The sequence below is a fragment of the Diceros bicornis genome, chromosome 9 (genome assembly GCF_020826845.1).
Source record: "Diceros bicornis minor isolate mBicDic1 chromosome 9, mDicBic1.mat.cur, whole genome shotgun sequence".
NCBI lineage: Eukaryota > Metazoa > Chordata > Mammalia > Perissodactyla > Rhinocerotidae > Diceros > Diceros bicornis.
Genome location: NC_080748.1, coordinates 32,433,464 through 32,505,552, shown reverse-complemented (window position 1 = coordinate 32,505,552; position 72,089 = coordinate 32,433,464). Strand labels below are relative to the sequence as shown.

The 72,089-nt window shown below is 42.3% G+C and overlaps 2 protein-coding genes across 2 annotated transcripts; both read right to left on the bottom strand.

Moving 5' to 3' along the window:
- Nucleotides 1–34,931: 34,931 nt before the first annotated feature.
- LOC131410223 (ribosome biogenesis protein NSA2 homolog) lies at nt 34,932–35,751 on the bottom strand. The gene is given in 1 exon segment (XM_058548218.1): nt 34,932–35,751. A coding segment is annotated over 1 exon segment (783 nt). The 3' UTR covers nt 34,932–34,968.
- Nucleotides 35,752–68,539: 32,788 nt separating this feature from the next.
- On the bottom strand, nt 68,540–69,118 carry SMIM2 (small integral membrane protein 2). The gene is made up of 2 exons (XM_058547725.1): nt 69,104–69,118; nt 68,540–68,827 (listed from the first exon to the last, which is right to left on the bottom strand). Exons 1-2 carry the CDS (start codon nt 69,116–69,118, stop codon nt 68,540–68,542), a joined length of 303 nt encoding a protein of 100 aa, XP_058403708.1.
- Nucleotides 69,119–72,089: the final 2,971 nt, after the last annotated feature.

The following is a 72,089-nucleotide window of genomic DNA, read 5'->3' as shown; positions in this document are numbered from 1 at the left end:
CACTCTTTACATCTGCCAATTTCACCATGTTGGCAGAGAGCTATTGTTTTGGCATTATTTATCCCTTTGAAAATATGCCATTTAAACTTGTAAGTTTGTTCTCATAGTACCAACTAACCAAAGGGCAGACATGGAAAAGAAGAGGACACAAAACAAGACCCCTGATGTCCTTGTGCCTGCTGACTGTTGGCACCTGTAGACACAGCCATCCCCAGCGCACAAACATTTTGAAGAGAGACAAGTCATAAGCTGGAAATGTAGAATGGGGACTCGTGATTTAGACAGAAAGGAATTGCTTCCATTTGTAACGTTGGGGGTTAGCATAGTTTTGCTTCTACAGTATGTTAACTGGGCTCGACTTAGATTATTCCAGATTGTGGAGAAGCAGGGAGTCCTTACCTCCAAGAGTTGTCTGCAAAGCAGAGAATCCTCTGAGAAACATGATTTTTTAAAAAGCTTTCTAGAAGGAGAAGATCTCTTTGGTGACATCAAAAGGGCTTTCTCACTCTAATCCATAAAGTTGAATTGAATAGGTGTTTCTCCACTGTCTGAAATTATACCAAGACTTTTTTCTTCTCAATTATGTAGAAAGCAAAAAAGTGATGATGTGGATTCTTTAATTCTTTAAGCATGAAAGTGCTAACTAAATTCAATGTTTCCTGACCCCTGCCTTCGGATGGGTGTGATGTAGAGACGGCACTGGTGAGAATGAGGTTTATGGGTTACTGTCTGTGTCCAGGAAATTCTCACTTCTGATAAAGCTGAATTTGATCATTCAATTAATAACAAGTAACAGAGCCTGGAATATATCTTCTACTGTCCTATATTGGTAAAAATTGTTCATCTGTGCTCTCTTGCTCCCTGTGAAAGTGACAGTGAAAAATAGCTGTCCATTAACACGAAAGCAAAACGTAATGCAGTAATGATGCTTGAAGCTTCCTGCAGTGCCGGAATTTCTAGAAATCCTTAATAAAAAATTACCAGCAATGCCAGAGCAGCTGATGGCTCTTCTCTTTGGTGGGTAAAACTCTCCATGATAAATTGTCATATGTCATATGTCACAGCTTTCGGCAATTTTCTTAAAGTTATTTTACTTTAACATTGTGTCACCAACATGGAATTCATTTCACAGATGGGAAAACTGAGGCTATTCTACCAAATGACTGATCAGAGTGAAGCAGAGTATTGCAATTGAGATGAGCAATTTAGCTCCAGATTTAAATTAAGGCCACTGGCATATTTGTTAATGTGACAGGCACAAGTAGAAATCATTGGTTAATGAGTTGGGGTTGGAGTAGTGATGAGTGTCCATTAATCACAAACTCTAGGTCATTTGTTTCATCTATCAAGTTCAAGAACAAGCAACAACATAACAAATTATTAAAGGCTAGACTTGTCCCATTTTTCTCAATATATGGTTGGGGGCCACATGGGGAGTAAGCAAGTGTTCTCTTAGGGGAATGGAAACAAACAAAAAACCTGCAAAAACATGAAAGCAAAACACTAAGTCGAAGACCCTTGTTTATCAGCTCAAGAGCTCCATACTCAATTATCAGTGTGTAGGAGGGGTCCAAGGCAAGAGCAAGTTCGGACATGCTCTGAGTCACTTCCCTCCTATTTCCCTCAATTCCACTCAGGTTCCAAGAACTTGATGGCTTCCTCCTAATTACAGAGTCTGCAGGAATCCAAAATGGAAATAAAAATGACTTAAGCACATCCAAAGCTCAGAACTCATGGAATGAGACTTCATATACGATAGTTCTTCCCAGTGCTATCGTTGAGACTTTCTCTTTATAATATGCCAATCAGTCTGGTAGAATAAAGACTGGCTCAAGCTCTTGTCTCTTTTCTCTGAGGACAATTCAGAAGAAGATGAATTCTGAAATATAAATCGTGTGACTTTTACCAGGACATTTCCTCTCTGGGGCTTTGCTTCCTTATGGGTAATGGGAGGTGAGGAGGATTAAAAACAGGATCCCAAATCACAGGCCCTCCAGAGAGCCCTGGACTACTTGATGGCTTAAGTGCCTCCCTGCTTCAAAATTCTACAGAGCTTTTGTGTTGAGCAGCCTTGGTATTAAGCAATGTCGTGGCTCTTTAACCCAGTTCCAGGATACATGTATATAGCCTTTTATTGTATAAATTCCTGAAATGATGATCCTCAAACAAATCACCAATACAAAAAAATCACATAAAATAACAAATTCCTGAACATCTATCACCTTTCCTTCTTTGACAATTGAATTATGGTCCATAGTTTGTGAAATAGCTGTAAATCATCTTTCTCCTATCCTTCTTGTACAAAACTCAAGATTCCATTTCGAGTAAGGAAGCGGATCTTGCCTCCAGTTCACCAGTTGTGGAAACTGCAGGCAGACTCAATAGTAACAATTTGGAGCAAAAATCTTAAAATTTAAGTTTTTTAAAAGAAGAACACATAATTTAAACCTCCTATAATCTACAAACCTCATTTCAATCAGATACCATAACCAAATTTCTTATCAGATATTAATATGTAGAAATTTTTTCTTGTAAGTTAAACCTGAAAAGAATTAAAGGACGTATGGGGGGCAGAAGGAGGAAAAAATGTGTTGAGAAAAAGGACCTGATACATCCTCATAAAGTTACTGGTCAAAGCCAAAATAAATGGGGAAATAGCCATGAATATGTTTCCTTTTTTTTTGGGTGTGAGTTGACTTTGCACAGGCTGTCATCTTCACTGTGTTCTTTCTCATGGAAAGGATTTCAAAACAATTTGCCAACAGGATCTCAACTACCATGGAGCAAGGGAAATGGCATCTCCCATCCTGGAGCTCTTACAGGAAATTGCTTTGGAAGAGTTGATTGGCCTCTCCTTTACATGACGCCTGATTCATATCCTTCACAGATTTAATTTTCAATGAAGGGAGAGCTCATTAGCATTTCTCTGAAATGGCCCTGTGTATTGAGAGCCAATTCTCCTAAACTTGGCTTGCTTATCCTTGTGCAGCGTCTTCCAGAAAAGCGGTCCTGCCGTGTTTGATGGCCTCTGACAACCAGAGCCAGGAAAGTTCCCTGACACATTTGGACTCTAACTGGGGTCAGTGTCCAACATTCTGCCAGCACTCCTGGAGATCACAACAAATTTTCCATCTTCTCTCTTGTTTGCATTACTCCCTGGGAAAGTTCAAATTAGGCAAGTGTCAATATTTTGATGCAGTGACATGATAAATATCCAGAGTCAGGGCTTGCAATTGCATTTTTGAAATGGTAGACTGGAGGGGGTAAGACAAGCAAATAAAATAAACCAAACCACAAAGAAAAATCAATTAAGAGCCTTGAGAAGACACTCTATACAATAATCTCTAACAGAAAAAACCTCAATCTCAACACGTTCAAAACTGAATTTATGATCTTCCCTCCAAGACCTGACCCTCTTCCTGTATTTCTTATCTCAGAGAATGGAATCACTCTCAGACCCATTTGCACAAACAAAAACCTGAAAAGGCATCCTTGATGCCTCCCTTGCCCTCAGTCACCAGGTAGAATCCTTCACCAAGTCCTATTGATCTTACCTCTTCAATGCCTCTTGAATCTGACTCCTCTCCATCTCCACTGCCTCCACCATCATCCCTCATCTGGAAAAAATTACTGAGTTGGTTAGCCTCCTCTGTTGACTCTGACCTTCTAAAATCTGTTCTCACGTCACAGCTAGAATAATCTTTTCCAAACATAAGTCCAAAAGTAATATAAACCTGCTTTAACGCTCTCAATTGCCTTCCCCTTGCTCTCTGGATAAGGTCAAAGATCTGTAACACGGCCTACAAAGTTTTCAATGGTCTAGCTTTGCCCCCCTCTCCAGCTTGATTTCGAGCTACTTTCCTTCACGCCCTATGCTTCAGTCACTCAAGCCTCCTTCCAGTTCCTCAAACTCATGTGCTCCTTCTTACCACAGGATCTTTGCAGATGCCATGATGCCCGATGTCTAAAGCTCTTTGCTTCACCTTCCACTTCCACTCTCCTAATTAACTGCTATTATTCTTTCAGATCTGAGATCAAGTGTCACTTTCGCAGAAAAGTCTTTCTTGATTTTCTCAGCCCATGTCATGTTCATTGTCATAACACTGTCTTCCTTCCCTTCAGAGCACTCAGCTAACTTGCAATTTTACATTCACTCAAGTGCAATTTTACGTTACTATCTGTCTCCCTTATCCCAGTGCAAGTTCAATACAGGCAGGGACCGTGTCTGATTTTTCTCACTATTGTATTTCTTTGTTCTATAAGTTTCAGTGAGAAATATGTTTAACAGCTTCCATTGTGGGGCTAGCCTGGTGGCGTAGTGGTTAAGTTCACCCACTCCACTTTGGTGGCCCAGGGTTTGCAGGTTTGGATCCCAGGAGCAGGCCTATGCACCATTCATCAAGCCATGCTGTGGTGATGTCCCACATACAGAACAGAGGAAGATAGGCACAGATGTTAGCCCAGGGATGATCTTCCTCAGCAAAAAGAAGAAGATTGGCAACAGATATTAGCTCAGGGACAATCTTCCTCATCAAAAAAAAAAAAAAAAAAAGCTTCCACTGTGATTGTTGATTTGCCTATTTCTCCTTAATTCTAACATTTTTCTTTATATGTTCTGAAGCTACATTATTAAACACTGCAGATTAAGACTATTTTATCTCCTAGTGAATTCACCCTTTTATCATTTTTAAAAGGTTCCTTTTTGCCTTCCATTTACTTTGTTTGATATGAGTATAACTATGCCAGTTTCTTTTGGTTAGGGCTTATATAGTATACCTTTCTCCCTTCTTTTACATTTATTCTTCCTGTGTCCTTGTATTTAAGATGCTTCTCTTATAAGCATTATACTATCAGGTCTTGTTATTTTTTAATACAGTCTGACAATATAAATTTAAAAAATAGTTTACATTTAATATAATTGCTGAAATACTTGGGTTTAAATTTACCATCTTACTATTTTTTTTCAAATTTATCCCATTCATTCTATGTCCTTTTTTTTTCTTACCTTCTTTTGGATTTAATCAAGTATGTTTTACATGTTTTTTCTGTTTATTCCATAAAAACGAAATACCTCAGTTTTTTCACACGTTGGCAGTTATATAATCTTTTGGCATTCTTTCAGAGGTTACTTTAGCAAGTCAACATGAATCCTGGGTTTATTAAATTATAATATAAATTAGTACTTTTTAATCAATTCCTGTGCAATGAAAGGACCTTTGAACACTTTGACTTTATCTTCTTTCTGACTTTTATGCTATCATTGTCACATATTTTAATCTACATATATTTAAAACTCCATAGGTCCTTATTAGTATTATTTTATAGAGTCAATATTTATTTAGATTTACTTACATACATATCTTTTTCTTATTATTTATTCTTTCCTATAATTTTTTGCTGTCTCTTAGCATCACTTTTGTTCTGCTGGGTGACCTCCCTTGTGTATTTCCTATAGTGCAGGTACTGATGACCAATTCTTCCAGAAAGTATAATATTTAAGGCTCTGGGTCCAGCTAAAAATTTTCAAGAAACATAGACAAGAGAGGGACTTGTTGAACTGTACCATGTTTATGAGAATAACAAAATCCAGACTTCGGGAAATTCTACAGGTCAAACAGCCCAGGATCTTCAACAGATAAAGTCTATGGAGAAGAAATAATGGAGGGGCTCCAGTAGATTAAAAGAGACTTATATGCCATATCAAACATTTTTTATTGGGCAAGACTAGACCACAGTGTCTAGGGATGCATATTTGGATAATAAAACTATAAACACAAGAAACAGATTACAATAAAGGTATGAGAAAAGGGTAAGAGTTGTTCTTAGGGAAGGCAGTGCATTATGATCAGGAGAGCACACAAGGAGAGGTTTCTGAGTGGCTAGAAAATTCTGTTTCTTTACAGTGGTTACAATTTTAACATTTTTATCTTTGTCTTCGATTTTCAACAGTTTTATGATGGTGTGCCTTGCTATAGTTTACTTGTATTTGTCTATCATGGGATTCATAGGGTTTCTTGTGTCTGTGGCTTGATGCCTTTCATCAGTTTTGGAAAAATCTCTTCAAATATTGCCACTGCCCATTCTCTTTCTCCTCTTTCTGGCACAACAATTATATATTTGTATATAATAATTTACAATGTCTCATACATCTTTTACCTTCTTTTTCTCTATTTTGCATCCCTTTATCTCTTTGTGGTTCAGTCTGGATATTTTCTACTGACCTACATTCTGATTCATTATTTCTCCCTTCTTCTATGTCCAATGTGCTCCTAATTTATTTGTTGAATTTTAAATTTCATTTATTGTATTTTTCAGTTCTAGAATTTCCTTCTTATTCTCTTTTATAGATTCTGGTTATCTATTGAAATTCTCCATCTTGTCATCAATTATCTTTAATATATTTAACGCAGTGTTTAAAGTGTGTGCCTGATAACCCCAGTATCTATGTAATATCCGTATCTTCTTTGGACTTGTTTATATTGTCTTCAAGTGGTTTTTGATCATTTTCTTATCTCCTGGTATGCTAGAACTTTTAAATTGAATACTGAACATTATTCTATGAAAAATTACAGAGATTATTTGAGGCTCTGGGTGCCATTATCTTTCTCCATAGGGGATAACTTCCAGGCAGGTAAGCTAGGCAAATCACCTTAATCTAGCCTGGGTTGAAGCTGCTTTTAGTTTTTGTGAGAGCTGGTCTGTACCTAGTTTGCCTTTACTCTTAGTGTTGCCCTTTAGAGCTCCCAACTGAAAGCTGAGAGTGTTTCTCAGTGCCCCTGCTCCTTAGCAGGCCATGAACTCCAATTTTGTCCCACAAGTTTGCTGAAAACGATCTTCATCCACTAAGGATCTTGCAAATGCTTCCAGGAGAAAGTAGAATTGCATTTTGATCTTACCTCTTTGTATTCACCTTCTCTTGGGAATCTTGTCTAGGAATGCCCTTGCTGTCTCGGTAGCTCTCATATTCCTTCAAACAGATTTCTTTTTTAAATATTTTATCCAGTTTGTCCCAATGATACTTTGTGGAAGTGTTTGTCTGATAGAAACTAATCTGTCATAGTTTCAAAGAAATGTTCGTCTTTAAATAACTACTATTTATTGATCACTTACTCAGAGACCCTGTTATTTTCTCACAGCACTCTGAGTTTTTCCTTTATAGAACTCTCCATAATTTGTAATTAATTATTTTTATGTTTCTTTGTTTACATCTGTCTTTCCTTCTAGATTGTAAACTTGATGAGCCAGGAGGAATCACATCCGTTCACCACTGAATCCTTGGCGTCTAGCTCATATTAGGCACTGGCTAACTATTTTTAATGAATGAATGCAGGCTTTTGGGCTAAGAATTTTATATACATTATGTTATTAATCCTCACCATAACTATACGAGGCAGGTATTGTTATCCCCATTTTAGAGAAGAAATAACGAAAAATTAGAGAAGTGAAGGATTTCCCAAGGTCACCATATATTAAATGTTCTGGAAGTCTCCTCTTCTTATACACTTAATCATTATGCTTTTGCAACCTGTACAGCCAGCTTTTTATTTTTCAATATGCAGACTATTAAAGCATCCTTAATTCCTTCTTTTCATTTTCCTCTTCCTTTTTCATATTCCATGTCTTGCTTTTTGAGGCCTTCAATGCTCATAAGCATTTCATTAGCGAGTGAAATGGAGAAATAAAAGACGATGAAACTCACAATAACTGAGCAAGGTGTCTATGCTCCAGCATACCCAAAGGAGGCCACATGCTCCCCTCCCCTCATGCCACAGTGGACAACTTTGGGACCTGGGCTCATTCATTAAAAAAAAATTTTTTTGAAGTTATTTTATTTTTTTTAAATAGATTTTATTTTTTAGAGTAGTTTTAGGTTTACAGCAAAATTGAGCAGAATATACGGAGTTCCCACAAACCCCCCTCCACATGCAGACACACACACACACACACACACACTCGCACAGAGTGATCCATTTGTTATCATCAATGAACGCACATTGGCTCATTCATTTTTATCCTGCTGTATGAAATCATCTGGGATTGCGTGTTTGCCTGATTTCAGCCATTTTGTGTTGGGTCCTCTTTTGACCTGCAGTTAAAATTTAAAAATCTCTGCTTCTTTGTCAGCATTTATTCTATTGTTAACATGCTGTAGTGAAGTTCACTTACCCCTGAACTTTGGCTCTTCTAGCACATTTCAGTGTTTGCATGTTCAATACCAGGCAATTAACTTTAAATTGCATTCTTAAAGGAAATCAGGTATAATCTCTAAAAGCCGTAAATGATCACATTGTCACGCTGAGTCTGAAATCTTCGTGATGCTGCTCACACTCACAGTGCTCTCTCCTCCTGCCCACAGACCAAGGTCTGGCTTGGATCCCGCTGTATCTGTGAAGCCTAACCTAACAAGCTCCACCCCACAACAATTTTTTTTTACTCTTTGGCACCATATCTGGCATCAAACTGTCCTTGAGAAAGTCATTAACCCTCTCTGAGCTTTAGTTCCCTCATTTGAAAGTATGGATCAAAATACTTCCAGACAAGTCTGTAGGTAAATTTAAATTTGTCCAGATATGTTCATGACCGACACATAGAGGCTACGCAGTAAACAGAACTCCCTCTTTCCTTACCTGCTCAGGTGTGTCTGGAGGATAGGTGAACAGTGCGAGAGACAAAACTATAAAACTATATAAAATTGTGTGTGGACATATTTTATAGCAGAGAACAATACGTCAGTGATATCTAGTCCTTGATAGGTTTGTAAAGAAAGGGGACTATGAAGTAGCTGGAGCAGAGAAGCTGGAGGGTAGCAGAGCTGTCAGGGAAAAGGAAAAGGAAAAGTGGGGGCAAGAGGCACCATTTTGTCCAGGGATGTCATATTAATCTCCATCCATATGTGGGCAAAGGGAAATAGAGCCCAAAACGATTGCTCACCAAAATAGAGAGCCACATGCATATCTAAGTGTGACTCTGCTTCTAACTCAGTGGTCAGAGGACATGGGTAGGATTTGGACACACATCAAGGAGGAGAAGGATTTCTGGGAGGAGGATGTAGAGGGATCCATAACCCTAGGCACAAGGAGAAGTTATTCCAGGGCTACCATAGGATGATGAGTAGACCCATTTGACAGCAGGGGAGTCCCGGAAAGTCAGGAGGAGCCTGATGGTAAAGCGCGTGAATTTCTGGTTGAGGAGGATGGAATTTATCTTGCAATCACTGAGGAGCTATAAGGAAACTTTGAGTTTGCATGTAACATGGTGACTGAGACACTTGGGCAACACAGACTGCAGGGGAAAGAGGCTGAAGGCTGGGGAACAAGCACGGAGTCCTTACAGCAGTCCTGGTGCGAGCTGATACAGGCCCACCACAAGTGGCAACAGTGAAAATGGAAAGGAAGGGATTTGTGTTCAAGTACTGTCTTCTAAAGTATTTCTGTGGCCTCCACTTCTTTTGGATTTTTTCCCCTCATCATTATGTGACAGGCTACAGTGTTTAAATATGCTTTTTAACTTGATGAGCATTAAGAAGTTTATTTAAAAATAGAAGAAGGTAATAAAATGGACTTAATGCTGAGGGCTTATTTAAAAAATCTTAAGGGACTGAATTGGCAAACCCTCCCCTTCCACCTACCATCAGAGAGAGATCCAGAATATAATATAATTAATCATAAATAATATAATATAATATCAAAACTGGTGCTATTCTACTCAGGAAGCAAAGAGCATAACCATGATAACCATTGTGATTTCTCTTATAAAGTAGACAGGCTCATCACAGGCAGAAAGAAACTCAATTAACATTAGTGAGTGTATGGCTCCAAAATGGGCAAAGTGAAAGTCACGGTAATAGAGAAATAAAATGACCTGGTAAGAGAATTGGCCATGGCTCTCTCAGGTGAGGAGGAGACAGAAATGGAACCAGGAGAACTACACCCTTCGCCCTTGCTCAGGAAACTATAGCCCAACCTTCCCTCCCCTGCCCTCAGGATAAATTGAATGAACAGAGGCATGTCCATGAGCATCCAACTGAAGAGCTTGAGGAGGAATATGTTGAGGTGTTTCAAGAGGCAGTAAAGGATCAAAAAGTGAATCATCCACTTTGGGGGAAAGGTAGAAATTTCTGAGGGCAAGGCTTGGGTTACTGAACTTTGAGACTTGGAAGGGGGCTCTATGGTGAGGGGATTAGAAACAAGAGGGTCACATCAGAAGTGCAGGAAGTTTCCATGAGGGATCCTTTCCTGAAAAGTCTATTTCTAGAAAGTTCCTTTCCTTGTGCTTTCACAGTAACAGCTCAAATAGCTAGCCTTTCCCTTTATCTACCGGAGATGATCAAGAGGGTCATGGAAAATTGGATCTCATTCTCTCCAACCATGTCTTTAAGTCTAGAAGCAGAGCATTGGAGAAAAGTCATCAGGAGGAAATGTTAGGGGTTCCCCAACAGTTGAATTGGGGGTTGAATTGTGTTCCCCAAAAAGATATGCTTAAGTCCTAATCCCAGGTGTGTGTAAATGGACCTAATTTGGAAATAGGGTCTTTACAGATGTAATCTCATTAAGATGAGGTCTTAACGAATTAGAGTGGGCCCTAATACAATCACTGGTGTCCTTATAAGAAGAGGGAAATTCAGACAGACAGACAGACACACAAGGGAGAAGGCCATGTGAAGACGGAAGCAGAGATAAGAATGACACATCTACAAGCCAAGGAACACCAAGGATTGCTGGCAACCACCAGAAGCTAGAAAGAAGCAAAGAAAGATCCTTCCTTAGAGCCTTCAGAGAAAGCATGGTACTGATTGGTTTTGGACCTCCAGCCTCCAGAACTGTGAAATAATACATTTCTGTTGTTTTAAGCCACCCAGTTTGTGGTTACAGCAGACATAGGAAACTAATATACTGACACTTAACCTCCATTCTACAGTGAGGGGGGCATGAAGTCAAGGAGGCCCCCGGGAAGACCCTGAGCCAGATTATGATTCATACTTTTCAACCCAATGAGACTCTAAAGAAGCAATTGAAGTATCTTCTGTATCCTAGGTGGCAATGGTTTCCCTTTGAGTTCTCAATGAACATTTAATGCATCAATTTACTATCCCAGGAAATCAGCATTTTTTACTGATAGGAAGATAGTGATCCTTGAACCCCTGTCTCCAGGACTGTTTCAAAAGCTCCTCAAAAATTTGGCCCCAGATGGTAATGGAATTGAAGGGAAGGAGTAGAAAAACTGCTAAGCATTAGGTGACTAGAAACTGGGCTTTTGCAGTTCCAGACACGCATTTAAAGATGATGGAAGTCCCGAAGGTCAAGAAAATCTCAGAAAAAGTAGGGAAGCTGCAGAGTGGCCTAGGTTGATATATATCTGAGGTTTCCCTTATTCTTGAGGTTCCTGTACTTCACAGAAATAGCCAGAAACAGAAAAAGGAAGAGACGACGCAACTCCAATCCCAAACTGATGTCACGTTCTGGAACTAATTAGTTGCCAAGCAGCTTTCAGTACAGTGTGAGATTGGGCTCCATTTTGAGTAGCGCCAATGGCTTCTCATTGACTCAACCACTATCTCTTAACAACATTGAGGCTATCACAGACATTTCTGAAAAGGGTAAGGGAGGTATCACTAATAAACTGGTCCACTTGGGGACTCAGCCCCTGACTTTACTCTCTCTAGGCCCAGATACCAGTTCTCAAGAGAACCACAAATCACAGCTACCATTTGCTGAGACCCTTTCTATTCCAAGCTCAACGGCTCTTCCACTGTCATCTTGCCTAATTCTCACCACCTGAGTGGATTTGGAGACACCTTCAGCCCTATTTTATATATAGGAACCATGAAGCTCAGAGACCTGCAGTACGTCATCCAAGATCCTAGTGGTTGAGCCAGGACTGAAATCCAAGAAGCCTCCTTCCAAGCATCTCTTTGTCTACCCTGTTATGACATTTAATATTATGAAACATAATACTTACCAAGGGGAAAAATGACTCCTTTATGCAGTGCCTGTGCTTTGTGCCTTGTTGGCCTTTCTTGAGTCGTGTTTTTTGGTCCAAAACATAACACTCCTCCCCCTGCACAGCTGCCTCTACCTGGCCCATGCCTTCTTGGGAAAAGCTCTTTGGTGTGGCTGGCAGGCCTTCGGAACTGCGTGTTTCTGTTGAAAAAAAATCTGAGTGAGAAATTCATTCGCACTTGGACTCAACCATTTGGCCTGAACATAGAGAAGGAAGTCCAAGTCTGAAACCTAGAGAGGGAAGAGTTTCTGCAGCTAAGCCAATGTGACTTTCAACAAGGAATGTCTTTTATTGAGGCAAGGGATGGAATCTCTGCTCCTCTGCTGAAGTGCCTACTTCACTTGGAAAACTATTTCCCCACTCTCCACCTGGCTAACTCCTGCTAGGCATTCAGTAAATCTCAAGCAAGACATTGTCCCTCCAGGGCAACCTCTGCTCCCCTCCTTCTGACTGGGCCCAGGGCCTCTCCCTGTGTCCCCACCACACCAGTGCTTTCCCCTGCCATTATACATGCTCTTCATGTGACTTCTCCCCTGCTAACTGTGATCTACTAAGTTCAGGGTTGGGTCTTATTCCTCTAAGAATCTCCAGGGCCATAAACCCTTAATAACTGTTGAGTAAATAAATGAATGAGGATGGCTAGTCCAAGCCTTCATGGTGAGTATAAGAGTAGGGTTCAGATCTGAAGTACAGAGAGGGTCAGACATCTCCCACCTCAGATTCCAGAAACTTCTCCCCTCCTTCCTTCATAACCCTCAGAGTTTGATCCTTTCTCAGCCACTCCCAGTGATGATATTAGAAATACCTTGGGAGATTCACCTTCATCTGTGTAGTGAGAGGCTTCCAAGGAGCTTGGCTCCTTGCTGTGTGTCCATGCTTCATTTTAGGAGGTGCAGAGCTGAGGGCCCGGTCCTGGGGTCTTCCCAGCGTGGAGGAAGAAAATTGCAGCTTCAGAATCCTACTTAATTATATTTTTTTCAGGCAGCTATGGCTAAGGGTGCTCGTGGTTGGGGAAACAAGAATCAGAGGATGTTTCCTTTCCATTCAGTAGTGTATCATCAGTGTGACCTCCTTGAGTTAATTCCAGTGTTTCAGAAGTACAGGTTAGAGGTAGCCTGGGAGCCTGGCGCCAGCCCTGGGCTGACACAGCTCAGGGTGAGAGGGCAGAAGCTGGGGAAGGAAGTTCGTCTCCCTGAAGCAATATGACAAGGCAAAGTGTAAATGAGAGTGCATGGGGGTGCCTGTCCCAGCCAGCCAAGACCTGTTCAACTTTCTGCTAAGTGTCTCTTCTGGGCCACCCCCTGGGGCTTGGACAGAGGCCAGGAGCTGCTGCAACCACGAAGGCGGGTTATTTGCCCACTTGGCTCCTCTCTTTTATGAATCCTCACCCCCAGGGCTGCACAGCTGGCTCAGGATGGGGTGGAGCCCCCTGCTCACCAATTCCCAGGTAGCCATGGGGTGCTGCTGCCCTGGGCTCCCTTTTCTTCCTCTGTGTGCTCTTCCTGCTTACTCTTTACCGAAGGATTCACTAAACAGGATGTGAAGCAATTGGGAGGGAGGTTGGTGGCCAGACAGACTTAAGGTTGCAGTCCCTGATCCTGCAGTTTCTGCAAGTTCCTCATTCTCTCTGGGCTCTATTTTCCTCATCCATAAAATGAAGCTAAAAATCCCTAGGTTGCGAGTTGTCATGATGATTAAAGTTGTAGTTCTCAACTCCTTAGAATTCCCTGGGAAGCCTTAAAATGCTAATGCCTGGGCTCCACCCAGATCAATTAAATCAGAGTTTTTGGAGGGTGGACCCAGGCATGGGTATTTAAAAGCTCCTCAGGTGATTCACATGTGCCCCCCTGGTGGGATCACTGGATTAGAGGTAATGTACATAACCAGAATGACATAGTGCCTTCAGAATACAATATGCCATTATTAAATGATACCAATATTACTATTATTACTCTTCTATTGTCGCTGCCCTTAACCTTACTCTTGCCAAGAAAGGAATCCTGGTTATGGGAAAGTCTGGTTATATTCAGATTGTAACTAACAGAGCACATGCAAGTGATGATCACTAGCCTCTAAGCTGCTCAGTGAGACAATAAGAGGTACTTGAAACAGCCAGCCAGCTGTGAAGACTTCTTAAAATATGTGCACGCACTCACTCATGTCTCCACGGTGTGACCTTTCACCAGGCACGCTTCATCCAGCCTGGGTCCGTGCCAATGGAAACATTTCCCGGTTGAAGTCCAGTGCCTTCATTTCCAGGTACTGATAGTCTCCTGGGAGGCAGCTGTCAACTCTTTCATCCCAAGTTACCTTTGCTCTACAGTAAACTGATGAGTCATGGTTGGTCCCAGCAGGTCAACTGACAAGCAGCCCTGGCCCATCCTGTCTGATAATTTAGGCTGTTGAGACAATACCCTTGGTGCCTATGAGGGAGTCATAAAGTTGGGCTTGAACTCTTTAAGGTTATCTTTATTTGCTGATTGTTTGGCTAGAGGGCCTGGTGCTGAGTTATTCCTGGCTTCTTTGGGGCCCTGCAATGGGAAGCATAATTGGGGTGAAAGGAGGACAAGCCCTTCAGTAGCTGAAGCAATGGCTCAAGTAGATTAGTATAGATACCTGACATGGGTACCCAACCCCCAAGCTCCACTTTAGATGTCAGTTCCCTTCTTTTTCCAAACGAAATATCTTCTGGGTGTTGTAAGCAGAAGAGCAGGGTAGAGGTTAATGTCCTTTATTACCTTTAATACCTGTCCCATCCCTATCTGGGGTTGGGGGAAGCTAGCTTTTGTCTTAAGCCAAATATTTAAATTTTTCTCAAATCTATCCACTTCTCTGTCACCAAACCACCCAAGTCCAGGCCAGAGTCATCAAGAGATGATGTATTAATGCCCCCTGCCAAGATCTCCACATTCCCTCTTGCCTCACAGAACGGGCAGAATGATACTTCCTTATCTCAGATGGGATCATTTCACTCTCCTACTTCAAACCCTTCAGTGATTTCCCCATCATTGTCAGGATCAAGCCTCACCCTTTGACACCGCCTCCAAGCCTACATGAGACTCTGGTCATCATCCACCTTTCCACCTCATCTTGCTATAGAAAGGTGGAGATGCCTCAGCTCCTCTCAGCTGCAGGCTTCTTTTTCTCCCAGGTCTTGGAACCACATTCTTCCACCCACCTGGAACACTTTCTCAAGGGTAGCTATTGCCTAGAATCCTTCAGTTTTCAGCTCAAACTTCAGTTCCTTAGGGAAGCCTTTCCTACCTCCTCCTGCAAGTTCCTGAACACATGGCTCCCTCATACTCTGAGTTTCTGATCCTAACACTTCTCAGACTTTGTTGTTACCACTGTCTAACCAAAATTTAAGTTCCATGGAGGAGAAACCCCATCTACACTCCTCTGTGCCCGCCCCCCTCTATTCTTAGCACCTGGCAGGTGAATGCATTTCAAATGAACCCTGTATGTACTTGCCAACGGCAGATATCTATGATCTCTTCAACAGGGAAAGGTCAAAGCAGTGGAGTTACCAAAGGAGGAGAATATTGTTCAGAGAAGAAACAGGACATGTTACCTCTTCACATAGCAATCAAAGAGCCAATAGCTGTATTGTGTAAGGTTCCTATAATGTGTAAGGTACAATTTTAGATATTTTTTAACAACTTTATTGAGATATAATTGATATATTAAAAAAAAACCCAAAGACACAATGATATATATCATTTTATACCAGTTAGGATAGCTATTATCAAAAAAAAAACAAAAGACAAGTGTTGGCAAGGATGTGGGATGTGGAGAAATTGGGACCCTTGTTCACTGTTGGTGGGAATGTAAAATGGTGCAGTCACTATGGAAAACAGTATGGAGGTTCCTCAAAAAATTAAATGTACAACTACCGTATAATCCAGCAATCCCACTTCTGGGTATATATGCAAAAGAATGTTAGACATTTTATCCATATGAAATATGTATTTTATTGGTAACTGTAATTTTTTTCAAAGAATTCTTTGCTAGAATATCCAAGAGGTGAGGCTATTGTTAACAGTTCAGGAAACAGGGCCTAATAGCTGACAATTATTTAGTACCTCAGTGTACCAGGCACAACAACACTATGAGATAGGCATTATTATTACTCCCACCTTGTGAATGAAGAAACTGAGAGGCACAAGGAATGAAATAATCTGCTCAGTGCTATAGGGCTGGTACGTTGAGACCATATTTGAAACCAGACACTGCTATTCCAGGGCAGGCACCCATTATTCTGTCTCCCTGTGGAACTGTCTACCGCCTTCCAAAATTTAGGGTCTCCCACATTTGCAAGAAAATGTCAGGGGCTGAGGACATGCAACAGGTTTTATCTCCCCCTTTCAAGCGGTGGAGCTGTTGCTAACATCTAGGATCATAAAAGGGTGGGGCTTGATTTCTCACCTCCGTGAATTATTTCTGAAGAATTCATTGTACTATCAGTGACTAAGCAATTGTCGCCATGAGGCGATATAAAGGTGTTTTATTACAGTGTAATCTTTAACTTCATTGAAACGACCTGGCGCTCTGTGGCTTCCCACCCATTTCGTGACCCAGAATTGTGCTGACTGGAAAGAGTTCTGTGAATTTGGGGAGGTTATTATCGACTGACGAGGCCGCAAGTCCTCTCGGCAAATGGATCAAGGAGGCCCACAGTGTCTGGCTGTTTCCACGCTGGCATCCTGGTCTGGAGAATTCACACGATGCTCTGCCTCTCCAATTTAAGTAAAGAGCACAATGGGAAAGTGATTACAGACCTTTCCACTTTAATTAAATTTCCTACCAGGGGAATCTGCTGGGGTTTTTTCCAGTTTTACTGGTGCCTCCTGTATGGTTAGTAAGGATCCATTGTCACTGAACAGGGTTATTCGCCTACTAATTGTTAAAGGCATGTAGATGCTCCAAGGGTTCAGCTGCCAACAATATTGCAATTATTACTATTCATTGGTTAGATGTCCTCTTCCTCGTGCTTTGTATGCTTTGTGCTCCTGAGTTATTGGGGTCATATTGATTTCCACTAATAAAATCACTTGTTCTATCTCTATGCCTGGTGACAATTCCTGTCATGATTAACTCTTTCCCAATTTCTTGAACCTGAGAAATAGATTATTCTACTACAAGGAGCTCAAAAATGCTACAGATATATCTGCCTTTTGGTAACAGCACGTTTTTATGAAGTGTCAGATACTTTATATGCACTTTCTCATTTAATCTTTATAACATCCTTACGCGTACTTACTGTTATTGTGTCCATGGTATAGATGGGAATATTGAATATTTGCTTATTTGTTTTTAAGTGACCTATCAAATGTCACACAATGAGGAAGTAGCAGAACTGGGATATAAACTCATGGGACTGACTTTAAGAGCCCACACGCCTAACCACTGTGCTGTGCAATCCTGTCTTACTTCCCTGTACTGTTTTTAGTGAGTTGTTTTACCCATTATAGTTGTAGCCGTGAATAATTGATTGCTTGTTTATCAAAAATATGGACATGAATGATTAGGATGCATTTTTCAGCATCATTCAATTTCCGTTACACACATTCTACCCCCACCCCTAGCACACACACAACTATGCCCACGTATATCCCCAAAATTCAGGCATATAAACTTTGATTCATTTTCCTTTTTCATAGGATCAAATTGTTCTCTTTCTCATAATCACCTTACCAATTCTTCCAATGTGATCTAGAACCTATTACTTGTAAGCCTCTTTGGAAGTTAGGGTGACCTTTTTGAAAAGAGAGAAATCTCTCCCATAAAATATGGGATTCCAGGGAAAGTATGTACGAGGTCTAGAGAGCTGGACAGATGGTGCTTGACTCTCCAAATAGGTTGAAATAATGTCTGAAACCTCTTAGGATTGATTTCATTTTACCTTGGAAACTAGCCACATGACAAATTGGGTTGGATAAACATTCTCTGCATCTCTTGGAGCAGAAGGAGTGCAGAATTTCTCTTCTGTGACAATAATCAGGCAGTTGTATGCAGTATGACAAACAAGAGACCTGGGCCAAGCCTCAGCCTCGCCCCATACTAGTTCTTGTGACCCTGGGCACATTATGACCTCTTGCAGTCTTGGTTTCTATTTCTTCAACATGATCCTGACCATACCTGTTCTCCCCCTAGACTCTTCAAAGGGTTAAGTGAAATAACGTGGGAAAGCTGCCTGGCATGGTGGCTAGTAACAGCAGGCCCTCACCAAATCTGGGATCTAAACCTAACATGTCAGTGAGGTTCACTTAATACTCCAGGAAGTGTCTAAACGTTTTTTCTATAAGATAATGTGTTAAAATGAGCACATTGCTGGGTCTCAGATTCCCAAGTTTCCAGAGATATAGTGGAACTGATATTTCAGTCACTTTACAACGAAACAGCACAGAAACAAAATGGAAAAATAAGTGATTTGAAGACTGGTAGAGAAACAAAGAGGTAGTCTCTAAGAATCATTTTCTTTCTTCTGGATCCTGGATTTGGGGGATAGATTATTCTTTTTTTTTTTTTTAAGTTAATTTAGTTAACTTTTTTGCAGTTGGACTTCTTCAGTTCAGAGGGAGTGAGGATAGATAAAGGCTAATCATTCGATGACAGGACAAAAAGTGCAAATCCTAGTAACTATTACAGAATAAAATCCATTGTTCTGCCACAGGAACAGTGACTATTATGTGGACAGAACCCAGAGAAAACACTTTTACCACATCGTTCGCTGAATAGAATTCCTATACCTAAATCAAAAACATTATTTTAATGGGCCATCTACCAGGGCATAGAAATAATTTTGTTATTATAGGCTCAACTTTCTAGAGATGATTTTGTGAACAGTCATTTTTGTCTTTTAAATATAAAAGTTGATGAATACACTGAGGAATCAGCTGTAATCTTCAGGGCATGTGTGAGACTCAGACTCAACGCCTACGTGATCTGTGTCTTTTTCCCCTGAGAAATGGGAACCTCTATTATGTGTCTGTGCTATTGCAATGGAACAAAATTTGACTTTCTGTCAAGCTGGGTGGTATAGCTGGAGGGGCAGACCCCATCACGTTTGGTCTTCCAGCCCTTCACACTAAGGAAAACGCTGAGGCTCCCTACAGAAACCCATCCACGGAATCCCTGCTCCCAGTATTCTGGACTTCCAAAGAAGCTATTTTTGTTGTTAGTGGCTTAAAATCCACTAGAAGGAGGTGAAAGATGATTCTGTGCTTCATTGGCTATTTAGCTTCTTGAGCATTGTTTATGAAATAAGGCAAGACTGGAGGAGGTGCCCTGTGATAGGGAAAGAGGCCCAGGATCAATTATTTTAATTGGCAGGAGCAATGCTGACTGGTACTATAGGTGGCCACATGACAGCCTCGTACTATAGGCTACAACTTCCCTGTGTTGCCTGTCTAAAGGTCATCATAGATGATGGATTGTGGCTTAGGCGTCATTTTTGCCTTTAGAAAAAAAGAAAAGAAAAAAAGCACCTAAAATAACTCTGCTGGAACTCATTCATGAAATATTAATTGAGTGCATGTCAATGGGCAAAGGCCTTTGCTAGTTTCTATGGCGATCAGAGCCAGGACCAGGGTGAGGCAAGTGAGAGGCACTGGCCTCAAGCACAACATTTATGGGGACACCAGAAAACTCAGGAATCAAGATAAATAAAACATTAATACAATATTTTTTTAAAGTCAAAATTAATGTAAAAAGCTATGATGAACAAAATATCAAAATTTCCAATAAAGACAAAATCAGTAACTGTGCTGGGCCATATTACAGCCTGAGGCAAAAGGAAAAATCTGAAAGGAAAAGGGAAAATAAAAGGAAAATGTTGATCCTTTCTTCATTGGAAATTTTGATATTTTGTTCATCGTGGATTTTTGCACTCATTTTTATTTTTTAAAATGTCACATTACAATGCTATTTATTTTCACTGGGTTTTTGGTGCCCCCTTAAATTTTACATCTGAGGAAAGTGCCTCAATCATCTCACATAGTCCCAGCCCTACTGGGGATATGAAGATCCTTTATCACTTTAAAAAGTGATAAACACAAGGAGAAAGTTTATGGGGAAATGTCACAGGAGCAAAGAGGAAGGTGAGCTTATTTCTGAAGTGGAGATCAGAGAACAAGGTTGTGTTTAAACAGGACCTTAACACGCTCCAGCATGGGAGAGCATTAACAGAGGGAAGATCCCAGAAACCCAATTATGCTTTTAAGTGAAGAAAGAAGCATTACTAGGTCAGAGTAAGGGAAAGGAATTCACAGGCTACAAATGGAGGAGGTGTGCCAGGTGCTGATCAAATTGTGTGTTTATACAGAGCAGAGCATGTCTGGAAGTCCTTCCGGCAGCAAAGGAGGAGGCCCTGCAGGGACGGATTCATTTTACAACATCTTTATATAAACAAGACGCTTTTTTCCAGTTCTGTGGAGGAAGACAGAAGCCAGTTTGTGGAAACGAGTGAATAAATCATGCCTGTGAGTGGTGAAGGAGACACCTTATACCTAAAAGTATCTTCATTCACCAAGCGAATTCTCACCTCAAGGACTGGTTTTTGACTCAGCAAGCAGGATTCTGTTGTGGTCAAGATCCAGGTGAATGGCTATGCTAACAGCACAAATCCTGATGCAGAAAACCAAACTGTTGTAAACCACAATTACACAAACACAGAGGAGAAAGCATGAATTCAAGATCGCCTAAAAATTAACATCTGGGGTGGAATCAGGGCTTAGCTAGAGAGTTTGATTCTGAATCCTATATTTCATTCAGGGTCCACCATCTTTTATTTACTACTAACTGCCTTCAATTGATTGGGTTCAGAAACAGAGATTTCAGGAAGTTGTTGTGACCCAGTTCTCTGTTGTGAATGAGCTGTCATATGTGGATCCATACCACTCCAGCCCAGAGGGGCAGATTGCTGGCAGAGAGAAGGCACTCCACATGCGGAGTGAAAGGGAGTGTTAAAAATAATTATTTGAGATCATCTAATGCACAGAAAGTCTAACCTGGACTGTTTTGGGGCAAACAGTGGTATAGTTACTATAAGCAATTGTTTGTCCAATTAACAAATGAATAGCACAAAACCTACAAATTGTATTTTTCTAACATTAGCTCGCAGTCATAAACATTTAATTGGGAGAGGGAGAATTAAACCACCTGAAGACAAAATCTCTGGCATTTGATGCCCCCAAAGACGTTCACTTCCTCTTCTAGGAGGAGCCATAGTTTTGCCTTCAACTAGATGGATTTAACACCCACATCATTAAAGCTTTCACTCGCCCAGAGGCTCTACTTTCTCAGAAAACCAAATGATCAAGTGACCAGACCAGAAAAACAAGCTATTTTAAGAATGAAAATGTTGTGGCCTAAAGTGTGTTAGTTTACTTACTTTCAACGGAGTGATAGGAAACGGGTTTTCACAGATGCAGAGGATGTGAGCATTGAAAGGGAATATGGACATCGCGCAGTCCAGTGGCTTCGGGATGCTTTACAGCGGTGGAATTCTTTATCTGGCGGGGGGTGGGTGGGGTGGGGTGGGGAGGGACTGCTATCTGTTCCTCCAGTTTATAAACCAGACCAAAGGGAGCTCTCTGACCAAAGTAGGAGAAGTGGCTGGAAGCCTCAAATCATGGCTTTCCCCTACCCTGAAAGGAAGCCAGCTTAAAAAAAAAATTGATGAAGAAAAAAATCCTTGAGGAAACAGAAGTCCAGAAAGTTTAAATGATTTGCCCGAAGTCACTCAGACATAAAGGATGGGTTTGGGATAGAGCTTCTAACTATGGGTTCCCAGCTGTTCCAGCTATGCCCACAGATATGAGGCCAAACCTAAAGGGAGTCATTTCCCATTAGATTGTGTGTGTGACCACATGTTCATGGTTTTGCCCTAATTTGACAAAGGTCAGAGCTCCCCAATCTCTGGATGGTTTCCGGTAGTTCTGAGCCTGGCCCAGCCGCCCTTAGGGGTGAGAGGAATCTCTCTCTCTCTACACCTGTAACCCATCCCTGTGGGGAACACAGGCTGGGAAGCTCTAGGCTCTGTAGCCAGGCTCGCTACTCCTCCAGAGAAAATTAAGAGAGGAAAAAACTTTGGCCTGATCATGTTCTAATGATGCCCTCAGTACCTATGCTACTCCATTTCCTAGCACTTGTTCACTAGCAGGGTCTATGCACCTGTGGCAGGGCTGTGTGCTCAGCAAAGTCAGCAGAGCCTTCCTATAGTAAGGCACATGGCCATATCATTTCCACTCCAGACAATTTTCTTACCACCTATTTGCCCAAGTCCCCATTCTAAACGCCATGGTGAAAATGAAATTGAGTGAGGGCATGAAATAAGTATCTGATCAATGCTGTCAAAGATAGTCAACCAAGTGTTACCAGAGTATGGGGAGGCTCCATGAAGAAGGAATATCTGGACTGTCTCTTGAAAAATGAGCAGAGTTTCAACAAGCAGAGAAAGGGAAAAGGGCATCCAGGTGAGCAACAGACTGGACCACCGGGAAAATTTTCCCATCAAAGTGGGAAAATTCAAGAATTGTTAAGGGCAAGATTTGCTTTGTGGTTTGCAAAGGAATAGCAGCCATGAAGAGGCATAATGGAGAGATGAGGTGGGCCAAGATTAGGGAAGGCTTAGGGTGCTATACCAAGGGGACTTGACTTATCCTATATTTATTCCTAAGACAAGGTATTAGACACTCATTGGGTGCTAGGCCCTACGATAGGTATTGGGGGTGCAAATGTAAAACTACAGTCTTGGAAGTAGAGGAGAGATGTAAAGAAATAAAGTATCGTAAGTACTATTATTGAAATCTGTATTAGGAATAATAGGTAAACAGTGGGGGTCGTCAACTCTATTGGAGTTTAGGAACGCCCCCAGGGACGAGGTGGGAAGAGGCATTGGAGGTTCAAGCAAATAGGCCTGCTGGGCCGGGAACATGATTAGAGATGCATTTTACCGAGATTACCCTCACTGTATTGTGTGACATGGTTTGGCGAGAGGAGCAATTAGAGACAAGGATCCTGTTTGGGAGGTCATTGTGTGGTCCAGGAGAGAGACAATGAGGGTGACGGCAGCAGTGAGGCAGCGGTGATGAAAAGGACAATATCAGCGATTTGGCTAGTACAAGTGTCAGATCAGATAATGTATTGCATAGCAACCACCTACAACAAAGTCTAATTCACATAAATAACCTGTGAAACCCAAGTTAGGTCTGTTTCTCTACCAGGCATACAGGAGTACCACCAAAGACTGATATAATCCAGACACTCCGACTCACAGAAGTTTCCCCATTCTTGTAATTGTGAACTGTCATTTATCCACTCAGTCTTAAATAAATGACTCCTCTTTCTAAATACACCCCTTTTAAACCCGTGTCATGGTATTTTAGCTAAGAACTTTTACCTATCCCTCCACTCTTTGTTTCCAAAGTAAATAAATCTTTCCAAAGAAGATTTATGGAAAATAGGGTAATAATCTTCAAATATTTGAAGATTTAATCATGAAGCTTAAATACATTTTTTGTGTAAATGGAAGAGCAAAACTTTCTGCCTCTGACCCTAAGGGTTTGCTATATATAATGATAATAAATCCAATAAATCTCTCAGCAACCCTCTGTGCACCTCCCGTACATATTATAGCTCAGAGATGAGTGGAGAAAGATACTTTCAATAAATTAACCTGGAGAGCAAGGACTCGAGGTAGAGGTGAGAGAAGCTTGGAGAAGCTAAGAGCGGGTGGACTCAGGAGCAGCCTTTTTCCTCCTCTATGTATGTGAAGAAGGTCCCTGACGACAGGTGGTAGAAAGGGGGGCATATAGCCTATACTTGGATCAGTGAATGTGATTTGTGCCTAAAATGGTGCAATTTTCACATAGTAGTCACTCAATAAATATTTATGGAACTGAATTTCAAGGGAGCAGATTTCAGATGAATACAGAGAAACACTTTCCAACAGTTAGAGCTGTTCAACCATGATGGCTGGAGAAGAAAAAGAGCTCTCCAACTGTCTTTTTCTCCTTCTCTTTCTTCTTCTTCCTCCCCTCCTCCGCCTCCTCCTTCTTCATTAACAAAAACATTGTGATTGCAATTATCACTTCATGAGAAAGACCATACTGGAATTACAGGGGATGTAAAGTCCCAACTGCCAAGGAAATGACAATTTAGCATATGTCTGCATGTGTATGTGGTGTGTTTGTGTGTGTGTATGTAGTTGGGGAGGGGAGGAGAAGAGACAGAGAACTAGAGACAATAATGGAAATTAGAGTGAGATACAGCACTTTCTGGTCATTTTATGACAGAAGGGTTCAAAGGAAGAATGATTGAGAGAATCAGGAGAGAAGTTTTTTGAAGAAGGATAAATAAGACGTTGAAGGATTTCCTTTTAATAAAATGAGAAATGGATGAGCAACATAGGTGCCAGTTATCTATTATATTTTGGCTGGGACATAGGGTCCACATAGTAGAAGACAGGATTGGAGAGCTTGTTGGGATCATACGGTAAAGTTTATTGGGGGTTAAGCTGAGGAGTTTGCACTGGATCTGGGTAGCTACTTAGGGTTTTGTTACAATAAAATGATAGGATTTAAACTGCATTTTGGGGAGACTCATCTGGCAGCAATGAAATGAAAAGATTATGGGGGAAAGAGAAAAGAAGCAGGGAAACAAGTGAACAGACAATAGTCCAGAAATAAGATAATGACAACCTCAACTAAGGATAGAGAAAAGGAACCAGACGTGAGAGAAACGGTGAAGTGTGAGGGAGGCACTAAAATGGGCCTGCAATGCTGAGTCTGGATAATTCTGGGTAAGTTAGTTCCACTAATGGAAATAGAACACAGAAAGGCTCACCAAAAAAAAAAAGAAAAGATAAAAAGAGAGGAAAATACAGAAGAATTGCTCCTTTGGGAACGCATTAAAATATATACCCACCATGGCTGCTTCATTTGGATTTTAAACACATCTGAGTAGAAGCCCTTTGGTATGCTGCATATAATAGTTTATTACAAATAATGGTGGAAGTGCTGAAGTCAGCAAATCATGTACTATTTTATGTAAATGAGTAGGGATTTCAAAGTTATGGCTCTAATGACCACACAGTATTCACTTGCATTCTGACAGGGCTTCTTAAGTGGAAAAGAAAGGAGTGTAGATGTAGCAAATTTATCATAGCCCTGAGTACACCCGTGGGAGCATAACATTCATTAGAACAAAACATGCCATTTATTTCACATGTGAAAAGTAAGAGAACCACTGGTTTAAGAGATTAGGGCCTGTGAATCTCTTTGAATAGTGTCAAAGAGTGTTGAGAGGACAAGTGAAAAATGATCTGACCTTATTGTAGGCCCTAGTCAGCTGTTCAGGCCTAAGGGCACTTGGTGTTCTGTTTGTCCCCGTGGCAATTACTTGGAAGTAGCTGAACTCTTACCTCTTTCTTATACACGTGTAAAGGAATGATTCAAGTCTTATGACAACTCACTCTGGCCTGGAATTTGATTTAATCTAGAGCTATCTTCAACCAATCGGGGGCAAATTATGAATAACAGGAGCGTTGGCTTTGGAGTCAAACAGTCCTAGGTTTGAAGCCTGGTGCCCCGTTTAGCAGCTGTGAAAACATGAGTAAGCTAACTAACCTCTGTGTGCCTCAGTTTCCCGATCTCTAAAAAGAGGATAAGAGCACCACTCTCAGAAGATAGTGATGGGGATTGGAAATGATGATGAATGCCAAGTGTCTAGCGTGGCACTGACATTAGGAGGTGCTTGACAAAGAATGACTCTCTCCAACCTTCCAGCCCCCCCCAGAACTGTGATCAACAGCAGGCTATAAGCCACAAAGGGGGATGTGAAAGCCCTAACCTCCAATAAATCAGACTTGCCCAAACTGCTTCATAAGAGAGAAAGTGACTTTTGCTTTAGACATAGCTTTAAGGAGAAAAATTGTTTCTCTTTCAACTAATACGAATATATTTAACATTTGAGATGTTGGCTACATCTACTCTTAATATTGTTTTTAAAAATTCAAGCAATAGCAGACCAGAAATTGAGAAATGAAGACTTCTGCAGACACGCCAGCTCAGCCACACGACTTATTCCATGTACTTTCTGCTCAGGGATTAACTGTAATGGTTTCATTTCATTCCACACTTCCCCGTTTAAAATGGTGTGTGGCTAAGCTAAGGCACTTAACATAGCTATTTTCTATTTGGTTTTTCCATTTCTATTAAATACTATGTAAGATACTGCACTATTTCCTGTGTGAGCTATAATCAGTAATTATAATTTTGCTGCGTAAAGTTACATAACAAATGACCCATAAAGGCGCCTGCTTCTAACCAGTTGTGTGACCTTGGAAAATTTACTTATCTTCCTTGGTCTGAGGTCTTCAGCTGAGAAAATGGGTTTACTAATGTCCCATTGTTATGAAAATTTATTTTGGGGAGGATTGAGATATATACATAAATTTCCTAACATAATCCCCTTCTCAGCTTCCTTTGATAAAGCAAGATAATAATAATTCAGATTCTGAATGTGCCAGAACTATTCTAAGTGCTTTCTGCACACTAACTCAATCTTCTCAAGGACCTTACGAGCAAGGAACTATGATTATCCCCATTTTACAGAAGAGGAAACTGACGCACAGGGAGGTTAAGGAACTTGCATAAGGTCACTCATAAGTAAGTGGGGTCAAGTCCACGCAGTTGGTTCCAGAGGTTGGATTCATATTCTCTATGGCCGTTGTCAAATCTGGGTTCTCGACGTTAACATAGTTGGATGATTCCATATGTCTGTGATCTGTTAATTTTTGTGAAAGAAGGCCAGGATCTCCTACAATAGAATCAAAGTGCTGTATAGAAGTTTAAAATGTCTTTTGGTTTTGTCTCTTTTCCAAGGTAGTAGTACTAGACCCAAATCAAGTCAGTAAATGGCTGCCCAGCCACTCCCCTTACTTTGCGAAACGTGCTCTTAAGTTAACCAAGGTATCAGAGAAAAACAAAATCTGTCCTTTGGGTCTCAAATGAATTACCTCACATTCCTTGCATCCCTTTTGCCTCCAGGATTCCGTATGCACAAGAAAGGTGTGCCTTTTCATATTGCTGGTCAAGTTCCAGCTCTTCCCAACGAAATACCGACTCTGTGCATCATTAACTATATCACTGTGGGCTGTCTCTAACATGTGGATCTGGATGTGGAAAATCCAGAAGGGTCCCTTGATTTTCACACATACACACACACACACGAGACTTTATATGCACTTTATTGTCATTTATAAGTACTTTATGTCCTTTACTGAAGACTTAGAGGAGTTTATATCATACCAATGCAAACAAATAAAACAATTAAAATTGACATGGTATAAATTTTTTTTCTATCAACTGAGGCCTAGTACCAGGTAGTTCAACACTCTCCCCTCCCTTCTACTCCAACCCTCACTAGCAAAAAGTATTATACTTTCATCTTCTTACACAGAGCAGTTCAACCTCTCTTTGTTCTATCTTTTCCTTCCATAACTTTCCTGGGGCCTAAGCTTCCTGATCAACTCCTCACATCAGGCCAGCTCATCAAAGTAGGAGAAATTCTGAAGCCAGCTACTAAGATAGTCACTTTTTACCCCATTCTGTTACATTAAACTTGTCCACAAGCCAAGTGAGGACTGCATTTCTGTGACCAATCCACCTTGACAATTAGGTGGTAAGTTCTAACATCCCACCTTAAACTTTCTTCTCACAACTTGAGGCAGCTGCCTCTTGTCTTACATGCAGAAACCCAGAGTGTGAGATGCATCCAGCCTTACGTAATATTCCACCCCAGAGATTGCCTGCTTCTTGGTGAAGAAGCTGTTTTTAATTTCCCCCAATTCCTGAGGCATTGGCTGGAGGGGAAGAGATAGGAAGTGAGGCAAGAAAAGCAGTTACCTGAGAGGGCCCTCAGCGCTATGGGGTGGGAAAGGAAGGGCAGTGATGGAAGGATGAATGGGCAGAGTTTAGGGGGCACCACTGGAGGTGCATCAGAAAAGGGAACAAGGCAGAGAAATGCCCAGAAGCTTCCCTTGGTGGGGACCCTACAAGAATAACTTGAAGATTGAGAATCAGGTCCAGGTCTACTGGACGATCACCCTGTTTTATCCTCTGCTAATGTGAGCAAGCTGCCCTTTTTCTCTCCTCTCCTCTATTTCTTTTACCTTATGGTCAGCATTTCCAATTAATATTTATTTAACACCAAGCATGGGGTAGATATTTGGAAAACAGACTGAGAAGAAAAGCCTGGACACTGCCCTGGAAAACTTTTGGGGTCTTTCCCAGAGACACCTGCTGATTCTTCTAGAGCTGCTGCGCTGGGTAACTTAAAATAAGTGTGAAACCCATTTAGCCCAGATTTGGTCCCAACCATGTTCAAATGGGTATTAAAGAACATAATAGGAATTAGTGAAACTTCCAATTATCCCAAATACATGGACTTTGGTACACAATAGAGACGTATTTGTAAAAGCTAAAAATGCCTCAGGAAAGCGTACACTTACTGAGTGCAAAGCCGTTCAGCCCTATGAGTACTGCCAGCCCCTGGGAATGTGGACGGTCTGGGCACTGAAGGAGGGCGTCTAGCTGCTGTGAAGCCTTCCAACAACACTTCAGAGTCGACGCCGTCAGCCAGTTTCTCCTCATGGAAACCATTTTGCCATCAAAGAAATATTATAGTTTCCTCTCATTTAATTACATGGACTTTTGCTAAATTAAATGCACTAAGAGGCTGGGAGCCAACATCTACAAAGGAGAAATCTCAGATTCCTCTGTTTTTTGTGGCTCTGTGCTTCCTTAAAAACAGGCACTGGGCAATGGAAAATGTGGTAAAAGTTTTAACGTTCGTGCTAAAAGGAAAAACACCTTTCCTTTCTTTTACGTTGGCCAGCCACACCTGGCAAGGCAAAGACCAGCTGAGTGAAAAGTCACTTGTGCAAAATTCAGCTAAGTTGTCAGTTGAGCTCAGCAAGCAGTGACTTGGAAACAAAAAAATTGGAGGAAAGTACCTGAGGCTTAAGATACATTGCATTTCTGGTGTTAGAATATATGTACACGTAAATTTTCAACTTTTTTTGAATTGATGAGAAGTAGGTCACTCACCCTCAAAGAAATGTTCTCAAGAAAATATCCCAAAGTATACAATTTTATTTTATATTATTTTAATGCCTGGCATACAGTACAAGAAAATTAAAAGTAGTGAAAACAATTCTCCATAAAGTAGGAGATATTTGCTCTACAATTTCCATTGTGCTGCCAGTCCTTTGTAAAGCTGAGTAAAGAGGAGACAGGCGATAGGGGCACCTAATAATTCCTATGAGTCTTCTCTCTAATTTGGCTAGAAAGGAATTTATATCTTCTTTGCTTGATCCTGAAACATGTATCCTCAGGTGGGAAAAGAAGTCCGGTTGTGGGGAGAGGAGATAATTCTACTCTTAGTTTTTCCACATGGCTTTATTCAAAAATTGTTTAACTTTTTTGGAAACAATGTCTTTACTTGAAAAATAGTAAAACAGATGCTTCCTAACAGATGCTGATTGTCACATGTCTTGAGGACTGAGGTGAAGAAAGTAGAGATGTTTCTATCTGTTCTGGATGAGTGGGATGGTACCACAGAGTCGTTGCCCCAGCACACTCACCTCCCTGTCCTAACATCCAGGCCAATTTGAGATGCTTTTGAGTCTGTACAGGGCATTAATGAAGGCTGCAAAAGCTTTCCTGAACGTTAAATTCCTTAGTCAACTTCTGGGCCCCTTTAAACTGTGAACAAGACGACCCTTGTTCTGGAAAATCTAACCCCTCTTGCCAACACACACACATATACAAAAACACGACTGTTGGGAAAATAAATCTTTCCAGAGAAAATAGATTCCTTTCCAATTCAGTCAACTGTACTGAGCTGGAAAGGGAGAAATGTTATTTTTCCAGGGTGAAAGGAAAACAAGATCTCTCCTTGTTTACTCCATCTAGCCCATTTCAAAAGAAGGTCAGTTTAATGCCTTCACTAAAAAAAAAAAAATCTCAAGTGCTGTTTATCAGAAGACACTTGGTTCCTTTTAGGCTGGGAATCACACATTGGGGCTCTGTGCTTTTTCTCTTTGACCCAAGATACACATGGCAGGGCTGAATTCCCCGCTGCTCTGGAGATGTCAAAAGTGTTGGGAATGGGAAAGACAAAGGATAGGGACAGAGTCTGGTGATGTGGGATTCTTTGCCATTGGCCGGCCTCCCTATCGCCAGCGTATGTCCCACCCAAATCACTGAGCATGAAATATTGAGCTTATGAATTGATCTCCATTTAAGGCCACACACATATTCTATGCTTTCTTTTACCTGTATTCCCTGTAATTTGTAGACCCAAATCATCCCTAGGAGAGTGAGGAGGCATGGAAGTAATGAAGTGCCTGGCTGAGGAGCATGGACAGAATTTAAATTAGAAACAATGCTGTATATTCCCTGGCATGTTCTTTAGAGCTTAGTAAGTCTCTAAGAAGTCCCAACCACGGCTACATCAACTTGAGACTGAAGATTCCAGCTTTCTAGCTTCTCAACATGAAAATAGGCTTCACATGTATAGCATGTAGCATATAGTTATTGCTCAGTCAAAGTCTGGTGAAAAAACTCAAATGTGTTTTAAAAAATGATAAATCTGGAAGAATAAACTTAAAAAAAAAATCTTATTATAAAAAATGTTCCCACAACATGGATAAACCTTGAGGACATTATGCTAAGTGAAATAAGCCAGTCACAAGAAGACAAATACTGTTTGATTCCATTTATGTGAGGTGTCCAAAATAGTCAAACTATTAGAAACAGAAAGTAGAATGGTGGTTACCAGGGGCTGGGGGGAGGCAGAAAAAGGGAGTTGTTTAATATATGCAGAGTTTCAAATTTACAAGATGAAAAAGTTCTGGAGATCTGTTTCATAACAAAGTGAATATACTTACTACTGAACTGTATACTTAAAAATGGTTAAGATGGTAAATTTCATGTTATGTGTTTTTACCACAATAAAAAAAAGGTACTTTACATAATTAGAGAATAATACACTTACAAAACTAGAGAATAATACACTTAAAATGGATCTGAAAGAAGTCACCAGGTCACTCTCCCACCCAAAGCAGGATATTCCATTAGATATTATAGAGAAAGGTAATAATTTTGTACATATTCATTTGTTTCAAGTAGTGTTAATTTGTGGTTACCATAAGCTTATGCAATATGTATTTTTCTTTTCTGTCTCATTCCAAAGCAGTTCCAAACAGAACAAATGTTCTGCTTGATTGCATTGGAACGTGAGTGAGCCCCAAATGGAAAAAGTTGCTTCCCTCCTTCCCATTTCTTTAATGGCTGGTGCAGTTTGGATCTTCCCAGGTCCGAGAGGGAAAAAGATTTGTTTTCAAATTAATACTCTGAAACCTGAGAAGAGTCGGAAAACCTGCAGTCCCCTCAAGGTACAGCCAAAATTATTCCATGGACTTCTGGGTTCAAGGGATCCTTCCAAGGCCCCATTCAGCCTGGCTCCAGAGATTGGAGGGAAAGGAGGGAGCATTTGCAAAGACGTCTTGCCAGAAGCACTAAAGGCCTATGGCTATTCCAAAGAAACCTCCATTCCCAATGACTGAAGTGGGAAAAAAAATGCCATGTTGTTCCTTAGTCAAACACTCATTATCTGAGAATGATACAAAGGAAATTGTTGATTTTAAAGAGAATGTTTAAATAATGCAGGATTTAAAACAATGTATCTAGACCTGTGTTGTTCAATGCAGTAGCCACGAGTCACACGTGGTTATTAAGCACTTCAAATGTGGCTCATCCGAATTGAGATGTGTTCTAAGTATAAAATAGACACCCGATTTTGAAAACAATACAAAAAAAATGAATGTAAAATATCTTAATAACTTTTATATTGGTCACATGTTAAAATTATATTTTGTATATGTTGGATTAAATAAAATATATTATTATAATCAATTTGATCTGTTTCTATTTACTTTCTTAACATGACTACTAAAAAATTTTAAGTGACATATGTGGCTTGCATTATATTCCTATCAGACAGTGCTGAAGTAGACTGTTCTGTGAAATTTAGAATTAATAAAATAAGAATTGAAGGTAAAGATCTACAAAGGTATGATAAAATAGTAATAATAGTAATAATAATAGGTAGATAATCTTTATGACACATCTACTCTATATCCAACACTTAATCTATTTGATTTTATTCAATCCTAATATCATTCCTGAAAGGTAATTATTATTAGTCCCATTTATCGAAAGGCTAAGTGTCTTGCCCAAAACTGTATAGCTCGCTGGCGATAGAGCTGGTATTTAAATTCAGGTCTTCGGGCACTAAAATACATGAGCTTTCCAGTCTGAAATGATGTCTCCTAAGCATTCTTTACCTCGCTTTAAAAAACATACCCCAGATTGTTGACATTCAGTGACTTGGAAAAAGTAGGGCTATCTTCCCATTCAGTTCCTAAGTATAGCTTAAAAGTTTTGATTATCTGAAAAATCAGTGTTATCTATTCATTCTTTTATTATCGAGAAGAGGTTAATAGAAACATTGGTCCTTAAACTATAAAAACTAACAGAATTTAAGTTGGAGAAAATTACAAATTAAGTTTCAATTTTTCCTAAACACAGAAGAAAAAGGGAACTTATTCGATGACAGAGAAGTTAAAATTTATTGAGTACCTTTATTTCCATCAGGGTATCCCATAATAAGAATTACAAATTCTTAACAGGTCCAAAATGGAAAACATCATCTTTATCCCCAAACCAGCTCCTTCTCCTTCTTCATTCTCCATCCTCCATCTTGGGCACTGTCACCTGAATCTACCCAGTTGATTAAGCCAGTTATTTTCTCTACTCCTATTATTTCTTTATCCTCTTTTCAATTTCATCAGCTTATAGGACACAGGTTTACTTACTTTGCCTGAATGTACAGATTGTGGTTCCCAATGGGTGCGCCAATCCTTACTCTCAGCAGCAGGATATATCCCCATATCAGCCAACATGGGGTAGAACTCAGCTTTCTAATTTTTTCCAGTCAAACAGGTATAAAATTATAACTCGTTGTTATGTTAATTTGCTGAGTTACACGACTCGTTAGCTTTTTGAATTTATTGCTCAGTAAAGTACCTGTTGGTATACTTTGCCCATTTTTGTATTGAGGTTACTCTCTTTTTCTTGTTGATTTGATTTCTTGTTTGATTTGTGTTCCTCTTCTATATTCTAAATAGGAATCTCTTGTCCAATTGAAACATTCTAAAGGCTCTTCTCCCACCTTGAAATACATTTCTAACTTTATCCATGTGCCCTTTGTATAACAGAAATCCTTAACTCTGGGGTACTCAAAAATCAATTTTATACCATATGGTTTTTTGACGTTTTTGCTTAAGAAGTTCTTTACTGCCTCAACATCAGACACATTTTTAGAATAAATTTATCAAACATCTAACTGGAATTTTGTTGGGATTACATTCTGTTTACTAGATAAATGTGGGGAAAAGATTTCATTACAATATTAAGTCTTCTCATCCAAGAACAAGGAATGTCTCTCTTCACTCAGGTTTTTTTCTATGTTCTTTATTAGAATGTTTAAGTTTTCTCAAGGAGGCTTTATGTATTCTTGGTTATGTTAAGTACCAGACATTTTTTTCAGTTGTTGTTGCTATGTAAATGGTATCTTGTTTTTTAATAACATTTTCTAATTGTTTGCTGTTGGAAATGGTCTTATAATTCGATCATATATCCACCAGGTTCTTATAGTTTACCTGTTGATTCTATATTGGTTATTCTGAGTAGATAAGTATATCACCTGCAAAAACCAATAATTTGTTTCTTTCCAATCCTTTTATTTCTCTTTCTTTCTTTCAGCGTTGGCCAGGACTTCCAATATTATAGCATTGGTTGTAATTTACAGTGGTTTCTGACTATGAGAATATTTGTCTTATTTCCAGTCTTAACAGGAATGCACTTCAAGTTTCTCCATTAAGTATAATATTTGCTGAGGGTTTTGGAATATAACCATCATCCATTTAAGAGAATTAAAGAAGTCCTTTTCTACTCTTAGTTTGCTAAAAGTTTTTGTCATAAATAAGTAAAGAGTTTGTCAAGTGCTTTTTCTTCATCAATTGAAATTATCACGAGATTTTTAAAAATGTAATCTATTAATGTTCTGAATTATGTTGGCAGAAATCTTAATGATGAACAATTCATTAATCAAGCTGTGTTATTTTAAAACATATTATTGGAGTTAATTAGCTAATATTTTAAAAGATTTTTCATCTACTTCAATAAGAGAAAGAGGGTATGGTTTTCTTTCTTTCTTTTTATGCTGTGTTCATTTGATTATACCAATATTATTAAATGAGCTTGGCAGCTTTTGGTTTGTCTCTTCTGGAATAACTTACAATGCAGATGGAAATTTACTGTTCCTCAGGAGTTTCACCTAAAAAACCATTTGTGCCTAGAGTTTTTTGAGAGGGGATGTTGTCAATTGCAATTCAATCTCTTTAAAACTTATTGGTCCATTCAAGTTCCTTATTTCTTATGCCAATTTTGGCATTTAATATTTTTTCATTTTGTCTAGGTTTTCAAATTTTTTAGTTCATAAAACTTTCAGTATTTTAATGTTTTTTAAAAATGATAGCTGCTGGTAGAGATTTCAAACAATATAGAAAAGTTCAAGGAAGAAGTTGAAAAACTCCAAATCCTATGCCCCAGAAATAATCTTAATGTAAACATCTCTATATATGTATATAGTGAATTTTTTTTTTTTGGTAAAACTGGGTCATTTTAACGTTTTTTACAATAGACTAAATAGTTCTCTTGATGACTGCAGACATGTAAGGCTGTTTGGTGGCATTCGGAAACATCACAGAAATGGTGGTTTTCCTGACTGGCGTGTAGTCTTCAATAATTATAAGGAGTTACTTGTAGGAAACTGCTGTCAAACCAGTAAGACTGCATTTATGCATCCATCATTTTCAGGATTGTTGATAACCCGGCATATTTTCCCAAATAACCTTGCCTCCTGTGTCAAGAGGCCCAACTCGCTCCCATTCACCTCAATGACAATACCTTTGGTAATAACACCCAAAGTTATATATAGTAGGGATGAGGGATTCTTCTTTACACCAAGTATTGGCAGGCAAAAGGTGGCTTTCAGTTCAGGATGCGTTACATGGGCCTTCTGGAAACATAAGCCCATTGGCCTAATGAATCTTTCATATTTAAGTGGTTTTCGAGTAAAGTCATCTCCCACAAAGCAGACTTTAGTAACTATCCTCTTCCACACTTTCTTCTGTGTCTTTCCTGTTCGAATAACTTTTAATACTTCTGTGTCTCCCTCAGCAGGAACTTTGGGCAGAGGGACTTGCCATTTCCCAGCTTTCTCTTTTCGTTTTTGTTTAATCATATTGGAAAGTACTTCAGCTCGGGACTGTCCCTCCCTGTCCAGTAGATATGCAGGGACTGCTGCTCCTTGTGGAGTTTTTTCATCATTCTTTTGTTTGGTGTTTCTCTCTTCATGCATCTTGATAGTCTTTTTCATTTGGATTTTCTCAGCATGGCGCTGCTCATGGTAGAGCTCAGCTTTCAGACTCATCATCTTTTTTGCCTTCTTTGAACGTTCATGAGCTTCTCAACCTTCCTTCTTTCTCTTTTACTCTTGGTAATCCAAATGGTATCCATAGCACTCACAGTGTAACTCAGTAAATTCATTTTGTGGCATCGTGCTGGCCGCCCAGCCGCCCCGTGCAGCCGCTGCGGCGCGGAGAAGCTGTCAATTTTCGGATCTCTGAGACCCACGAGCCAAGTCCCTGCACCCTGCGACAGGAAAGACATAGTTATAATTTTTATAGCATACATTTCTCTGTATGTATAGGGTTAAAATATTATTATTGGTAATAATAGCAAACACATAGAGTACTTACTATTACATACAGATACAGATAGAAGAATGGACGCCTGGGTAGATAAATAGATAACCCTGTATATATTTTATTACAGTATCCATAACAATTTTTTTTGTGTGTTTATTGATTACAAATACATCCCCCACAGGATTCTGAGCACAATGAGGGTGGGAACCCTGTTTTTTGCATGACTGGAGCTAGCCTGGTTCCTGGCATCTATTCTAAGCTTATCATATGTTTATCAGATACGTGAGTGAGGAAATGAATGAACGTGCAACGCCATGTGCAAACATTGTTCTAGGAGCTACATACATTTGGTTTATATAATCCTCCCCAGACCCTTGCAAGGAAGACAAGATCATCCCCATTTTACAGTGGAGGAAACTGAAACTGGAGGTAAGTAACTTGCCCAGGGTTTAACAAGGGACCGGCGACTGGCGGCACCAGATCCAACTCTGATACCCGCTCTCTTTCCACTGTACCACACTGATAATCAGGATAAACATCTCAGAATAAGGGAAAGACAAAAACGCAAAAGGGCGAAATAAATACCGAGAATCTGCAGTTTCTTCCTTGAAGAGTGTTTATTAAGTTCCCCCTAGATATCCAGCATTGGGATAGGACTGAGTTTTAGTGACACAAAGACAGGGCTCCCACCTTTTACCCCTACTAAGCAAACAGTGAAACATGTGGCCTTAGGGTTGGGCTCTGCTCTGGAGTGTGGGGTGGGATGAAAGGGGTACACACAAGAAAGAAGATGGTTCCCAACGGCTTCCTACGTAAAGACAGGGAATGAAGAACATAGGTGACTGGAGGAGGGAGGGACAGGGCTCCACATCAACAGTGAGGAGCAGAAGAAAGGGCCCTGTGGGGGACAGTAGCAGGGCTGCACCCCTACTTAGTCCTCCTTATAAAATGGTACCCGTGTGGGTCTACCAATTAGGAAAAAATGCCCTCTCTGGGCTGGCCAATGAGAAGTTTCCCCTTCTTCCTGCTGCATGCACTACACTGGGAGCTGAGCAAGAGCAGATTTCAGCCCCTATTGCATCAGCTTGACTGGGTGCCCTCATCAGGGCAAAACCACACGGCCACCTGCTTCCTGGCGAGAAGCTCCTGGTAAGGCCGTCTTCCTCATTGCTCACTTTATTTAAGGTCACTTTAACAAGTCATTAGAACACATCACAGTTGGCTTTATGATATCTGTCATTTAAGATGAACAAATATGTCAATAAAAAGAATTATAAGGCCGGCTCCGTGGCTTAGCGGTTAAGTGTGCGCGCTCTGATGCTGGCGGCCCGGGTTCGGATCCCCGGCACGCCCCAAGGCACCACTTCTCCGTCCAACCCAAGGCCGAGTCCCACGTACAGCAACTAGAAGGATGTGAACCTATGACATACAGCTATCTACTGGGGCTTTGGGGGGAAAAAATGAATAAATAAAATCTTAAAAAAAAAAAAAAGAATTATAATCCAATTGGGGGGTGGGGTGGTGGGTGGGATAGCTTATTTTCTGGTGACTTGCATGTTACCAGAAACCCCAATTAAGAATTTCAGATTTCTTCACAATATTTTCAGATAGCCTCAGTTCTCTAAGAAGGTATGTATTCTGGAGGAGGGTGTATTAAAAAAAATATTTTGGGACCCTGTTCATGTCTTTTTTTTTAATTCTGAATTTTTGTTGAAGTTTAGCATATACACAGAAAAGTGCACAAATTATAAGTGTACAGCTCAATAAATTTTCACAAAATGAATACATCCAAGTAGCCAGCACCCAAGTCAAGAAACAGAATTCGTACTAGCACCCCAGGAACCCCTTTATGTCTTCTAGTCCCTGCTGGGCATCCACAGACAACCACTGCTCTGACTTTTGATGCCCCAGGCTCAATTTGGCTGTACGTGAACTCTGTAGATGGAATCATTCAATGTGTACTGTCTTCTGTCTAGCTTCTTTCCCTCAACCTTGCATTTGTGAGATAGATACATGTTATTGCCAGTAGCAATAGTTCATTCATTCTCACATTATTTAATTCACTCTACTGTTGATGAACATGTGGGTCCTTTCCTGTTTGGAGCTAATGTGAATGGTGGCCAGCCATTTTTAATGTTTGATCATTGTTGACATACTCCTGCCAAAAGCTACACCAAAGGTGAATGCGAAATTCAAGAGCTGATAAATTGCTGTGGCAGTAGGAAGCAAAAACAACTGCAAAAGATCTTTTTCCTTGCTGGGAAAATTTAAAGATATGGTTACTATATAAGGCAGTTATATGCAATTCACTGCATAATGCCGATAGACAGTAGGCAGTGAGAAGGAAACAAGATCAATGAATTTGCAGGTAAGGAGTATTAGTCTACGTGATCCCAGCAATAGCTGGTTATTTTTATCCTCTGCCTTTAGCAAAGCTTGGTAACTTTTTCATGATATGATGTGACACTCCTAGGAGTTAACATATACGCTGAGATGATTGACTTAAAACTCTGTGAGGTAGGTGGCAAGTGGCATTGCTCCCATTTTCCAGAAAAGGGAGTCTAGGCACATCACTTTACCTCCGTCTCGCCCTGTTCATGACAGCAAGTGAGTATCGGCTTCAAGCTGTGAGCTGAGCTCTGTCTCCAGCCGTCCTCCCCACACAGTCAGCCTGGGAGGATGCCCAATGTGTTGTCAGGGAGGCTGTGGGAGGATCCGCAGCCTTGAGGTGGGAGGAATTCTATTAATACCTTAGATTTTTATAGTGCTCTGCCTCTAGAGGACTTTAAGCTTCCTTTCAGAAGAGCTGGCCAAAGTTTGTGACTCATATGCCAGCATTAGGAGAAATGTCATTTTGGAGATGGGCCTTCATATGGCTCTTGCGGCGACTTCTGGGGTTTTGTAGGGGCTGATTCCCCATCTCTGGTTATTATGTTCAGGGTTCAAGAAACTGGTGAACTAGTCAAGGGGTAGTTCTCTTTTCTCCCCAAAACATCACTCACAGCATCCCAGCTCTTAGGCTTTCTGGGTGTCTTCAAACAAGCTGCCCTGAGCCCAGGGGTTCTTTATCTCTGTGCCATGGATTCCTATGGCTGTCTGGTGAAGCCTCTGGCCTCTTTCTCAGAACACTGGTTTAAAATGTGTAAAACAAAATACACAGGACTACAAAGGAAATCAAGTATATCAAAACTCAGTTATCCAAATAGTAAAAAAATAAAACAAATTTGTGATATAGTAATATACGTGCTTCCTTATTGACATACAACAAGATCTAGAGTTAGGAAAATAATTAACATAATTTCAAAGTAATAATGAGTATTCACAATATTTGAAGATATCTGCAACAGCTGTAATGTGATATTAAAATATTTTCATTTCTACTGGTGACAATGTCACAGATACTAATACTTCTGTGGTTTGCTGCCTATATTTATAGTTGAAAGAAATTTAACATTTCCATTGTAGGTTAATAAAAACTTAAGATGTATCCCTTTTTTCCATCTAAATTCATAGCTCCCCTGAATTCCATCACAAGCCCCCAAAATCTATTTCCACTTCAGTGCCCCAAAGATGGCCCCTATGCTAGACACACACATACACCTCTAAACAGCATTAGCCGTCTGGAACCCAACAGTCTCTCTCCAGAAAGCTGGATTCTGGGCTAGTCCTACAGTCACGCCAGAGAGTAACCAGCTTTGAGCTTGTGACTATGATTCTCAGAATTTGCTAGTATGGCCAGGCAAGAATTGACTTTGAATTTAATCACTGCCTTCCCTTGTCAGTTCCCAGCATGACTCCCTGTGACAGGTTGAGAAATAGACCTTCTTTTAAATGATGTTCTTGCTCTTTGGAAACAGTCAGGGAAGTTTAGGTGATATCCAGGAAATATTGTTCATTTTAAGTTGATGCTAATCAGGTTGATGAAAGCGTTGTGGTTATGAAAGAAAACGTCCATATTTTTTAGAGCTGCATACTGAAGTATATAGGGGTAAGTAACATATCTTGCATTTGTGATTACAATTTTTTAATTACTCTGGGTAAAAATGGAATGAATGAAACAAGAGTAGTGAAAACTTGAAAATTCTGGACTCTGGCTGATGGTTGTATGGGGTTTAGCTAAACTATTTTCTCTACTTAGCATACATTTAAAATTTTCTATTATTAAAAACCTTAAAATAATTTTTGGACCAGGAAATTAGGTAGAGATTGCTTTTTCATAGTGCCAGTTTACTTCTTTAGAATAACTATTATTTAATTTACTTCCATGCACAATACAATGACTCGATTGTATTGTCTCTCTTATAGTAAATATACAAGTTTTAAAAATTGGTTTCCCTCATAGTTTTTGCCAGTTTTCGGGCATGGTCTTGCCCTCCAGGTGTTTATATTCAAGTTGGGAAGAGACAATGTATGTACATGAAACCACAGTTGGGAAACAGCATAAGACAGAGTATGGTATAAATGCCAAAACTTGTAATAAAGATGGAAAATGTGATAGGAGTTCAGGAAAGGGGGAGATCAGTGAAGACCAGAAGCAGGGCTGGTGGCTTTGAGTTGGAAGTTGCTGCCTATTGGTCTGTGAACTTTGGGTTCATTATCTCTTGCTGGTTTAGGTTTCTTTCTGTGCGCTCATTTCTCCACAGTGGAATTCCTGTGGATTCTTACAGCTCGTAAGCAACAACATTCTTGCTCCCGATATCTCCCTATCCCCTTTCCCTAGGAGGCTGTTTGACACATCCTGAGTCTCCACGGATAGTGCACCCTCATTCTGCTCAAGGCTGCTCTATTTTATCTTTCTATCCCAGATGGTGAACTGCAGCCCAGATGCTGAGTACTACCATGAACATTCTTACTCACTCAACCCAGTGTGGTCCCTGGCCTCGTGTACTGGCAGTAATGCTTGCCAGGCAGGCAGCCAGGGGACTACTGTGCCCGAACCCAAGGGTTGCCTTAGAGGAGAGCCCCTTCCTGCCAAGTGCTGGGGAAGGGGACTCTAGCCAGCAATACAGCTTCGCAAAGATCTGCCACGAGGGGACAAGGAAAGCAAAGAAAGGGGTAGATGCCTAAGCACGACTGTGGAGCCCAAGTGGCAACAGCTGCTGGGGCCAAAATCATTGACCCGGAATAGGCTAGAATGATCTATAAGAGCATTTCAGGAGGGAAAAAAAATCCCTAGAAGGCATTCAAGATGACCTAAATCCTGGATGATCTAAGTTAAAGAAAAAATTTTTCTTCACATTGCTTAGGTCATTTAAACCAAAGCAAGTTTTTCTTTTTCTTTTCTTCTTTTATCATCCTTTGTTCTCATTCTGAATTATCTGAGGCACCGGGACCAGGCTACTTGGCCAGGCTGAGTTGGCAAATAGATGAAGCCAGTGCTGGGAGAGAAGGTGGGATGTGCATATACCAATGCTGCCACTCGCACAAAAGCTGGAGACGGCTGTAATTGCAGTAGCCTTTTGATCCTTTCAGGGCTTCTTTCACGGCTTAGAATCACAAGTTTGAAGTGAAAGAGAAAACACCAAATCCACGGTACTTCAAGGAATCTGTCCAGGACACACTCCCTGACTGACAGATATGCAAGACGTCAACCCAGTTGGCTATCCTTCTCTGGGACCTGCCTCCCCTGGCCTCCAAATGGCTCCTCAGACCTTCTTGGATGAGGGGGCTCCCTAGGAGACTCAGGTCTACAAGACTTAATTTCATTGCACCTCTCACCTTTAAGGGGGTGAAAACTAAAGGCTTTAACAACACCACCAAAGTGACTGCTGCTGTTCCTTGTCTAGAGGAGAAGCTTCCCAAAGGAAAAGGCATCAGGGTGTGGTCTTGATTTATGAGAATGACCTAGAGAGTGACCTAGTCTGATTCGATTTATTTATTTATTTGTTTCTTTTCTATTTGATTTTCTATTTTAAATAGTTTCTCTTCTTCACTATCATGTGACCACTTCCATAACCTCTAACCTTTCCATCGGTCTGTTCCATATGGCAGCTTTGATTGAGCGGAGCTTTGGGAAAGAATGGAGACACTGTCCAGTGAGAGGGGAAGGAGGGATAGGTCAGCAATCATAGGAGCTGTGAGCGGCCATTATGAATAGGCTACAGTGGGGAGAAGGCTGGATCGTGGGCAGCCTCACCTCGGGAAGGGATGTGAGATGACCCCCTTTCACTCAAAATACATTAGAAGAAAGTAACCCTGATGGGAAGGCGGGAGGGGGAAGCTAGTTCTTACTGGGAAAAGGGCTGTTACTGGCAAGAGACACTTGGATCTTGAGGTTACATGTGAAAAAAAATCAAAGTTCTCTGGTTTGGATGAAAACCCCCTACACACACGTGTGCACGTGTGCATGTGCCTGCACACACACACACACACACAATTAATCATTCCTATTTCTTGGCTTCCCTAAAGTTCTATTTATCTTCCAATACAGCACTTATCACATTATACTGTATTATTTCCTGTGTACTCATATGTTTTTATAATTATACTTGTGAACTTTTTCTTTGTATCTTTTACCAGTAAAGTGCCTGGCATTGTTTGTTAAGAACTGTTTATTAAATGAATATTTGAATAAATGGCTGCTACATATATTGGTTAACAAGATAGAACTCTGACTCACTCAGCAGAATCAAGTTTCATTTATCACCAAGGAGCAGATGCCAGTTTTGTTCCTACCTTTCTGCTTGTCCCTAAACCAATTAGATGAACCCCGGACTTCAGGAAGCATTAGATCTGTGTTCACCCATAGCAGAATCCACAATACTCCTCCATGTTCTGTAGCTTCTGGCTGAGGAGGAGGTGTGGACAGGCTGGTGTGGGCATGTCGCCCTCACGGCGCCTGGCAAAGCTGGCCCAGCAGCTCCGCTCAATATAGGGGTCAGCTTATCTCCAAGAGCAGCTATGGCCTAGTGAGTAAGAGGAGTGGGCAGGCATGGCTTTTGAGTCATTTGGCAAGTGCCTGGAAGCTTATTGTCCCCGCAGCCCCCCATATTGAGCTGCTTCTTTCCTGTCACAGTATCCAAAATTTCATTATCATTAGCTATTCATGCTTTTGGGGTATTTCAGAGATCCTAATTAGTGAGTGATTTCTTAACTTGGTATCTGTGTAGGATTCTGGAATATTGGGGGGGAGGTGGGGATAGGTGAGGAGGATAGATAGAAAAATAAATGAGATGGAGATATAAACAGACTTTGCCTCTGTTCCAGCGGTTCCTAGTGCAGGATAATAGTTTATAGAATACCCTTAGCTCTTCCAAAGCTGTCCAGCCAATATTGAGAAGCCCAGGGGGTCAGGACCCACAACACAAATTCTTAAACACATACTTTCTCTCCCAGCCACAGAGCACCTGAAAACTCAAGCACGAGAGAAATATGGGAGAAGGAGAAGGCACTGTAATCTTGGCATGCCCAGGCCCACACTTCCAGGCTCCCTTCTCCATCCAGATAAGACCTAGGATCTGAAGAAGAATCCTTTTCTAGATGAAGGATAAGAATTTAAAAGGATACACAGGACTGTACTTTCCTGATCCCAAATCAGAACGTTGGTTCAGACATATCTGTAAATTTCTTTATCTGTGTAGTCTTAAAAAAGGAAAATAAATTGTCTTTAGTTTACATGTAATAATTCTCCGTTATTGATTTCTGGACTTCATTTCATTAACCCCTGGTCCAGGAGAGGACTGTCAATTGGGTTATCTACTCTGCTAAGACCACTTTCGGAGTCACTGCTCTTAACCACCTAGACCATCACCATATACAGGCCAGCCCCTGGAATCTGCATTTCATTTGCCTTCCATGACCAGTGATTGAACCAGTGATTTGTTGTCCTTTCTCTTCTCATTGTAAGTAATATTCACTTTGGTACCTAATTTTACATTTGTGATTTTGTGTTCCTTTTCATCAAGAAGGCCCCCATATTATATAAGCTTCAATCCCCACAAAGTTGGCTCTGCCCTTTCATACATCTACTTAGGTAGTGCACATTCTTAGTGTGCATAATTACACAGGAAATCTCAATTCCTGAGTGTCCTGATAACCAGGATTCTTAGTTAACCAGAATGTTCTCTGCATAATGCTCTTAGAAGCAAGTAATGAAATTAGAAGAAAAAAAGAAGATAGTGGAGATTTCTAATTTTAGAAGTGTAGCAAGTGTTCTACCAGATCCCCAATCTTTTTTCCCTCTACATGCACAGAAATGCATGAGAACAGCTAACACTCACATAGAGTTTCCCAGGAGCTGGGCTCCTTTTAGTCCTCACAGTCACCCCTGGAGGTGGGTACTCTAACTGTACTCATTTTACAGATAAGAAACTGAGGCACAGAGAAGTTAAGCAAATTTCCCAAGGTTACACCTAATATACAAGGTACAGGTGGGAGCTGACCAGGCCATTCAGGTCCAGGATCCAGGGTCTAGGCCTCTCAGTTATGTTACCTGTGTAGGATCATTGTTTATGTTAGAAATTATGACCCAGTACCACAAAAACAAAATCTTTACTTTGTTTTTGATTGACAGATACTCCCTGTTCCTCTCAGAATTCTGGTTAAATGAAGTTGTGGTTGCTTCACTTCAAATTTCCTCCCTCCCTCAACTAGAAATGAGAAACCTATCTAGAAACACAGGGTAGTTTGACACATGGTAAGAGGTTGCAGTGGACTGAGTGGTGCCCCCAAAGATAGCAGTCCTAATCCCTAGAGGCCGTGAAGGTTATTTTATATGGTAAAGTTTTAGCAGTGTGACTAAACTAAGGATTTTGAGATGAGTAGATTATCCTGAATTACCTGGGTGGTCTCTAAATACCATCAAAAGTATCCTTACAAGAGAACAGCAGAGGGATATTAGACACACACCGAGAAGGCAGTGCGAAGACAGGCAGAGATTGGAGTGATGCAGCCACAAGCCAAAGAATGCCAAGGAATGCTGGCAGCCACCAGAAGCTAGAAGAGACAAGGAACTCATCCTTTTCCAGAGCCCCTGCAGGGAGCACAGTCCTGCTGACACCTTGATTTCAGATTTTTGGCCTCCAGAACTGTGAAACAATAAATTTTTGTTGTTTTAAGCCATCAGAGTTGTGATAGTTTGTTATAGGAGCAATAGGAAACTAATACAGGACTCGATACATGGTGGCCAATAGTTTAAGCATAATAATAATCGTAGCTGCCATGCATGGCACCCTTCCATTGTATTGGTATGCACTGTGTGACACACAGTCCTCCACTGAATCCTCATAAGGTAAATGAAGAAACTGAAGTCACACAGCTGCTAAGTGGCAGGGCAAGGATCTAAACCCAGGTCTGTCTAACTCCAAAGGCCATGAACAGAAACACTATTCTGTCAATTCCAACACCTTCCATGGACATTTATTAACCTCAAATGATAGCCAAACTCCAACAGTTCTTAGTGATTTCTCTGGAGCTAGATTTATTAATTACACTTTCCCTCTTTGCCCATACACCCTCTCACCTTTGGTCATCTGTTGGTTTTTCTTAGTGCCACTTAAAAAAATTAGGTACAAACTACTATGAGCCCATTTTCCAAATGGAAGAAACTGAGACACAGAGAAGTTAAATCATTTGCTGGAGCTCATCCCCCAGAGACTGGCCTGGGAACTTTTGCTCTCACCACTCTTCTACACACCCCTGCAGAGTCTTGGTCTGGGTCTGCAAGAAATAGCTGGCAACTTGCAATTTTTTTAAGTGGCTTTTAGTTCGTGGAGTACGTGTACCAGTTCTCTGTGCACAAAGGTTAATTAAACCACCATAAAATGCAGAAGCAGTCAGGTCTTTGTCTCCGAAGTAATAAAATCACAAATGATTCCTGTTCAAAATGAAGCCTGTTATAATCTGTTGCCAGTGGGTTGCGTGCGTTTTTCCCGTTTTAACAACATGTACTTCCCTCTTCATCAGAAACATTAGGTCACAAAAGCCAATCTCATCTCCATCTTCACAATGTTGTTTATCATCTTTCTGCATGTGGGAGACAGAACTGGTAATGAAGCAGCCAAATTGGATTCCAGGGAGGATTTGTCCTGACTTAGAATACTTTCAGAATCCATTCAGAATGCGCCTGATTTGTCATTAAGCCCTCCAAAGCCATTTATTTGGGCCAGCTTTTCAGGGATACGGCATCAATTGTGTGCCAGTTATTGGGAATTATAACACAGCTGATGAAGTATGACAACATAGAGTCCACTGGATTTGCAGGAGATTACAGGAGGGTGTTACAGAAGTCAGCAGCAATTACGCTAAAAATGTTTCCGAGCAGAGAGATAGCATGAAAATAAGGAAAAAGATTCTATCCTGTTGCCTGACATCTCTCCTGTGGTCTCTGGGTTGAGTTTATGAGTTCCCACTCCCACAATTCCTTTTTTTGCATTTATTTTTGCCCACTCCCTCTCTCCCTCAAGCAGGTATCATATAAAACTAGGAGCAGGGGTGGAAGGTGGATTGATACTTGTGGCTATGCAATGGTGGGTGGTAAATTCAGCCACATCATGGAGACAGTTATGTTCAGAAAACGGCAGGCACATGTTATCTGATGAGGTTTTAGCTGACCCATAAAATCCAAAATACTTCACAAACAATGAATCATAGTCTTGTCATACTCACAGCTGCAACTACTTGAAGGTATTCTAGGTCAGTCTGCCCCCTTCTCACAGGACACATCACAGGCTCAGGAGAAGCTCGTGGGAGGGGCACTGGTGAAGTGTTTCAACTTTGTTGGTAATATCATCTAAAATTACCAATGGACATACTTTGTGATCCAATCATTACACTTTCATGAATCTATCCTAAGAGGAAAGAAAAAAAATGCCCTGGCATATAAGGATATATGTGCAAGGGTGTTTATTGCAGCATAGTGCCCAGTGGTAAAAATCTGCTAGTAAACAATTTGCATTTCCTGCAATAGGCGATGGCTGAAGAAAACCTGGAAAATACATATTATGGAATATTATGCAGCTATTAAAAAGAATGAGTTAGATCAACATGCATAAATCTGGAAGGATATCCATATAGATTAAGTAAAAAAAGCCAGTGGCAGAGTAATGCACACAATACTATATGGTCAAACTTTAAATTACTAGGGCATGGTGTCCCCAGAAAGAAGATCATTGTGATAATATCATCTGTAAGTATGAGGCGGGCTCATCTGCACACCCATAATGCAAAAGAAGTTTGAATCCTAAATGGGGTAAGTTTCAATCTAGCTATGGGGATGGACTTGATAATATGTGTATGTCCTGCTCAAGCTTATACAACCCTGGTAATCCTCATGAAGTAAAAATATCTTTTACTCTCCAGGGAAACCCCTTAAAGTTAGGGTTCTGGTGGGATGTTAGGTTGAGGGTAGGAAAAGAAAGCATTTTAGATTTGCCTTTTCAAAATACACATGCCTATGTATCACCCCAGACCTACTGAGTCTGACTTTCCAAAAGGTTGAGGATGGGAGATGGGGAGGAAGGGCAGAATGTATAAAAGCACCCCCGTGGATCTAGCCACTCTTTCCTCCTTTTCTTGACCCAGTTGAAAATAACTGTCTTAAAAGTATATGCCCTGTTTCAATTATCAAAAGGCAGCTGTAACGATGATAGTGACAACAGCATTTACGATGTGCCAGACACTGATCTAAGGGTATTAGCATAAACTAATTCACTTCATTCTTACAACGACATACAAGGCAAGTATTAATTATTATTATACCCATTTTACAGGTGAGAATACACAGAGAGGTTAAACATCATGCCCACGATTACAGAGCTAGTTAGTGGTAGAGCCGGGGTTTAAAACCAGGAAGTCTAGCTTCAGAGTCTATATGGAGAGATGTGAGCCAGAGCAAGCGAAATAGGGCAGGCTCATGAGCTCAACGAAACATTTTCAGGCCCAAGTTTCTCATCTATCTTGTCCCTTGGATGAGACCTAAAGAGTTGTTCTATTTCTTAGAGCTCGCCCACTGCCACACTCCTCATCACTGAATTGCCCTTGCCTTTGAATTGTTCAGTGTACCTGGAGAAATGATTCTGAGAAAATACACTCTACTATTTTACACTCTCCTCCCTCAGCTCCACCCCTGCCATGGAAACAGGCTCCTTTCATAAGTAGAGAACTGTACTGAGTCTTCCATTAGAAGTCTGTGCAAAAATGGGCTGACACTCATGATGTCTAGTTCTTCCTTACTATGTTCCTAACAACTGTCACTTTTCAGACCTGTCTTTAAAGTCAGCCTGTGAGTACTGGCTTGCCTCTGAAATCACTTGCTTAGAGGAGGAGGAGGTGGCAAAGTAGACAGGTGTATAAATGTTCTTTTCTCTAGAGAAGGCTTGTTCTCAGCCTTCCCAAAACGTGGAAATTAAGTCTTTCTTGCCTTCAACAATTATGACGTTGTGGGGAAAAAAAAGTCCTAAGAGTTAAGGGCCAGTTCTGTCACTTGTTCACAATGTGCCTTCAACCAAGTCACTTAACTTTCTGAACCTCGGCTTCCTCACTTGTAAAATGGGACCAATCATTGCTGCTCTACTTACATCACAAGGTGGTTGTGCTGATCCAAATAAGAACCCAGATCTTCTGGCTTCATGTTCATGCTATCCATCCATCCATCCATCCAACCCTCCAGCCACCATCCTTTCTTTTCTTCCTTCCTTCACTCATTCAATATGTATTGTATTTTCCAAGAGCTAGCTAAGTGAAAAGTATATATACATTGAAAGGTTGTGAGAAGAAAAAGAGAGAGGCACTCCAGATTGAGAAAGGGCATTGAAGGCAGAGAAAATGCGGTGATTAAGAGCATGATGCAAGCAGGGACTTACAGCAGCCCATGACTCCACATTCTAATATTTTACATGCTATTCCAATTCCTCTGAAAGCAATCATTATATGTGGCCCACAAGGAATTAATTTTTGAAGTTTCCTTGAGATAGAGCCATCTTTACTTCATCCAGGCAGGACTCTTTAGTTGACATCTTCTATGTTACCTTCTCTCTAGGCCCGTCGGTTAAGTACAATAATTGGTGAGCAGAAGTGGGCAAGGCTTACAGGTCAGGCCAGCTTCTTTGATCCAGCCATAGGAAAAAGAATCGGTGGAGTGCTTTAAATCCATGACTGATATAAATATAAACCTTAGGTATTATGTATTATATTTAAAGTGCAGGTTCTATATGGCCCCAAAAAAGATTTTAAAGCAAATTAATGGTATGCACGTTGGAATATGGGACATATTAATAATACTTTGAATTGGTAAAGTGCCATGTCCTGTTAGATTTATCTTTGAAGTATCTTGAAAAGGTGAAAATATAAGAGAATAGGAAACATGACTTCACTTATAAATGAAAGAACAGATTGGAAGCACCATGTGGTCGATTACACAGTAAAATCAGCAGCTGAGCAAGAATTAGATTTCAGGTTTCCCTAATTCCAGGGCAGAATTGACTTCCCCATCTGAGGTGGTTACTGAGCACAATAGGTGTCCATTGTCAGATCATGGAGGGCTTCTTCTCTTTTGATAATATTGATGATAATTCTAGAGATAACTCATTCATCCATTTATTAACCTCACAAACACTTAACTGGGGAAAGGGAGAGGAAGGTGTCTACAAATGGGGCTGGAGCAGTAATCAGGAGGCCCAAACCTCCACTGCCTTGAAAGCCAAGTTCAGTGTTAGGCCTTTATCCTGAGGGCAATGGGAAATCCCACAAGAGTTTTGTGTAGGGGAATGTCCTGAGCACTTAGCAGCAATCACTCTGGGCTGCAGTGGGCCTGACAGGAATGGACAAGTCTTGGAGCAGGAAATCCAGTCGGAATTATGGCGATAAGACACGTGAGAGATGGTGGTAGCAGCCCTAAGAAGTGAAAGGATCGTATCAAAATGTGAGAATCAAGGTGTCGTTCTTTCCCCGTATCCCATTGTTTCTGGATTTCTCCTTCTGGATGACTGCAAATGTGTTTCCGGTAGGAAAATCATCCCTGCTCCTTCTCTAGCCTTCCCTGTTCCCGGTCGATCCCTGCCCCTGGAACATTCAGGAATGGGAGAGGGAGCAGAAGGCCGGTCCCCGGGGTCTTTATCACAGTGATCAACTGTCCTGACACCTGCATTCCCGAGCCTGCGGTCCACTGAGGCCGTCTGCACCGCGTCGTGACTTCGCCAGCAGCCTGCTGCTCTCGCTAACGAGGTTTCGCCGGGCTCCTGACCCTAAGGCCAGGCCTCCCGGCGCCCGCGGCGACCACTCTGGGATTTGACAAAGCCGCAGAAGCCGCGGTGCTTGGCAGCCCCTCCGCGGGGCGGCCGGCCTGGCCCCGCCTCTCACTCTCTCACAACCCCGCCCCCGCCTCCTCCCGCAGCCCTATTGGCCTAGGCGCCTGCCACTCAGCCGAGTGCCCGCCCCCAGCGTCAGGCCCGCAGGCGGAATGTCTAGTGTCTTAGCAGCGTTAGCAGCTCCTTGGCTTGTTCGTCCAGGTGCTTCCGTCCGCTTGGAGTAATGGTCCCAATGCCAGCTGCGTTTTCGCGTCTTACAGAGGACTTGCATAAACACTTTCTCTTTGGATTCTCCCCCTGTAGGATGGACAGGGCAGGAATATTCCAGTTTAACAGGCAGGAGAAATAAGTCACAGAGGTTGAGTGACCTGCCATAGAACCACGTGGCGGGGCTTTAACAGTGGCTCCAGACAGACCCGTGTTTTCTGCTCTATAGCACTGGCTCAGTCGTTCACCTTCTCTGAACGTGTTTCCTCCTGTGTGAAATGCGGAAAATAATAGCCAATTTGGGGAACTGGTGTGAGGAATACATAAAGTAACAGGAGAAAAACCTAGTACAAGGACTGGCCCATGGGAAGCTGTTAATGAATAACATGTGTAGCCGCAAAAAGTCCCAGGTCTTCTGAATTCTGATCTGGGGCTCTCTCTGCTAAACAAGTGATTCTCAGAGGTCCAGAGAGCTCAAGAGGGTCCGGGGACGTATTCAAGGAGTTCAGTGAGTTCTCACACAGGAGAAACACTACAGGAAAGCCTCCTTCTCTAAGGCAAATACTAAACATTATTTCTAGTACTACTACCAATGATATCATAATAGATTTTTTGTCAGCTCTTTGCCAGGCGCTGTTCTAAGTGCTTCATATACATTGTTATTTAATCTTCACAATGACCTGTGAGGTACATCCTACTGTATTTCCCAATTTATAGATGAGGAAACTGAGGCACAGAGACGTTAAATAACCTTTCCATGTTTGAAAAGCTAAAAGTTGTCAGAGCTGAGATTTATACCCAGGCAATCTAGCTCATAAACCCACACACATTAGTAGTTGTGCTATATATACAAGAGCTCTCTTTGGTGATGAATACTTTCGTTACCATCTACAGGATGCCTTTGACTTTTTTGAAACTCCCAAAAGGTAGGAGAAAAAAAACAAAAATGGAGAGAGGAACCTAAGCCCTGAATTATGGACAGAATACAAACAGATTGATTATTAGAATCCGATGTGTGGGTGCGATGTTTGGAATTCCTTTTTAGCTGAGTGCTTTGGACTGTCACATCCCTCAGTGTCTCCACGGAAGTGCCCACTATGGAAGAATGGCTGAATGACACGATTGGAATGGAATGTAGCAATCGTCTTATCTGACCACAGAGATATCTGCCAGGAGAGGAATGCCTCACGTCCTCGTGATGGTTTTGAAGACTTTCTGAGACGGTGGTAATATTATCCAATTACCTCACCATCACAAGGTGTACTCCGGTGACTGCAAACTCTATGTGCTGCATTTCAACAGGTGTCACAGAACAAGGAAAAAGAAAGATTGGGAGGGAGGTGGGAGCTGGTAGACGGGAAGAGACCAAGGACTCAAACTGAAGGTTAAACCCTGTGATATGGGAGCAGAGATTTATTTGTCTGGCGGGCAATAAGGGATAATAATACCTACAGAGGAAAGCTGGAACCAGTTCTCCCCGGGAGCCAGGTCAGAGCTCCTGCTAAAGTGACATTGGTCTCCATAGCCGTGGTGGCCTTGAACTGCACAGCACACATCCATACACAGCTTCTGTTTGTCCAGAGCAGTCTTTTACCCAAGAAAAACACCCAGGCTCTTGGGCTTCACCTCTCTCTTCTGCCTTCTCATCCTCCATGTTTCCAGGTAAGCTTGGGAAATATGGAGTGTGAGGAGGGAGCTGAGTGGAGCCTGAGTCTTGACCAATGTTAGATGACGTTTGAACCTGACTAGTAGCAAAAGGAAGATCCTTAGGGGGGCAGGCCTGTGTTCCCATCCCCTTTTCTGCCCAGAACTTTGGTAGGGGGAAAAATCATCCCTGTCTCTGGGGCTGGGAGATAGCAGAGAGGTACACTGGACTAGTAAGGGTTGTGCTGGGAGTCTGGTCCTAACATCCCAAGATGATGCAGATGCCCAGAGAAAATGCAGTCTCCGTTAAGGAGGGAAGTCTAGGGCAATTCTGGTAGAGAAATATTGGTTGTGAGATTTTAGTGTGAAAGTACAGACATAGACAGGAGATGAGGCAAGAGGCTGGGAGCCAATGACACTGTTTGCTTGGGAAATGGAGTAAAGGATAGCATGAGCAATGAAGCCTCAGGCAGCGGCTGTGGATTAGACAGTTCAGAGGACAGCTTGGTCCTGGGGGTGTTGGCCACATGGGACAGGAGCAGGACAATGGAATTAAAGGCCCAGAGGCAAATAGCCAAAAGTGTGACTCTCATTCCAGAAAGGAAGGGGCTTCACCAAACCACCATCCCACAAGCCCCTCCAGCCCAACCAACTGGAGACTCTCCCCATGATATGAGTAATATCTACTGTGCTGCTTCGTACTCATTCAAAGACATTTACTGTACATCTACTTTGTGCTGGGCTTTTGCTAATTGGCTAGAAATGCTAACCTTTCATAAATGATCGTAAAAAAGATGATTTCTGCAGAGTGCTCCAAGCATTTATGATCTCAGTCAGGAAGAAGAAAGAAGCAGTGGGCTTAGCAGACCTTCTGAATAGCTTTGGAGACATAAGCCAGGGAGACCCAGACTGAGATAAGGAAAACAGTCCTCTCATTTGGAATCTGGAACATTTAAATATAGACACTTTGATGTTCACCTTGGCACCGTCATTAATGAGTGGATTTGCTAAGTGTTAGGTTGACTTGTGCAGTGCTGATATTCAATTGTTCTTGATGCACAAAAATGGTAACTTCATATGGCTGAATCTTATAGAACCCTGAGATAAATAGGATATACTAGGGGATGTTTAACTTAGTTGATTGCAGGAAAAAAACTGAAGAAGTTTGGGGGTCTAGGTCTCTGTAGGAGTGAGTATTCCTAATTATAAACAATCCATTAAAAATAGTGTTGCAGGAGGTCTAGTTAAAAACACTAGTTTTGTTCATTTATTGTAACAACAACAAAAATCGTTGAGCGTCTTCTATGTCTTAGTCACTGCGCTAGAGACAGAATAAAATGATGGTCCCTGCCCTGAAGACGCACACAGAATAGGAGTCAAGAGAGAGGATGATGCAGTGGACATTGTTATGGGGAGGGGCCTGGGGGAACTGAAGAGCGGCACAGAGAATGAGTTATGAGGGTAGGCTTCTGGGGAGGGAAGGGAGGGAACAGAGGAGGAAAGGAGGGGTGTGATCTTAGTCAAAGGTTCTGATGTGGGAGAGAGAAATAATAATTAAGCAAATGGTCAAGGCAGGAAAGAACATTCCAGACAGAACTTGGGGGTGATGACCACATGATTTAAAGAAATAAATTGCGTTTAAAGTGAATAAAACTTTATTAAATCTTCAGACAGGCATTTCTCAAAGGGCTTTAAGTGTCTCAAAGTCAGGAGCCATGTCATACTCATGTTCATATACCCAGAGCTGTGTCTAGGACAATGCCTAGCACATAGTAGGTGATGAGTAGATGTTGAACAAAACGGACCTGAAAAAAATGCCTGAAGTTGAAATTTACCACATATTTAAAGAATCTTTCTTCTCTTTTCCTCTTGGTTCGAATTGATGAGGTTTCGATGTGTTGCTTGAAATCTTATGCAAGAAAATGTGCGCTTCAGCCTATCTCTGGAAAGAGGTGTAGTAATGTAACCTTTTAATCTGTGCGTAAAAGTAGATGTCGAAAGTATGTCTTGCCCTGGGGACTTTTTCAGTTCCTTCTTTTGAATATTTCTCATATACCCTCTATAAGCAAGGCAATATACCAGGCCTGGGAACACAGTGGTGAATAAGGCAAATATAGCCCCTGCCTTCAGGGAGCTTAATATTTAGTAGATTAAACAGTTAGTAAACAGATAATTAGACAAATATTTTCTAATTATAATTTGGATAAATAAAATGGGAAAACAACATGCAGATGCCATGGGAATATATATAGGGAGCCTAGCCTAGTCTGATGGGGGTTGGAAGGGTGCTCAATAAGAGCTTATTTAAGGAATACACAGTTAAGGTGAAATCATATGAAGAGGAAGGAAGAGTGTTCCAAACAGAGGGAACAGCACATGTGAGGGCCATGAAGAAAGGGAGGCTGGCTTTCTAACAGGTGTGACTATGTGACTGTGACCATAAGTTGATAAAAACATCTCATATGATCCTTATAAAGTGTAATTGATTTATCTGTGATTTTAATCCAGAAGATCCTAGCACATGAAAAGGAAAACCACTTCATTCATTTATTCAGCACATACTAAATAATTGCCCTGTGCCTGACACTATGCCAGGTACTGGAAAATAAAGGGAGAAAAAACCTCATGAACCTCTGGAAGGTCACAGTCTTGTGAGGAAACAGATGAGCCAACACACCATTACAATACAGTGTGGTCGTTTCTGTGCTGGAGGTAGAACACCAGGGCACCAGAGAGATATGGTCGTGTTTGCCTGACGAGTCAGGGAAGGCCCTCAGATGAGGCAGCCTCTGATGGATGAGGGCATTCCAGGGAGTAAGAGCGGAACATGCAAAGGCGTGGAGGCATGAGAAGGAGTGATGTACTTGGGGAAGAAGAAGTAATGTGTCATACGCAGGGCTATCGGTAATTAGAAGGAAATGTGAAAGGAGGTGAAGTTAGAAAGATGGGCAGGAATTAGATCTTGAAGCACCTTGGAAAGAAGCTTTTATTTTATTCTGTAGTCCGTGAGAATTTTGAATAAGGAATGACATGATTGGTGGATTGGAATAGTTGAGAATAGAGGTGGGAGATCAGGCGGCTGTTGCAAATCAATAGCCCAGGAAGAGACAATTGCACTGACCCCCTACCAGAGCCATGATCAGGAACAGAGAGGAGGCAACAAAGTGGGATGCTCAGGAGATAGAGTGATGGGCTTTGAGAATGCCTGGAGGTGTGGCATAGGAGAATAAGAAAGATGGTGGAATCTAGATCAACCCCAAGGCTTACAATTCAGGAAACTGGGTGGTAGGAGGCATTTAGAGAAACTGGGTGGTAGGAAGCATTTAGGAGCACTCCTTATCTTTCAGGCCCCAGCACATAATCACCAAAAGAGCTGACTTATGAATAAGATCTTGGAGTTCTTGAATCACCAAATCACTGGTTATTTTTAGGATTTTACATTCTTGCAGCCAAAGAGAACTCTCTGCAAAGAAAAGAAAATTGTCAAAAAAAATAAAGTGCTTATCAAGACTCAGCTTCTCCCAAACACGTCCTCCTTTCTGACTCCCCGCAGTTGTATGGCCAAAGCAATAATAGCCGCTGTGTGTTATGTCATTACCATCTATAGCCAAATAGCTACATAGCCACCATAGGGCAATGAAAATGACCATGAAGGCACAGAGTAGTAATTAATTTCCCATTACTGTCAGCCACACTAATATCAACATAGAACAATTAACATTTCTAACCTCATAGTTATGCTATAACCTCCGCATGTCTTGCAGGAGTAGATTGATGAGTGGCATGGGAGGAACAAGCAACAATAAGGCAGGCCTGCAGTGAGACCCTTGCATCCTGACCATGCTGTTGGGTGGGAGAACTGGGTTTTGATTGCCGCTGATCTAGCCAGTCCCCAGACAGAAACCATCTAATTCAGCTGCCCTTTCTTTGGGACCCCAGGAAGTGAATATTTGAGCGGGGAAAAAAGCTACAGCAGTAATAACACAGCAAGCAGAGTCCTTTGCATTTATGTCTCGTTGTTCTGTCCATCGCTAGGCAACCATTCTTTGTGCTTAAAACTTAAATCTTAAAACCTTGTTCTTTGAAGAAACGGCTCTGATTGGCCGTGTGCTAGGGAATATCCATTCTATTTATTTCTGTTTAGGTCAACCACAATGAAGACCAAGTTGTTTTGCACCTCCAGCCTGATTAGGAGCCTCTCCTGTGTATTCTCACAGCATCATATGATAGCGTGGAACAAATGTCATTGCAGTTGCCTATTTACTTGTCCATTTCTCCCTCCAGAATGTGAGCTCCTGGAGAGCAGGTGCTATGTCTTATCTATGTTTGTAGCTTCATCCCCAGCACCTAGCACAGTACCTGGCTACATGGACGGTACTGCATAACTGTGGATGGATGGATGAATGAGTGAATGTTTTCCCTGAATTCAAGCTTTGGTTGTTGATAGTATGATTATTTGGTTTAAAGAATGGGCTAGGCTAATTGGATAGACTTGGCCGGGAAGAATTAGGCAAATCGTGAGATAAAGAGGACTCAGTGCACCATCCTCTCTGATTCGGGAGGTCTGATGCGGATGAGCCAGGTGCCAGGTGCGAATGCAAGGGCATTTTCCTCTTCTGGCTAGGAACATCATATGGCAGAGATTCACCCAGGGATCTGAATATCAGAATCACAATGAGCAAAATGGCTCATTATTGCACAGGCAAAGAAAGAGAGCTCTCTCTAAGTAACTGTGTCTTAAGTCGGGTTCCCTAGAAGCAGAGCCTGAGACAAGGACTCTTATCCAAGTGATTTATTGAGGGCATGCTCTCAGGAGAAAGGAAGTGGGGGGGGCAGAATAGGGCAGGGGAGATGCCAGGAAGTGAGCTCAGCTGGAGACAATTTGATCACTGTGAGCTTTGAGCTTGGTCCCACCTTGAGGCATGGAGGCTAACTCTTTATCCATATGTGTCAGTCATTGGCTGTGGGCTATCCTTTGGGGGCAGGGAACCATAATCACCTACTGAAAACAGCTCTTGTTTCAGTGGAAGGCAGTCTCCGGAGAAGGGGTCAGCGATGTGCTGTTACCAATGGACACCCAGAGTTGGGGGATGGGTGCAGTGGCTGGTAAAACTGATCTGGGCATGGCACCAACAGCATTTAGTAGGGTTGGATAGTATGAAATAGTGTCGATTATAGTAATTGCTACCATTTATTGAGCACCTACTGTATGCCAAGTGCTGCATTAAATGCTTTATCATCTATCTATCTATCTAATATAAATATAGTCCATAGAGTAGTAGTCCTTAGACTACTATATAGTCCTTAGAATACAGCTATTAAATAGGTAATATACTACCATTTCCATTGGACTGATGAGGAAATTCAGAAGACACCATATTTCACCCTTGGAATATTTCTTTTCTGTGTCTGCATTCTTATGGATAAAATCAGGATATTGCATGTCCAACTGACTTGAATTCCATTCATTCATTCAAAACGTGAATTCCACCGACGCTTTTGAGAACCTGTTGCGTGCCACAACTAGGCTAGGCCCCAGGGATATATCAGTGAACTGCTAGTCTTGAACCCTGGCCTCAAAGGGTAGGACTAAGCCTCAGGCCCAGTTCCAATACCCATGTGACCCAATTGAAAAATATTGTTTGGACACTTGTGTACATTCCGCTCTCTCAGGCCTTAATCAAGAATCTAGACCCCAGGCCTCTGTAACAATCCTTGAATTCCTCACGTAAAACACGCACTGGGTTGGAAAAATTAGTTTTCAAGATTTGGTACAAATCGAGCACTGTAGGCCCTTTCCCTGTGCATGGTAGGATTGAACTTGGTGATCCCTAACTCCCCTTCCAGCTCTCACATCCTAGGATTCTTTCGTCTGATCATCCACTCTGCTTATGACTACATCCTTTGTAGGGGACTGTGATAGTCAGTTTTATGTGTCAACCAGTTATCCAATCAAACACTAATCTAGGTGTTGCTGTGGAGGTATTTTGTAGATGTGATTAGCATCTACTTAAATTGATTTTAAGTAAAGATTATCTTTGATAATCTGGGTGGGCTTCATCCAATCAGCTGAAAGGCTTTTAGAGCAAAACTGAGGTTTCCCTGAGGAAGAAGAAATTCCACCTGTGGGCTGCAGCATCAGCTCCTGCCTGACAGTTTCTAGCCTGCCACTGGCCTGCCTTACAGATTTCACACTTCCCAGCTGCCCCCATAACCACTTAAGCCAATTCCTTGAGATGAATCTCTCTCTCTCTGTCTCTCTCTCTATATATATATATGTAATTTTTTAAAATTTTCATCTGTAAATGAGGGGGCAGGGCCCATATCTTTTCATGTCATATACATCCTACTGGTTCTGTTTCTCTTGACAACCCTAAATTTACACAGGAGCCCACCGTGTCCTTTTTTTTCTTGTAATATTGTCTGGTGGGCATAGTCTTGTATCTTGTGGCGTGTATAGCTGTGGCCCCCATCTGGATTACTAGAAGGCAGGTGAAGCTCATGCTTAAAGAACCAATAAAAAAAGGGCACAAAAACATGAGAAAATGTCATCTTCAGTTCAATTAAGTTGTCCAGAATTTTACAATCAGAAAATCTAGAATTTTTACAAACACGTAAGTTTTGTATTTTACACTATAAGCTTGTTTTGTTGTTCTGTGTTCTGTGAATGGATGGGAGGGACCATATCTTTTCACATTAGGGCCTCTAAAGGTATTCATCCAGCTCTGTATGTCCCCAAGTAGAATGTAAGCTCCATGAAGTCAGAGGCCAAGTCTTGGTTTCTTTGAGACCCTGTAGTACCTGTATGGTGCTTAACAGAGAGTCACATATACAGGAGGTGCTGAATCAATGTATTTTTTTTCCCTTTGTTTTATTTTCCAGGATATGTTGCCTTTGGGAAATGGGAAATGGGCTCAGAGAAATTAGGTTTGTTTGTTGGTTTTAGGCAAATCAATTTACCATCTCCAAGGGAGAGGCTGCTTCCTCAGTATGGTTGGAGATTTATGATCTAAAAAGCATTCCAGAGACTAGCCCTTCTCTTGTTTCTGTGTCCATTGGTAGGGAGCTGGGGGTCCAGATGACTGATATGCATCAGGCTTTGCAAGCATTTTAAGAGAGATTAGTTTTCACAACAGCACATAGGCATGCTGTCCCAAGCCAGCAACAAGCATTGTTGGTGGTGGGAGGGATTAAAAGGGACTTTTGCTGAGACTCAGAGTCTAGACTCTTTCTTGAACACAACCTGGAATAGTGGTGTGATGTGAAAACAGCAGGTGTCCAATAAATCTGTGATCATAGGTCGGCTGACCTATGGGTTATTAACACCCTTGGTGGAGAAAGTAGGGAGAGGTCCAGGTCCAGAGCAGAGCTCTTTTTGAGGCCGCCTAGAGAGCACTTTCATTTATCACCTTTCACAGAAATGATTTGGAAACAACCATGACAATTATCCCGGAGGCTGATGTTTGTGTGTGTGAAGGCTAAGGATGTTGAGTCATCAGAGTTACTCCAAGCAAATGGGCGATACTCCAGAGAGGGACAGGCATTCACCATTAGCCCAAGGTTGGCCGGGTTCAGCACCAGGTAAAGGCTGCTTATTGGTATGAACACCTGGCCTGAGCCCTCCTCAATGGCTTTGGCTGGCCATTCAACAATATTCAGACTCTTTTTTGAACACAGCCTGGAATAGTAATGTGAAGTGTAAACAGCAGGTGTCCCATAAATTTGTGTTCATAGGCCAGCTGAGACTTGACCCCTGGATTATTAACACCCTTGATAGAGAAAGTAGGGAGAGGTCCAGGTCCTTACACAAATAACTCCAGGTTCAGGTGAGAATTTATCAATTTCAAAAAAGAAAACATGAATTAATTGTGTAGATCATAAAGGAGGGACTTCAAATTGAGTCCAACTTGTGATGTGAAACTTCCATTAACCTGAGTGTGCAGCCCGGGGTCTCTCATCCTCAACCAAGGATAAAAAATATTGTGCAACCTGACGTTGCAGAAATAGAGACTAGAGCTTGGGGCCCATGAGAAATGTGGGGAAAGGCTTCCAGAATAAACAGATTAAGAGAATCAAATTATAAAACGACTGTGTGCAGTAGTGCCCAAAATGCACTGAAAATAGAAAAGAAAGAAATGTGAGGGTGGATAGGCTCCATCTCCAATGTGTCTCTGGAGCTTTTCCTCCAGCCCCACTAATTCTGCCACTTTCGCACTGGTCTTGCTGCTTCCTGCCTTCCCTCCTTCCATCCATTCCCCTCCACACTGGCCAGAGTGAATCTCTTCATGCTTTCTCCCCACTTAAAGGCTTTGATGTAAAAGCCCACATCCTCCGCAAGACACTCAGAGCCCTCCAGAACTAGCCCCAGCCTCTCTCCAGCCGCATCACCTCACCACGCCTCCCTCCCCATATTCTTTGGTCACACAGAATTGTTTCACATTCTTGTCGCTACTCCATGCTCTTTTAGCTTCCAAGTCTGAAATGCCCTCAGCAAACCTTTCAGAAGGTTTGCTGAACCAACACTTCCAGGGTCAATTCAAATCTGGGTCCTATCTCCTTAGGCTGAATCCACCAGTCTTTCCTCGATGCTTTTCTAGTACTCTCTACTCTCTATGTACTGTTTTACTCTGGTAATTATTTATATAGTATGTTCATACTTTAATTCTCACCAGAGTGTGAGAATTCACATTTTAATTTAATTCACACTAAAGTGTGAGCTCCTTAAAGCCACGGGCAGTGGTTTATTCTTTTTAAAACTCTCGGTGCCTCATTTGGCACTTGTCACTTAATAGATCCTCAATAAATAGAGTTGGACAAGTGAACCAAGTAATCAGTCAAGCAACTTAGGTCTCCAAGCCTGACCTCCAACTTACATGCAAGTATTTCTCTCCAGGATTCAGCATTTGACTGCTGCTCTGAAAATCGATGCTCATTGGTATGTCCAACTCACACCACTGCCTCACATTTCCATATGTTCCATATATTCACGGTGCCTTCCATGCATAATCTGTACTCACACTGCATGAAAAAAGCCTCTCAAATGCTGTATAGCATCCAGCACCAAGCAGTAAATATGGGATATCTAACAAATACTATTTAATCATAGTTACATATGTGATGTAATACATATGTATTACATATGTATTTACATACTGATGTAATACATAGTGATGTTTTTCTGCCATTCAGTTCTGTGCTTTGAAAAAAGACATCATGGCACACAGGGTCAAAAGCTGGTTCTGAATTCCAGGGTATCCCCTTGTTAGAGAGGTGGGGACTTGGATCCACTCACTGCCTCTCTACAACTATTCTCATCCACTGCTGGCTGGTGGCCCTCAGATACACAAGGACCCCACTTCCGTGCCCTATTTGGGGAGGGGCTGATTAGTGACCTCCCGGAAGTCAGGTGCGGCCCTTGGGCCAAGAGATAAGCAAGAAATATGCTGTGACACCCCCTCCCAGCCTCCAAAGACCCTGCCTACGAGAGGTGGGGGGTGTCGACTCTTCAGAATAGAATCATGTGTGCAACTGAGCCATAATTTGGCTTAAATCAATGTTCAGAACAAACGAGAGCTTTCTGTCATTGCTGTAGCTCCATGAGCAAGATTATCTAATCATTAAGAGGATAATTATTGTCTACAGTCAGAAGGGAGAAGTATCAGAAGGAGGCCAGCAGAAGTGGTGACATGGTGGATAATTTATTAGACGTTGAGTGGCTGTTTTTCTCTCTCCAGGCCTTTGTGAGAGAAACAACTGAATGCCACAAGTACATCTCCAGGGAGCCGCAGGGTGGCAGGAGCCCAGGATATGGGAACATAATTGCCTTTTATCTGCTCTGATTTGGGCTTTATCAAATCTTTTGGCTCCCAAGGCATTCTGTGGCTGAAGTATGCATGATGTTCCAGCACTGGGCCCCTTTCTGCCAGCACTGCTGGGGGTCCGAGAGCCTGAGGGTCTGCAAAACCTCCTAGCCCTTCCTCTTCGTACCAGGCCTCAGAGCCGTACTTCTGAAAAGCCTTAACCTGGCTTCTCACTAAGTTCTGTCGGGGCTCCGGCCTTGTCTCTTTTCATTCCAGACTGATTTCTGGGCTCAGTGCCTGTGGGAGACTTGCAAAGCTAATGATAAACACGTACTCATGGTAAAGATGAATTTTGTCCCCTTAGGAGAGAGTAGTGGGGCTTAAAGCCTTTTGTAGGACTCTGAACATCTGCCCGTCCACTCATCTATCTATCAATCCATCCATCCATCCATCCACCTGTCCACCTATCTATCTATCCATTCAGTAAAGCTCTGTTGTGCTCAGTCTGCTCAGAGAACAGGGAGATTTTGCCCTGAGGTAGCTCGCAGCAGAGAAGAATATAGATTAGAAACTACATGGTGCTTAGAAGATCAGAGATTATTCCCCTCTACCATCAGCTAGGAGGCCCTAAGGAGACATGGAAATAGCCACACACTCCCCAGTGACCAAGCAACAGCTTATACATGGGATTTCAGCTTCCTGGTGAGATTTAAATAAGTGAAACCTACTGTTGCCAGTGGTTGGTCATGTAGAAGACACTCTAAAACCCATGGTGACCACGAAAAGCTGTTGGTGATCAGAGGCAGTCAAGAATATCTTGCCTGTTTTCTTTCACCAAATCCCCTGCCTTCCTTACAGCCCCACCCTCCTACACACACACACACACACACACACACACCTTCCATTTGTCCCAGCCATACCCAGGTGTTGCAGTTCTCTGACACAACAGGCTGTTTTATACCTTTGTTGTCCTTACGCTCTGTTTTCCAGGGCCTGGTCTGCTTGGTGAGACCTCCTCAGTAGCTTCAGAACCTGCATATCTAGAGACCTCTCCAGAATCTCCTGAGAAGAGTCAACTACTTCCATCACTGTGCCCTGTCCACATCTTCCTTGCACAAGCACTTTGATGTGTGCGTGTGATCACAGGTCAACTAGTGAATGTGCATGTGGAGAGTTCACTCATCCTTGTATCCTCAGGGCCCAGAACAAAAGCCATAAAATGTTTGAAAAGCAATCAGTGTTGAATATTCAGTTATCTTCTTGTTAGAATGTTCTTTGTATTGCTGTCATATTCATTCATTCCCTAATTCAATTTCACACATCTATTGTGCATCCACTATGTGCCAGGCATTATGCTCAACTCAACTGTCATGGGCTCTTCCCTTAAGAATCTTCTAAACCAGCATCTTAAAATTAACATCGGGGGTTGTGCTAATAGTGTGTTCAAGTCTTGGGGTAAATGGGGGGGAAAATATCTCATATTTACACAAAAGATTTATTTTTTACAAAGCATTTTAAAATCCTTTGGTCAAGACCTCTCCTGTTGAGGAAGCAGGGTCATGCTTATTCCCACTCCAGGGGACTATGGTTCTAAAATCTGAAGTGTGTGTTCTCTGGAGCAAGCACATGTGTTCACCAGCTCCTGATGCCACTTTGAAACAGGGATGGGTGACAGATGGCATCCGTGCCACCCAAAGGATTGTAGGTGGCACTCAGCCACTCCTCTGCATTACTATCATTTTGTGGACTCATTTTCCTCCTTTCCCTTCTTTCTCTCTCCCATTCGCTATGTTTCTCTTCCTTTTCCACTTTCTGATGACTTTATTGTCCCATACATACATACCCTTAGGCATTGCTTAGCATCTGACACTTGACCTAAAAAGGTTTGCTTCCCCTTGACTCCTAGGCGGGATTAAAGTCAAACTCTAGAATGTGGCATGGGGGGAGGGGAGGGACTGGTCCAGCCTCTGTGGTCCTCACGCTGTTGATGACTCCATTCCACACCAGAGCGCTGGAGGTGAATGAGCTGAACCAGCAGCTCAGCCTGGCCAAAAATTAGGAAGGACTCAGGAAAGGGACAGTATTGCTTTGTCTGGTTTAAGCAGAAGAACTTCGAAGGCACACTCAGCTTGTGCAGGTCAGACAAGGGTCTGGAAATGGAGGCTGGGCTTTCTGCTTAGGGTTTCACACCATTGCAAAGCCAGGAAACAGGAGCAGAAAGGCCACGCTTGCTTTTCACCCGATGCGTGCAGAGAAGCCTCCTTATCCCAGCATCAGCTTCCCCAAACCCTGCCTGGGAGGACAGTGAATCTTGACAGAGCAGGAGATTTCAGCAGGCCCTAAATGTCAAGGTGAGGAGGAGTGTGGCCTGGCCAGAAAGGGAGCCGAGAGCGTTCTCTGGGGTGGAGCATGTGACTGCGATCCTCAGGCCTGGAGGTCCTGGAGCCAATTCAAGTGGGAAGTGTCAAGAATGCAAAGTTGGCTGTCTACTCAGCACATTAAAAATGTCAAGAACAAGGCAGGGAACAACGCGAGGGGAAGACAGCCGTCTGTTTCGTGGGAGGCGGGTTATGAAATGTTAGAAGCACACGTTTGCTTTCACGTGTCTGCTGTCTGCTGGAACCCAGGAGAATGGATAGAAAATGACATCCAGGAACCTGTTCCCACCCCGGCGAGTTCTGGCTCTACCTTCCCATGCTCCAGAGAGTCTCCTGCTGCTGCATTAAGAGGAATTTAGGGAGTGAGTCAATCCAGGCATGCCCAGTGAAAGTGAGCATTTCCCGCACCGCTCACCAGGCCTGAAAGGTGGTGAGGAGTAGCTGAGGCTGCATCGGCTCAGAGTCCACGGGGTCAGCAAAACAAGATAAAACAACAAGAAAACTCCAGGCTTATTTCAACTTGGCGTTATTTTTAGAGACACAGTTCAGTTCTCTGTTTCTTACACTTGTAGCCCTGATGCGGGGGCCCTCCTAGATTTATAGGAGATGAGATTCTTCCAACCTGAAGAACTCTATAATTATTTCTTCTAGAGTCACAGTCTTGCTGTCCAATGACTGAAAAGGAGCAATGCCAACAGGAAATGTACACTTGCCACTCTCGGCAGGAACCTGGCTGTGTTGAAAGCCCAGCACGTACGAGGTGCTCTTGGGAGTAAGGAGTTGGGCCACTGTCTTTTAGTTTTGATTCCTGAAACAGGAATCTGGTTGCACATAGTTTGTAGCGGACATGATCCCAGGAAACACAGTGAGGGATTGGAGAAGCAAGACGGAAGAGAAGAAAGCTAATAAAGGGGATGTTAATGAGTAGGCTGCTCTGAGAGCATTGGGATTCACACTCACTGGGGTCCCTCTCAACGACTCTGTAGAACACACCACAGTTGTCCAATCCGTGGGCAGGGAACCTGAGACGTTTTTCCCCAGCTCCATCCCCCGGCTGGTTAAGGGTTGCTCCAGTCACCATTTATTCCAGGCTCTTCTGGGCTGCCCCCTGAAGGGGCTCAGCGGATCCCTGCGGCCAGAGAAAGCCTTCAGGCAGAGATGCACAAGCTTGAGGTAAAAAGCCACCGTGTGTCCAGAAGCTGCAGATGTCCTCCAAGGGAATCTGCTCCATCCATCTTCAACAGCCTTCATAGCAAGTGACAATAACGGCTCCTCCCCACCTGTGTGCGCAGGCATGTGTGTGTGTGTGCGTGCACAAGTGCACTCACGTAGTTGCTCCACCTCTGTCCCTCTCATGTGCACGCCTCTCACCATAGCCTCATAAACAGCAAGCCCCCAAATGGTCTCAGCCCTGCTGAGCCACACAGCCTTACCTCGCCCTACAAGCAAGTGGAAACAGCGCTTACAGCCTCCCCGCCCCCAGCCACTCCCATGCAACTCCATGCCAGCTTCCGATTCCTGCCCAGCTAGAAGGGCTGGGACTCACTTTTGCTGTTTTGCTTAAGCCCTGCTGAAGTGCAGCGTGGAGTAATGGAAAAAACTGGAGCAATTGTCAGGAATTTGATTTTTCTTGTCTCAAGTGCACCAGTAATTTACTTAGTTGACTCTAAGGAAGTTAACTAAACTTTCTGGAACTTAGTTTCCCCATTGGTAAAATCGGAGTAATAACACTTGCCCGATTTACCTCCAAGAGTTGTGATGAGACTCAAAGGAGCCAATTCATGTACCTGGAAGCACCTTCAAACGTAAGGGATGCTCATTGCTCAGCCTTCGCTTCTCACATTGGTTTTAGGCCCTGAGGTAGGGGTCTTGCTGGCTGACCTCTCAAAGCCACCTTTCCCCTCACCCCCAAGTGCGGCATTCCGTTCTGGGAGGGCAGAATGTCCTCTGGTCTTGAGGAAATTAGGCCGTTGTTTGCAATAGGTCCAGGCAGACCAAGTCCAGGACCAGGCCACTCCCCGGGGGCGCACAGAAGGTCCTCTTGGGATGGGTCAGGCAGGCTTGCTTGCTGCCTGGTGGTGCCTGGCTCTTCCTGTCTCTTTGTTTAGCTCTGTGTCAAATAGAAAATTCCTGAATCACTATACAAAGTGGTGGATGGAGCAACGCAACTCCCCCAAAACATGAGTAGAGACCAGTGAGAACACCAGCTTCTGTGCTTAGCATGTGTCACTAAGGCCCCCATCATGTCAACAGAGGAGCAAGTGTCATTGGACCTGACCCTCCAGCTAAACCCAGGAGGGCTTGTCAGTTACTTGGGGAGGGCTGCCCTAAAGGGTGAGCTCCATTCCCTGGGTTTGGAAAAACTAACAGTTCTAGAAGAGGACTCAAGGTTTATCGCACAATCAAATACTGGGGACAATGCTCAAGTCTGTAACAGTGGTAACAATGCCCATTGTAATATTCAGTGTAGGCCCAGCCAAGGTCCTTGGGGAGTAATGATTGGGGCAAGGGAGTCCTGAGCCCTTATACCAAGGATCTGAATGAAAAACTCTATGAAAGCAAAGTGACATTCTGGGACAGAAACATGTTGTTGGTGGGGGAGAGACTTGAAGGAGACTCTAAACAGTTCCCAGAATAAATTCCCACATAAATCCAAAGAATGCCAGTGGAGAGAAGCCACTGCTCGTTCTCTTCTAAGCCAAATAATATCCTCCTGCCGGAACAGAGTTGTTCTTGGCACTTGGAGGTAAATGTGAGGAGGGAATCAAAACACGACGCCTGAGAAAGGAATCCGTAGAAATCTGAAGGCAGGGACATGATGAAAAATAACAAAGAAAGATGAGTTGGTGGCAGGAACAAAGATTAACTGTGCTGGAGGAGGTGGTGCTTTGGCTCTTAGAATAGGGATGAGCGAATGTTAATTGCTCGGAAGTGTGGCTCCGTCAGCCACGCTGCAGACACACATGCCCTTCACCTCTGGTCTGTGGACTCAAAGGAAAGTCCCTGCCCAGCCATATGGCAGCCCCAGATCAGGCTTCTGGGAGCTGAGGCCCCAGCCCCTGCTGCCTCCTTGTACTAATTCTGGAAGGACACTCCGTGTCCTAATCAGTGAGGCTTCAACTTGTGATGCAAAAGTTCTCCGCTTGTGAACAGTCGACACAGAAAGTAGTGAAACTTGGCAGAGAGAGTATTCTCTTCCCCCACCTTCAATTACACCAGAACTGCCTTGGGGGACTCTGGCAAGTTTGACAAATGGCAGAAGAATTTAGAAGAATTTCTTCACTGGCAAAGAGAAGTCGATGATTGGGCACAAACATGCTGCCATAGTTCTTTGTACTAACACTCTAGATGGCAGACAGAAATGCCAGATTCCTTTCAACTCTTCACGTCTAATCCTCTAGTGCCACGTGCAGACTCAACTCTATAGCATTTGGGTAAAGACGAAGTTCTGTGCCGTGGCAAGAACAAATTCATCACAAACGCTGTACATTCCAGCTAAAGGCATCACTTTGTCCATGTGAATCACCAGGCAGAGACAGCTACACTTGCCCGACTCTGAAATCCTTGACTCATAGAGGACTCAGATATACTAATACCCACTATTTATGCAAGCACCTTTCTCCAAGTGGCTTGGAGCAGTTTATGAGCTGCTGGCTCATTCCTCATCATGTCGCTTGGAGGGAGAGCGAAAGGTGGGGAAAGAGGGAGGGTAGACATAATTGTCTGCATGTTTATATGGGGAAACTGAGGCTCAAACAAGCCCTAAAGTGAAATGTGCAGACATTTATGACTCAGACGCTGCCTGTGGAAGAGCCAAAAAGAGCTATTCTGAGTCCTAAGTGGACTGTTTTCTTGGTCAACGATTTCATGCAGCTGTTCTGACAGCCTCAAAGCAGGAGAACCAAAATGCAAACTCACTATATTTTATGTTTATCACCAGTTTCCCTCCCCTCATCCTATCTCTGACTCTTGTTCCATTGCAATTTGATTGCCCTTTTTATTGATTTTAGAGGCCTCTCTTCCCTCCCCTAGTCCTGACAGTCACCTCATGGCTGACATTTACTCCATTCTTGACCATTTCCTGACCCCCGGTATTTCTCCCATATCAAAGCTCTACTACTTCTTTCCCTTACCTGTCCCTGATCCACACACCTGCTGTTCAGAGGTAAGACTGGCAATAGGGGAAGATCGGGGCTGGGTGAAACTCACAGACGGAATATAATATGTCCATTTTATTCATCATTTATTTTTAAAAAGCTGAACATTTATCAGCTGAATTTTTAGGCCAAATCAAAATATCTTCATGTCAAAACAGCTGCAATAAAGTGGTCCTATTAAAATAGTTGCATCCAAAGAACTGAGAGTCTAGATGTCACCTGCTTCTGGCACCTGACTCTGGTCCTCTTTTGTACGGCCTTGCCTTCTGTTCTGCTGTATTCCAGCTTGTGGTTCATTAGAAGAGGAGCTAGCACCAGGGCCACTTTTTGTCCTGTTGTTCCAAGTGAGGACTATGTAGGTGTCACAGATGTAACTGGTCCAGAAGCGGAACAGGATGCTAATGGCATGGCCATGTGTTTCCACCTCCCTGTGAGAAGCCGGGCTGGCATCAGTCCTCTCCCCAAGCTTCTTCCCACCCCAATCCACCCACAAGCTCTTGTTGGGTCAGAAATGCAGTTCTTTGATGGTGCCAGACAGCCAGATGATGCTAGAAAAAAGAAAGAAAAAGCAAAAGCAGATTTCTAAATTAAGCACAAGGCTCGTTTATAAAAATAAATAGCCACAGCCTAGCAACGTGCTCACGGCTCAGCTCCCCTCCGTGATGTAACCTCTGTGGCTGGAGCCGGGGATGACACAGGCTTCAGAGGGCCCCATGCCCTGGCGCCTCCCTGTGCGTAGTACTCATCTGGAGTGTGCTGACGGTGGCACTACGAGGGCCCGGTTCATCATGCAAGGCCAACCAAGAGCCAGGCTCCCAAGAGGCAGAGAGGAGCCAGAGCTTCCCAAACTTAGTGAGACCCATAAACACCTACAGACTCTTGGCAGTACCACACCTGAAACAAAAGCAGATGAAGTTCATTGGGCTGCTCTATTGAAACAGAAGCCCCTTCTTGAGACCATGTCTTCTATGTTCACCCCTGAATGCCCAGTACCCAGCTTCGCACATGGCACACAGTAACCGTGTGAGGGAAGGCTTGATGGAAGTGTGAATGAATGAATGGGTGGATGTTGCCATCCCGTCATTGCTGCTCCCCAAACTCTCCACCCTAACTGGAGTGAACTCCAGAATCTGAAAAGAGGCATAATCTTCTGATTATGACATGCACCAAAGAGGCAATGTTCCCCGGGCTGGATATTTAAAGTTGAGCCTACAGCTGGGGTGAGCACCTGGGAGGTGATTAGAAGATGCAGGCTTTTACTGCCCCAGGTGCTGGTGGTGAGGCCAGCATACATGGGAGGGGCAGAGTGGGATGAGCACTTGGTAACAATTGTCAGCGTTCCTGAATCTTCTCTCATTCTTTAGGCAGTATCACTTCCAAGAGTGAGATGTTGATAAACAGGGAAGCTACAGGACAAAATAGTACATGAGTTTCTGGTCTTAATCCTATTGGGAAACAAAAAGTAGAGCCCACAATGCCCTTGGGGCCTCAACAGGCAAAATACATCAGAAATGGACCACAGTACAGAAGATTTAATCCCGTCACCAACCCTTCCAAGTCATGTTGGTTAAGTAAGGCTGGGGTGATCCTTACACAGTCCTCAGAACACTGAAAATTAAGTAATCCTCTGAATCCCATGAGCATCCTGGTGAAGTTGGAGGGGACAACCTTGACTCCTGGGAGCAGTTGCTTCTGAGATTCCACATATTCCCTAGTCACCAGAGGGTGGTTGACGACAGCATGTCAAAGTTATAAATCACCATTTCAGAGTAGGGGCCCTGGGTTAAAAAGATCAGAGAAATTGGCCCACAGTTCATAAATCTGTCTTCAGACATCCTTGTCTGGCCTGGCCAGAAGCAGTAAAGCCACATCTATGTCAGCGAGAAGAAGGTTCTTAATTAAATTCAGATGTACAAGAATACATTACAGGTCTATTTTTGGAATAATAATCTATAATGGACAAAAAAAATCTAAACAGCAGCAGAAGTGGTACAACAGCACCCAGCAGCACATAACAGCACATAACAGCAAAACATGAGTCCTCACAGACTCCTGGATCGTTTCAATTCCACAGCTTCCCAGAGCACCAGAGCCGTGGTACTGGGACTTTTAGGAAAAGAGACTCCAGCAGTGACTTGCTTGAAGATGCGACCACAAGGACACAGCCCCAGCAGAGGGTAAGCACACAGACTGGTCAGAATACCCTCAAGTCTACAGTGACATCTCTTTGATGATCCTAAGAAAAGCCCTGTCCAGAGCAGGCCAACCATGGCATTCATAGCTGCAGGCCTCTGCTCCAGCCTGGTGAGCGCACAGCATGTTCCATGGGTCCCTAACTCTCCATGCTCAGGGCTCCCACTTCTGAAATGGCTGCTCAGTGATAAGACCCCACTGACCTTCGTTCTGTTTAGAGGTAACAGAGATTCATGAGAACAGAGCCCAAGACTCAGCTCTGTGACCTTAACTACTTGGAAAGTCAGTTTCCTCATCTATAAAATGGGGAGAATAGAAACTCTGCTATCTGCCTCCCAAGATTGTATGAGGATCAAATGAAACTCTATTATGGTCAAATGCTTCTCAATCTGCAAGCTATTGTTCTGTGTGAATATTTTCTAAATTGTAGAGGTATACAATGAGAAGTTTCCTTCTAATATGGGGAATGAGACCTCCATTGTCACAAACTTCCAGGGTGCTGCCTGGTTCTGAGTGTTCTAGGCTTCCTCCAACCTAGTCACAATCCTAATTTTTTGCAGGGACCCCTGGCCTATTCCCTTGGCTTCACATACCAAGGACTTCTAACATTTGTATGTGTGTGTGTGTGTGTGTGTGTGTGTGTGTTTGTAACTGCTTCTCTCCCCTTATGATCCCTCAAAAAGTGCTAGAATTCTAGAATGCCTGTGGGACCTTAGGGGCTCACATAATCCACCCCTTTGCTTTGCAGAGGGAGGCATGGGGTCACAGACGGTCAAGCACTCATCCGGGGTCACACGTTGAGTTTCATTCGCCCTGTCCTTGGCACCTCTTACAGCCTGGAGTGTCTGCCCTCCAGTTGATCTTTGAGGGCCATAGTTCAAATTAGGTACTTCCCTCCCTCCATAATAGCCACATTTCCCTCACTTTTGCGTGAGTAACTATTACTTAAGCTAGGTGTGTTATTTAGGATATGGGGGGGAGGAGCAGGAGCATGGTAGCCAGCTGAGGACAAGTGGTTATTAGAGAGTGGACAGGTGCCTCTAGGGATCTAGATGATATTTGAATTTGCCTTTTATTTTTGAAAAATAAATAGAAATCATTTTCACTTTTTTGAGTTATTCATATTGATTTGCATTCTCCAAGAAAGGACAGATTACATCCATGCAAAGCATAGATGCTCCTAACATCAGTTGCTGTGAGTTGTTTTAGAAGAACATGGTGTGTAGGGAACTAGGGTTTGTAGAGTGACAGTTCCTCTACCATCTGCTCACTTTCCTCTCAGCAGATGACCTTACATCTATCCAGCAAAAAAAAATGAGGTTATTTTGTGTGAAGCCCTCCCCCTGTCCTCACCACACTTACCTACTCATATGAAGAAGGTTCTTCGTTCTTCTGTGACTAAAACTCTACCTGTCAGCTAGGCCTAGGGGACCAACTGTCCCAATTTGCCCAGTACTGAGGGGTGTCCCTGGGACACAGGACTTTCAGTGCTAAAACTGGGAATGTCCCAGGCAGACTGAGAAAAGTTGATTGCCTAAGTAGGCCCTATGCCCTCTCCCCAGGGA